The sequence below is a fragment of the Xenopus laevis genome, chromosome 4S (assembly GCF_017654675.1).
Source record: "Xenopus laevis strain J_2021 chromosome 4S, Xenopus_laevis_v10.1, whole genome shotgun sequence".
Taxonomy (NCBI): Eukaryota; Metazoa; Chordata; class Amphibia; order Anura; family Pipidae; genus Xenopus; species Xenopus laevis.
Window position 1 is genome coordinate 71073206 of NC_054378.1, and position 63193 is coordinate 71136398.

The following is a 63193-nucleotide window of genomic DNA, read 5'->3' on the forward strand; positions in this document are numbered from 1 at the left end:
TCTGATGAAGGGGCACGCCCCCGAAACGTTACATCACTTGACCTAATAAACGTGCAGGGGAGATCCCCGCTACACCAGCTTGTGTTGTTCGGCTACTTTTCTGTTCAGATAAGATTGGGAGAGGTGCCGACCCCTCCAGCCAACACCAGGCATCGACTACCAGGAGAGACTTTGGGGAAACTAGGTAAATTTACTTGATACAGATCCACAAATTGCCACTAAAATAAGAGCTCCTGCTTTTTTAAAACAAGGTTGTTGTGATTAAATCCTGACCTGCTTCTGTGTTATGTTATTTTGTGCCCAAAAACCTCTTCAGCGCTTAGGGATATCAAGAGTGTAAGGGAAAGTCCAATATGTTTTCAGGGTTGCCATCAGAAATCTTGAACAAGAACAAGTGCCCTCACTGGACACTGGTGCATAGTACCAAAGATTGTGGCCACACCCCTTGTGTTCACTACATAAGCTATAAACTAGCAGTTACATTTTCTTAGCACCAAAGCTTAAACTTAATGGATGTGTTTTGTTTACCAAATATAGCTACTATGATACAAAAAGTAGGGTAAACCACTGTATCGGGCTCTGTGCAGGCACATGAAGCTGATTTTGTAGCTAAAAGGCATACTTTCACACTTCAACTCCATAATCCTCTGTGTGTGCCTGCACCCAGGATGATGCAGAAGAGTGCTGATTCAAATGCTGGGTCTCTGATACTTGGCTTACTTTTTTCCACAACCTGAGAATCAGCCCATTGTGACTGTAAACTTAAACACTACCCACCTTTCTGCCCCTGCCAAGCTGGTCTTCATTGTTTTATATGTAAATTTCTATGTGATTTAATACAATTTGCATAAGGTTTAGGTACATTTTGTAAATGATGTCAATTTTAACATAAGTTAAATGTATGTAAGTCACACAATTTGCATAAGATTGTGCTACCCAGCAAGGCCCCTCTATGGTCAAAATTTTAAGAGATATGGGACATCAGACCCACCTGTACCCCCCTAATGGCGTCCCTGTCTGTTTAAGCTGTTCAGCTCTGGTGCTATCATTTAAAATATTTTTTGAGGGGGGGTGGAAAATTGGGTAACAACATTGTCGCTGGTAGTCTGGCACTAAAAATAAGACTCAAGATCATTTGAAAATCATCCCGATACCAGATTGCAACAAGTGCATCAAAACAAAGCAGCACTGGGCGAAAATATAAACACTGTACACATCAGTGACATATGCAGGCATTGTTCATTTGGATTCTAATTTGCATCATTAGTCAGGCAAGGATAAATGCAAATTCAGTTTGGGCTTACTCTGCCTCTCCCCACATATAGGGCTTCTCTGTCTGGCACTCAACACACCTCTCACAAAGATAATTACAAAGCGTTCTTTGCCCAGAAATTTATAGTAAACTAAGGAAGACTGGGATACATTGTTCTCAGAAAATGAGTGCTTCAGTCCTGCAGACAAAACACAGAGGGCAAAGGTTAAGTTTCTCTGCCTGTTACTCCATCAAATAACTCTATTCAGTTCTACTTAAAATAAAGCCATATGTCCTTACATAAAAAAAAAATTGTATCCATCATCTATCTATCTATCTATCTATCTATCTATCTATATGTGTGTGTGCTATACAGGGTATTAATGAAAAGGTATTACAGACCACTAAAAATAGGAATTACGTCATATAAAATAGCATTTCTATAACAGGGTCCATGATAAGGATTCTTAGATCAGCAGGGAGTGTTTCTTTCTATTCTTTCTGGATTTGTGTAACATTATGTAGAGATATGGCAAAGACATTTTTTTCTTTTGTGTACTTTTGTGTATTGGCACCTGTATTGTGATACAGAAAAAGCTTGATCCTTTAATAATAAATACCAAGTTCTTATTTAATTGTAATAAAAAGTCAACACTTAAATTCCAGATATCTAAAAACATGTTTAAAACTTAACCAAAGTGAAAACACTCTAATCAAGATTTTTAACCCAAACCCAACAAAACCTACAAGTGGGTAGCCTTGCACTGCTGGGGTCCTGAGTTTGAGTCTGGCCTGGTCAGGAAATATATTCTTCCTGTGTCTGTAAGAATTTCCTCCCACACTACAAAGACATACAGGCAGGTTAACTGTCCCTACTCTATGTAAATGGTATAGGGACCTTAAATTGTAAGCTCCACTAGGCAGTGGCATAACTATAGTGCACCGGGCCCCCCTGCAAAAAAATCTAGAGGGGCTCAGCGCACTCCGATCCCCATCCTCCCGCCCACTTCCCGCCTCCGCCCACTTCCTGCCTGGATGCCACCCACTCCCTGCCCTGTGCCAATGCCCTCTGCTTCCCTGCGCAGGTAAGATAGTGGCTGGGGAAGGGGGGTGTTATTGTTGGTTATAGAGGAAGCAGACCTCTAAAGTTTCTCTTCCTCTATAGTTACGCCACTGCCTCTAGGGCAGGGACTGATGTGAATGTAGTATAAGCTCTGTAACGTGCTGAATTTCAAGTGCAACTCTTGCATTGCAAGGCTTCTCCCAGCAGGCACTTTTGGTCCTACAACATCTTACTATATTGTATTAGAGTTTGCAAGAACGAAACATACAAAATAATATTATGTATAAACATTATTGATCCATATCATATGACTCAACCATCCAGCATGCATTACACATCTACATTTTTACCAGTCACAGAATTTGAATCAAATGCAAATATGATTAAAATTTCCAGAGAAAGTATTTGCTTAGTATATATGTGAACAGGTCAGTGACACAAAACAGCCTTGATCTCATGAATACACATTTTTACAACAAATAACTGAAATAACAAAATATTAAAGGAAAAATATGTCTATGTACTTCTATATCTATTTTTGAAAGTTTAGAAAGTGTTTTTGCACCTTCTTTATCATAAGCCCAACTGAATGAGCTCATTTTAAAAAGGTGTAATTCCCTTCAAACTTTCAAACTAACTAAGACAACAAATATCCTTTCCCCCCTCTTGATTTACATATTTTCTAAATGAGTTATGACATAAAAATGCTTAAAAATATTCACCACTTTGGCAACACTACATGAGTCACCAAAATGAATGTCTGATATTATAATAATGCTCTCTAATGTAGAGATTGTGTAATGGCCAAATAAAGGAAGGGAATGGGAAGGCAAAAGTTTATATATACAGTATCTTTAACAAATGCATCAGTACCTAGAACACAAACATTTCTCCTCTTATCTATTGGACAGGCATAGCAAAGCTGTTTTGTACTTTATGTCAGTACAACCGTCCAATTTTAGTATGCAGTTTGGGGATTTTTGGTGGGCCCATGCCAAACCACAGCCCTCTAAGAACATTTTTGGAGTGTGGCGTTATACTTATATGGTATTATTTACTTTTACTCCATGGTTTATACATCTTTGTTCAGTCATGTTCCTAGGCTCTGTGGATATGTGCATATCCATTTCTGTGTGTCCTGAAGGCTTAGGAAATCCATTCATCTTCACTTGGAAGGGGGCTCCAGGTAGTGGTGGTGTTCTCTTGGCAGAGTACCCTTCCGTCGCTGGAACAGATGGAACTGGGTCTCACTGACCTTTTTTAAGGCATGGAATTTCCAAGCCTGAGCAATTTGGCTCTCCTGCATAAAGAGAAAATACAGTGAATGGTTTGTATCTGTTCATATTCGTGCATTATGTTATCAGAGATGATAAATGTATCTAACCGGAATGAGCTCATCCTTCATATTTTCTTTTTCAAGAGTAGTCAGATCATCTGGTGACAATAGGAAGAGGCGCAACTCCTTTACTGCATCCAAGGCAACCACTGACACGGGGACCTCAAGGACCACCTGAAACAGAATTCATTTGGCTTTTGCACAAATATCTGTCAACATGAAGCCCAAAACATAGCTTTTAAGAACCTTTGCATAAAAAGAGGGATTTATATAGCAGATTATACCTACAGGGTGATCCAAGTAGATGCCAGCCAAATATTAGCTATTTTAAGCATAGGGCCACGACTGCCAAAAATAACTACCATTTGTCATGGCATATTGGCTGATTGTTTACTTTGGCTCGAGCTGTTAATTGATGTCTGTATTTCTGTGTGGATCCGCTTTCATTTGCTTACAGTCAATTGCCAAAGTTTCACTGGCAAATGTATAAAAAAGTGCTTTATAATTTCTGCTAAAATGCCATTATCCTTAGAAAATGTAACATACTTCATAAATTTTCATTTTCAACAGCAGCTGAGGAAAGGCAAAATAAAGTTGACATTTTCTGTTATTGCACCTTACCGGACGACTGTATATCAAGTATACATGTATAAAGTGCAAAAGTAATATTGGTATCGGTGCACCACTTGGGTGGCCTAGGCACTCACTGAATTGACATGGGCCCATTCCCGCACTGCCTGGATAAGAAGCACCTCATCAATGGACAGCTGGTCACTCTGTAGGATGCTCAGAAGTCCCAGGTCTGAGAGCTCACGGAAACTCTGCGTTTTAATGATTTCCTGTTAGAATGAGGCAGGAGATGCTATTAAAAGTTGAAGCAGGGTTGTCACAGAGATCACAAGAACTTCTGCTCCATACATATTGCATCCTGTTTATGTGATATTCTGAAGGGACCAACAAGGAAGTATTAACCACTATTAACGTGCAACAATGTCCAGGGGTCAAAGAAGTTCCTGTCATTTAAAAGTTTCACAATCAACATGTGTGTAATTATACAAAGTCATTTTAACACTAAATACCACATGTATTCAATTATATACATAGTATACTGAAACTATCATGCCCTGCTAGATAATGTCCCATTTGCAAGTTTATTTTGCTTTCACAAATTAAAGGTTAACATAAATATTCTTAGAATATTTAGAATTGTCTGTTCTCTATGCTTACAAACTGCCCTGTTATTTGTCTGCCACATGGGGTTTGTCTAATAAATTGTGAAGGCCCAACGACCATACATTTAATAGCACACCGTATAGCCACCCATATCTGTCACTCCAACATGAAGCATTGTGAAACTGTATATTCACACTATAGTTCTTTCTTCATCATCTCTTTGGTAAACTGTCTATTAATAGAAGTGACCCATGGCTAAATTGTGGTTGCAACCACAACACTGAGGGCATTTGAATACAAAATGTAGTGTTGGCAAAGCAATAATATACATACACTCAATATTGAAAGTCAGACTTAGCACCAATTTATTCCACCACAGGTATGGGATCGATTACCTGATTTCTTGGGGGTTGGGTATTTGCCTTTTCTGTAATTTGGGGCATTAAAGATACTAAAAGCATTTAAAGAACAGGGAAAGCATAAATTCACCGGAGGATGCCAACATGGCATGCCACCGTACGTGCTTTTCCCAGCTTTCCAAGGCAGCATAGCCCAGCAGTCGAAAATTCTCCAGGGAAATAACGTGCACCTTAATTCATTGGGGGGGTGCCTAACATATTGGTACCTCCCAGTGAATCTGGCACTCCTTGTCCTTGAAATACTAAAAGCAAAATAAAAATGGGTTTGCCAATCATATGGATTTATGTTAGCATAGTTATCATCAAGTACCAAGTACTTTCTAATAATTATAAAGAAAAATGAAAAAAAGAAATCCTTATTTAAAGGGGATGTAAAGGCAAAAAAATAAAATGCCATTTTTACTTTCTTTAATGAAAAATAAATCTATCTCCAATAAACTTTAATTAAAAAATGTGTACCGTTTTTATAAGAAACCCGACTGTATGCAGTGAAATTCCCCCTTCGTTTAGGATAAGAAACTTTAGCCGGTCCCTAGCTGCTCTACAGGGAAACAATAATACTTTTGAACAGCAGGGGGGAAACAGCAGTCGGCAACTGTGTAGAGATTCATACTGGATTTTATTTTTGCCTTTACATCCCCTTTAATGTTTCCAACTCCAGTGGCAGGGACAAAGATCACGGAGCCAGGTTTAAACAGATAAACTAGGATTTTCATTGAAGGATTATTTCGCTGCAGCCACTAGTTCTGCAGAGTTGAAGAAAGTTTGTATTAAAGAATACAAAAACTATAACAATCCACATTAGATTACATGACAACACAGCACCCAGTGCAGTCTGCCTATTCTGATTATCAATCAGTCTTGCTGTATCAGCTTCTATTGCAAATATTATTTGACTTGTGCGGTTTTGATAATTTATGACGACCCCTAAATTTAGCCTTCCAAAAGAAGCTCAGACCACACTGAGCATGTGCATGGTCTTGGCCTTGCAAAGATTGTTTAACAGTTACAAGATGATGATTCTCTGTGTCCAACTTTGAAAGCATAAATCATTTGTTTTATCAGGCTTCTGATTCAGTAAGTTTGTGTTTATCTTTAGTATACAAAATACAGCATTACTAGCATTATTCTGTTTTAGACTTTAGATCCCCTTTAAATAGAGCTCAATAGGAAATGGCAGTGAAGTTATTTAGTTTTCTGGGTAATAGGTTTCTGGAAAAGATCCCATGCATTTTTTGCTGCTAGGCTATGGCACATTAGGCATTTGAATCACTGCAACAAATATTCAGCATCGGACATGGGGCCCCCCCGACACCTGGGCCGTTCAGCGTCACCCCCGCCGCAGATCCCCCTCTGACAGGAAAGAGCCATGACTCTGCCAGCCACGGCGGGTGGGTCTAGCCCAGCAGGGCCCACTGGGGCTGGGGCCAAAATGATGTAGACATGATCTCAGTTATTCTCAGTGACGTTGGTTCTCAGGGACACCAGATGTTAGCATGGCATGGCATGGCGCACGTAGGTCAGACACAAAGAACAATCAAAGTTCGCCTGAACGAACACAAATCAGTAATAAGGAATTATCAACCAGCGAATGAGGATAAAACAGTTAAGAAAAAAACAGGAAACAACTTTAGCCAAGAGAACAAACATAGGATTTCACAGATCCATTGGCAGATCCTGGAAAAAAAGTGAATGAGAAACAGGGAAAAGACTTTAAATAGAAATAATTACAACACAAAAGTTATTGGATATGGACTCTGCAAAAACAGACCCCTAGAGGCTTAAAGGGGTTGTTCACCTTCAAACAACTAGTTGGTTTCAGATAGATCACCAGAAATAACCACTTTTTCCAATGACTTTCTATTTTCTATGTGTGACGGTTTTTCTAATATTGAAGTGTAAATTGTCATTTCTCTCCTTCTGAAGCAGCTCTGGGAGGGGGGGTCGCCGATCCTGTAAACTGTTCTAAATGGATACATTTAATTGATACATTTCTTACCTTTGTCCCTGCTGAGCAGAATCTCTGGGCTTTATTACAGGCAGCTGTTAGAATTGATACAATTGTTGCTAATACTCCAGAGATGCTGCTGAGAAATGGATCAACTCAATGTTACAAAATTGTAACAGTTCTGAGTCTGCACCTGAATTACTGAGCTGCCAGACTCAAACAGCACAGACACAAACATTCAACTTTACGCTTAGATTTTGGAAAAAACATAAAAGATAAATAACTATTTGAATAAGTATTTGAAAAAAGTCTTTATTTCTGGGGAACAATCTAAAAACAACTGAATTGAAAAAAGTGTTTGGAAGGTGAACAACCCCTTTAAATGAAGAATTCAATTTAACATATTTTCTATAGATTTTTTATTACCTTTTTAATTAAACCATTTTCCTTTATTTTGCAGATATTAATTTGAAGAAAAAAAAAAGTCGAATATGCATCCAGGGTGAGGTAAAACATTTTCCCCATTATTAGGGTTAGTTATTTGTTATGTTTGTATAACCTTGTGAATTTGACACATTTGATCGCTTCATTATTGTTCTCATAATATGGATACTTTGTATAATGGGACTTTCACCTGGAGAATCTTGTTTGCAACAATTTTGGAGACTTTGTGGATAAATTGGACATTTTCTCTTTTAATTGGGGTGGGTTTTTTGGCTATATAATGTGTATGCACAAACATTTCTGTATCACCTGACGAAGAGGGAACGCCCCTGAAATGTTGGGACGCAAACAACGCACCAGGAGTATGACCCCGGTTCAACTCGCCTTGTGTGCCAGCTTGTACTATTTTATTACCAGATGTTAGCTCCACACATAAGCAGAACAATTGACTGGCATAGCATGCCTTGGTTCAGGTCAGTTTTCTGCTTCTAGCAATTTGGAGGGGTGCGAATCTACCTGGACTGAGCATCAAGCTACACCAAAGTAGGAGCCAGAGTATGCTCTTTTTAAGGGTATTACAAATTTACCGGCAGCTACATTGCCGGTAAATTTGTAATACCGGCCCCGGCCTTGGCAGGTGTTTTACCGGCTAGGCCGGTAAAATACCGGCCGGGTGGCAACCCTATGCAGAAGGAAGGCATGCTGTTATCATGTGCTGAGCCTGTTGAATGCAGTGTTGGCAATGTCTGTGCTGCATACAAATGCTATGCAAGAATTTGCCCCTGGAAGTCACTCAGAAGTGGCAAGGTACATTGTACTCAAAAGCATGAAACATTACAGCCTCTAGTTATAGCTTAACTTTTATCCTTTTGTTACTGCTAGTGAGGGGGTTTAGCAATGTAACATCCAGTGTGACAGCAGATGGCAGCTGTCGGTGTTTCATCCTATTAGACAATACCATTGTACAACACTGGTTTACAGGGACAAAATGACTGATACAAAGACAGCAGTACATACCCCCACCCCCAACTATTCAGGGCTCTGTTTGGGATACTGACCCCCACACTCCTTTTAACAAGTCGGTCATGCATCTCATTTCTGCAAAGCACCTGCAGTTGATTGGAGGCTTTTATATTACTTTGTGTGGAAAGGGAATCAATTTAACATATTCTGCACAAAGCTAAAACAATATTAGGAGAAGGCAAACCAAACTAAGCATTCTCTTCAACAAGCCTACAATCTTGAGCCACATAGATTCACAGAAAATTATAAACAGGCACTCAATTACAGATGATTCTACTGTACAGTATATATTTATTTTAATTTTACCCTGTTAAGGCAAACCAATACATTTATGTCACTCTTCATACTGAGGTCTACACACCAGGATGGAATGTTGTAAATAAACAAAATATGGGAGCACGGTGCATAGCAATTTGTTAGCAGCTGGTGTGTGTGTATTGTAGAACAAGTCTGAAATGAGGAAATGTAATAAAAGGTGTAACTGTAGCTATAGGTCTAATAACATGGCCACCCATTTTAAAGGGACACTAAACCATGCTGTAAACCCTCCTGCCCACTCTGCAGCCGCATGGTCTGCTTCCTCTTTAGTTACTCCACTTGATGGAAGCATTAAGCACAGTTTCCCAGTCAATAATGAAAAACACTTACCAAAACATGTGACCTACCCCTGTGAATCTTTCAATAAATCCCAAGCACTTCTGTTTCAAGTCAGTCTGTCCATAAGTGACTGCAGCCTATAACACAACACAAACAGTAAGAATGCATGTTGCAGAAGTCATTCTATTATTTGGAAAAATATTACATTAGTGAACACATTATACCTTGATTATTCTCCTTTCTGCAATGTCTGACAAATCTAATCTAATTTGTCACCCTCCACAAAGCATGATAGATGCTGTTTTTCCAGAATTTATGTGTGCATTTGTTTTCTTTGCTACAATAGATCATTATAAGGGTTGCTGCTAGTCAATGTTTCGCACCAGTGAACCATTCAGAGCATCTTTTATGGTCAGGTAAGAAGTATGAGGAAGTTCAGCTGTACATGCCAAGCAAGCCTGAAAATTGCATTCTTCTCATGTTGGACGTCATCTTACTTCCTGTCGTGTTACAGAATACTTTTGCCATAAGTATAAATAAAAGCTTCACCCTATACAGAGCTGTAACAAACTGTGACGTATACAATATGAGTGTGCTAGTCAGAATGACATGTAAGTGGTTACAGTGTATAGCAACCTAAATACACAATTGTTGTTTAAGGTCCTTGCTCCTTTGAATCTGATGGTTAAGCTAATAATAGCCACACTAATTATTTTACTTACATGCAGTAACCAGTGAGACAAATGGGAGGCTACATGTTCTCACCTACAGGTGGAAAGGCCCAATCAGTGCGGCTTATGCACCTGTGCAGTTTCTACATGTAGTTCTATTACATGGAAGTTCATGAATGAGACGCATATAGCTAAAGTAGAGGATATAAATAAACTGCATTCACAACAGAATACCAAAATATTTAAAACTATTTTATGTCTCTTCTCTGCTGGAAAAAGTAAAAATAGAAAACAAATCTACAAATAGAAGTAGAAAGGCATACACATGTGAGTGTATTCATCACATAGCTGCCTCTATGTCACAAGTGACTGGGTAAGTGTGATACATAGGGTGGAGCAAGAAGAACACCATCTGAATTTTTTTACAAGCACAAGTGCAGTGTCCAATGTGCTATTTTGGACACAGGTTGCAATGATTTTTTACACACAATTTAGCATTTCCCCCATAATTGCAAGAGCAAGGAGGAGATGCACCTGATGCAATAGTATCCAATCAAAATGCGTGTATTGCTCTTGTGCTTCCTGTGAATTGAACACAATAGTGCATACCACTGCATAATCTTTTACATCTGAGCATGATGATTCGTTAGGTGAAAATACACTTATCTATTGAGGCAGGCCACTGAGAGAACCTTGGAGCTATAACTATGTTTGTGTTGTTGCTAGATCCTGGGGTTCCCCAAATTCAATAGACACTCTTGCACATAATTCAGAACAGTAGGTGGGATAGGTGCTGTGGTGCTAAGTGCAACTATGGTTTTGAATGCAAGTACTTTTAATGAATGGCGTCTGTTTTACGCCTGACTGCAACTGCAGTCGTAACAAACTTTATGAGAGGCAAGAATACTTCACTGAAACAGTGAGATGAAAAGATTTGGTTCAACTGTGAAAAATAGAACTATTTAGCAGAACTCCAAATAAATGTATTTAATAGAGTATGTAAATTTGCCTGGGTGTGCAACCTCAAAATTGTAAGATAAAGTAATACAACAATTTGTTGATTAAAAGTAAATGATCACTGCCCACTGGTAATCACAGGCATCTATGGTACTGTTACCTACCTGCAATGCTTCACAGGCCAACTCCACTGTAAGCGTCTTGCTGATGAACTCCACGCACAGCTATAACAAAGAAAATAAAATGAATGTGTTAACAGAAAGAAAGGACTTTTTTAGTTTTTGATTGGGGTTTAGCAGATACAGGAACATGTGTATTTAAGAAGAAGCATTCCTTTTTGACGTCATACTGTGGCATTATCCAAGTAGCAAACATGAATAAGTAAATATTATATTTGTTCATTATTATCAAAATCCATCAGTTGTGATAATTCCCAGAAGTTGGGCCACATGCTCATCACTTTTCCATAATTACCATTGGTCAATATTATAAATGAAATTTGTCAAGTTAATATTTCATGATGTAAATGAGATGGTATAATCTACTCATTTTCACACTCCAGGCAGAAGAGGGAAACAAAGGTTTCCTGAAACTTTACCTTTCTGGCCTTGTCCTTGAGCAGTGATCCCCAACCAGTAGCTAGTGAGCAACATGTTGCTCTCCAACCCCTTGGATGTTGCGCTCAGTGGCCTCAAAGCAGGTGCTTGTTTTGGAATTCCAGGCTTGGAGGCAAGTTTTGGTTGCATAAAAACCATGTCTACTACCCAATAGAGCACCTGTAAGATGCCAGTCCAGGGGCTACCAATAGCCAATCACAACCCTTATTTGGCACCACCCAAGTACATTTTTCAAGTGTGTGTTGCTCCCAAACTCTTTGCTCATGGGTGAAAAAGGATGGGGACCCCTGTCCTAGAGCCTGACTTATAGTACTAAGCAATACTCTGCATTCCATTAGCTTTTTAGTAATACCGTTATATACAAGATAGGACATTCGATCATTTTGAAGAAACCCAAATGTCTGGGATCAAATGCCATGGTCTTTGCTCTGCCCTTTAGCATCTCCTCCCACAGACAACAGAGTTGCTGGTACCATTTTCAGTTTTGGTATGGGTGCAGCACATGTTTCTATATTCTAACACACATAACCCCCAAAAATTGAATATAAGGATATTTATTATGGAAAGCAGGTTTCCTTGTTTCCCAATCTGCTTGCATATGTTCCATAGCCAGGGTATCTTTTAATGTAAATAGGGAATATTTAGAGATTTAGGTACATTTTAGTCCTCCATGTGATTTTCTTAGAAGCAGCATGCACTTTCTCCAGATTGTGGCAGTAACTAAAAGTAATGCTATTTATAAGAGATGTGAAAATGAAAATGCAGCCAAACAATATAATTAAACATATTTTAAAGACCCTGAACAGAAGTGCAAAAGTGCACCCCTTTTGTTCTTATTAAATGACCTCTAATTTGTAGTAACTATCATAAAATATAGGGCAGACTTCAAATACAGGTCATACCATGGCCAGGTGCCTCAGGCAACCCAGCCAGCCCCCAAGCTTTGCACTCATCTGCCTACCCCCAGTTCCAACCCTGGTTCATATAAGAGGTATTAATGTATGGTATCTGGGCCATACACTGAATCTGTGGATACTATATGTGGTATGGTCAACTTTGTATTATTGGGTTTATTCAGGCCCAAACGACTGGAATAGCAGGAAATGATGAGGAGCTGTAACTTCTTTTCCCCATGCACTAGTTACCACCTTTTATTGGCAGCTGAAATGTTCAAATCAAATGTCTGAAAGTGTTTGTCATCATTTCCCATAGCAAAACAAAAAAACGCAGCAAGGGTTTTACTGTTAATCATTTAGGTCTGTGGAATAAATACTGAACTTACGAAGCAAACATTAACATTGCCCATGTCTCTATTATTCATACACTAGTAATGTATTCTAGAGACCCACGTAGTGAGCGTTTAGTGAGTAAAATGATAGAAAACACAATGATGATCTGCTGACTGACAATTCTCCCTAACACCATTTACAATTGTCATCTGTGGTTTAAAAATTCAGTAAGATGAGCTAAGAGTGTAACAAAAAGAAAGGAAGTCGTAGCATTCTTTGCTGTGGTTTCCCCATGTGTATAGAATTCACTAGCAGGAGTTCCCCCTGAATATCCCGGTAGAAATTACAGTTTTGCTGCTAAGTAACGCAACGAGGAGAGTGAGTCACAAAGGTGTGGAGTGGAGTGGGCTGCTGAGCATTACACACATTAATAAGAAGATAACCCAGTTGTCACTTAACATTTTAGTTAATACCCAAACCCACAGACACAAGTCAGGCACAATATGACAGTAAGCTGTGGCAGTAGGGTATAATAATCTTTTGGATATTGTATATTTCCTCATTAACTTTAGTTTAATATTCCTTCATCAAAAATATCTTAGTCTTGATAGAAAAAAAGGTATGCTCTTCAGCGTAACAAGCATCTAATATATAAGACGTTAATAAGTACAGGTCTGGGACCTGTTATCCAAAATGCTCAGTACCTGGGGTTTTACGGATAATGGATCTTTCCGTTATTTGGATCTTCATACCTTATGTCTACTAGAAAATCATGTAAACAGCAAAAAACTTAATAGGCTGGTTTTGCTTAATATAAGGATTAATAACATCTTAGTTGGGATCAAGTACACATTACTGTTTTATTATTACAGAGAAAAAGGAAATCATTTTTAAAAATCTGGATTATTTGCATAAAATGGTGTCTATGGGAGACGGCCTTTCCTGTAATTCTGAGCTTTCTGGATAATGGGTTTCCGAATAACAGATCCCAAACCTGTACTATGTTTATATCATAGGACAAAGAGGCTCACTGTGTAATAAGACAGCTGGGAGGAAAGGAAGGAATGATCTCACTGAAGTCAAAATCCTCACAACCCCCTGAAGGAAATATTTCAAAGCCTCCCTGTTTGGAATGTTTTGAAAGACATCCGGTAGTGAGAAAGAATTACAGTGATATCATCAAGCTTTTATAGGGTGGGTTTAACACATCCTATATTCTCAGCTTTTTTCTAAAGCACAGCAGCCTTACACACCTTGGCTAAAGTTAAAGAACTGATAAATTGATCATTTTTACATGTGAAATGTGGGTGACTGGTACAACAGCTAAATATTCTGTGGGCAAATTAAATGGATGTGTAGAAAGTCACTAAGCAGCTTTACTTCCATGAAAATATGCTCCATTTCCTACGCCACATCAATCAGCTGAAGGCTTATACAGTATACAATTTTCTCCTTAGTTGTGTTTACAGATGATAATAATTTGTCTAAGCATTTGCTTAGAAATACATCTGAAATAACTAAGGCAGATAAGTAAGCCAATGAAAGTGTACTTCATTTATTTGTTGTTATTTAATGGTTTGCAATAGCACACAAGCCGAAAAATGGGCATCACCAGGTGGGCCATGAGCACATTGGCACATTGCCATAAACGGAGTTGTACACAATGTTTATATGAAACTGGCCTGGAATTGACCTAGAGTTGTGGTGGATGTGTATCTTTGTATGTATACTGCTTTGTAAATGGCCTGTATAGCAGAATACTAGCCTTCTATACACAAATACAATCACAGAACTCAGAGACAGGATATTGACTTATGATGAAGTGTAATGACTTTCCCATGCTGTATGCAGTGAGACCTCCAAACCATACTTGATGAGGAAATTTCCCAGAAGTTTCAAATATATAAACATTCTCAAAAAGGTTTCTGCACGCATATTACATTTCTGATTCATAGCAATCAAATAAAAAAAAACACACATTTAGGGGGCAGATTTATCAAGGGTCGAATTTCTACGTTATGGGAGTTTTTTGAACTCCCATGACTTCGAAATTCGAATTAAAAAATCAAAATTTATCAAAAAATAAGGTTTTCTTTTGGCCAAATAGATTTTCGATTGAATTTGAAACGTACGAAAAGTAATTCCCCCCAAAAAACTTTGATTTTTCAAAGTCCACCAATTGACTCCAATAGGCTAAAACAGCAATTCAGCAGGTTTTAGATGGCAAATGGCCGAAGCTGAATTTTTAAACAGACAGTACATGATAAATTTTCGATATTCAAATTTTTTCTTCGACCTTTGATAAATCTGCCCTTTAGTATATTGCCAAAACATCTACAAACCAAAAATGCTTTTAGTTACAGACTTCTGAATTCTTAAAGTCTTTCACTTTCTGTGGCTGTGCAGACAATTTTCAAAAACGTCCATTGTAGGGAGAAAAAAAAAATACATTTTGCACATCATTATCTGAAAATGCTACAAAAGCTTATGCAGGATAATTATAGGAGATATTGTCACTCTATAGAAAATATGGGCCAACGAGTGATTTGATAAATTGGTGTTTGGACCGGAAACTATGATTTAGATTTCAATCAATGCGGATCGCTATGATGGTACGGGTATGGGACCTGTTCTCCAGTATGCTCAGGACCTGGGGGGTTTCCAGATAATGGGCCTTTCCGTCATTAGGATCACAATACCCTAAGTCTGATAAAAAACTATTAAAACATTAAATACATCCAATAGGATTGTTTTGCCTCCGTTAAGGATTAATTATATTGTAGTTTGGATCAAGTACAAGGTACGGTTTTATTAGTACAGAGAAAAAGGAAATCATGGATTTCTAAATTGTGTGCCCCTAAGCAGGCAGTCTGTACCCACTGTCCCGCCAACTTCCCCTCAAGTTTGCACAGGATTCTAAGTAGCATTACTTACAAGAAATCTGTAGGGGATCTGGAAAAATAATTTAAGTGGCTCGGTGACAATTTTGCCCCTGAATTCCTGCCACCCTAGGCCTGGGCCTTTGTGGCCATCTCACAAATCTAGCTTTCCATAGTTGGAAGCTTTTTTTCATTCCTCCAATGATAAGAGGACCAGCACACCTATGATCAACAAGGTGAACAAATATAAAAACACTTCCATATGGGTACACATTCAATATTCTTTTTTTACCTGTTTGCATTCACTTTAAGTACAATAAATACATAAATATCGCAGTCATAAGAAAACTATTGTATTGTTGTCAGTTTCATATATTAATTGCTTTGCAATGGCAAACAATATGGGAAGACCCTGCACATATACCACAACATAGGGAGAGTAAAATGTACTCTGTAAGCAAAGACCTAATACATTGCCTTTTTTAATAACTAGTATTCAATATTTGCCAAAGGGTAACAAACCAGTTGATGTGGGGGCAATGTAAGTATAAAATACTAATTCCAATAAAAGCACAAGAGTGTGTTTTTGACATATAAACATTTAATATTTACATTGCTCTGCCCACTAGTACTATATTGAACAATTACTGCAATCAAATCCCTCATATAAGGTGTTAGAATAGTAGAATATTACTCGGTTGGGCAACTTGGTGGCAGGCAATGCAGTGCTAACTAGAATGGTAAAATGGGATTCTAGTTTAAAAAAGCTTATCCACAAAGAATATGCCAACTGCACAGCCATGCCCTGTTATGTCCAAAACATGATCAACACTATCCATTTCCCAACATGCTGCACCCTATATATGTCTGCTAATCTCTGTCACTGCATGGGCCCTTGAAAGGTCACCCACTTATCCCTTCTTCTATTGTACAGCACAGTGGAAAATGTAGAGTAATTATTCATTGTTGGGGTTTTTTTTGCCATTTTTCGAATAACTCTTGTTTTATGTGTATTTTGTATGTTAATCCATTATATTCTCTGCACTAAGGGACACAGGTGTAAATCAAACATTTCTGTTTTATACTTCTGAGATATGCCCCTGTATTATCATTTCCAATTCTGTTGTCCCTGTGCATTCTATATTTAGCTGTGTAGGTGTCATTTGATACACACATTTGCCCAAATGTATCCATCAGCGTAGTTATTAGAGATTACATGGAGCAGTACTGAAGGAATACTCTTGTTTATAGACAAAGATAGAAAGTAAGTAAGATATAGCTTCTACACTTTATAAAATCACACTTTAAGAAACCGAGGCGATTCTCCTTATTATTGACCATAATGAAGGACCAATACTTAAAAATATATCCTTTAGAATAAACAGAGCAATTAAGAAGTTGTTTTTGCAGTCCTACTGTTTTCTTGGAGCAGCCACTATTGGGGAACACACACAGTTCAGCATACAGCACATGTTTCTCTTTAAATATTGCTGCTTCATCAGCAAGAATAATAAGCAGATAAATACATACATTCTTGTAAATACTATATATGAACCATTTCCCACCTACCTCTCCCCCTCATTACAGTTATGTTCAGTATATTTAATTAAACAAGGGGCTGTGTTTTTGGTGATGCAAAATTCAGAGTTATTGAATAACATATCTGTAGATTATTAGTGGCACAGCCAGTCTCTCTCAATGACAACTATTTATAAATTACAATGCCAGTAATTGACTTGTGCGGCAGATAAGACATTGATGTTTTGAGTGGAGTAATGTTCCAACAAAGTATATCCCACAAATGTCAGAACCCTTGCTATTTAACATATTTTTAAATCATAAAATCGATTCATGCCATTTATTTATTCATTAGGGATCCCTAACAAAATGTAGATATAGACAGTGCTGTATTTATTATTGTAAACCCCCTACTCAGCCAGATTTAGTCGCAAGTATCTGAAGGTAGGCTGGGGAGAAATATATTTATGTATATAATATATTTATGTGCTTTCTTTACTTAAGACATTTAAGGTTGCCTTCCTATATCTGCTGCCAGAAGCACTGGCCCTCAGGTGCATAAGACAAATAGGAAAATGACAATAATAAAGAAATGTACAGAAAGAGATTTGAAGGTTACACTGCAGCTTCTAAGAACATTACAATGAAATGAGAATGTCCTGAGAACAGAGTTTTGGCTGCTGCTCCCTATTCAAATGAAGTTATTCTATTTCAGTCTGTTATCAGCATCTGTGCAACTTCTGGCACAATAATCACAACCCTGTCTGCTCTCATTTCCTGCCCATGTAGTATTAATAGTACATGAACTACATGAATCCCAGCAGAAAATACAGGTCACAAAGGAAAGTCACTGTCCACCAAGTACAGATACAGAATGCAGACACCAGCAGACACAATTGCACTCTCTTGCACTAGTAAAGTGGAATTTCCGTTTTAAAAAACGCAAGTTCTGCTCTTAAAGGTACCTATCTGGCAGGCCCGGACTGGCAATCTGTGGGTTCTGGCAAATGCCAGAGGGGCTGCTATAAGGTGCCATAGAAAGTCAGTATTAAGTGGGCTGGTGGGGGCTGGGTGGGCCTCTGTGTGTGCTGATTGGGCCTCTGTGTACCTGAAATGCCAGGGCCTATTTTAATTCTCAGTCCGGACCTGCTATCTGGTGTACTTAAAGGAAACCTATCTGTCGCTGCCGCCTAAGCCGAGTTTTTCAAATCGCCTGATTGGCAGAGCACCACTGCTAACAAGAGTAACAATACTATTCACTGGGGTAGTCTAACATTTTAGCAGCCATCAGCAAGTAGGGCTTTCCTTCTCCTTATTGATTGAATATGGGTGATGATAGAGAGGGCAAACATATAGAGAACATAATATCAAAGTAACTAGTTTGGAATAAGTATGTGATGGTGTATCTTTTAAAAGAAAGAGTTTTCTAATATATATATACATAGTTTGATGATCTGAAACTTAAAATATCTATGAGCATGGCTGGAAGTTCTGTAAGGCAATGGCACATGTATAGATTAGTCACTCAGAAACCAAAGCAATGCATATGTTTTCTCACTCGAATTTACATTATTGCTGGTGGAAAAGCATTTGAAGAAAATTAGTCGCCCACTGTAGAGAAGATTTGTTGCAGGTGACTAATCTCCACATGTGCCATTTCTCTAAGTAAGTTTATACAATCTTAACAGCAAAATATAAATATAGAAAGCAAATTTTAATGACAATAATGTATGAAACCTGTCAAGAAAAAGTGTATATTAACACTTTTAAGCTTTGTTTTAAAAAGGTATGTAACAAAACTTTGAAGATAATTTCTGGAGTTTATACTGAATTAGGTGCTGTATGACAATACCCAGACACTAGCAGTTAATTGCACTTACAATACAATAAATAAATATACCCTATCTGGGGCCAACCGGGTTGCCACCTGGGGGGGTCCACCAGGGGTGTTTCTGCCATGAGGAAAAGTGAGTATCTTGCCTCAGATGGCAGTTCTTCACAAGATACCAAAGGCAGAAAAAAACAGACCTGGGTCTGTGGGGGAGTTTTCCCGGTGTCCCACTGGCCCAGTCCGACCCTGACCATACAACCCTATAGCTAACTGGATAGTAGTTCATTACCAGGGTACAGGGCACAGAAGAAGCATCTACAATCATATAAAAAAAATTTGCACATACCAAGTCTCAGTATCATTACCTTTCTTAGGTCATTTAGACCATACTCCACAGCTGAGGTCAGTACTTCCAAGGCCTGCAAGGAACAAAAAATAAGAATCAGACAATGCCATTTCTATAGAGACCATTTTATGCAAACAATTTAATCTTTTTATGCAAACAATTCAAACTTTAACTCCCCATTGAAGCTTGCACAAGCCCTACCAGATGCTCACTTAATAACTCCTCCATCCACCCACCGTGTATTTTATTATTCCAACAACCTTCAATGCATGCTCCCCACTGCCACTCACAAAAGTCCCATGGATGCTCATTCACAATCTCTCTTTTGTGCTTCTCATTGTATGCCATAAACCTCACAGCACCCATGCATAAGTAGTGTCATCTCACCTATGTAAAGTGGGACAGTTATTGAATAAGACATGCTGCAAGTTAAATGCATGGATCAAGGATTTGTGCGCAGTCATGCATCCAACTTGTAGCATGTGTATTCATTAAATTCAATAAATGCCTGACGATACACCAATAATCCAAATTAATACCAGATACCATCCCTGAAACAGCACATTTTTCAGACGTGAAAATAAAGGGCTGGCCACTCTTGGGAGATGCTTTATAAGAAGCTGATCTCCACTGGATTGCAGTGGCGGTCAAAACACACATCATGTGCAATATCCTTTAATGTTAACATAAGAGCTATACAACATACCTGGAGGGACAGTTATTTTCACTTTAAAGAAGATTTAATCAAATATGTGATGTATACTGGGGTGAGGTAAGAGTAACAAGAATTAACAAAATCACAAATCAATGTGGTATTCTTTGGAACAGGGTGCAAAGAATTTGGTTACATAAAAACATTGAATTCTTGCATTTATGTGAATCCAAATACGTACACATACTGTATAGGTTGCATAAATATTTCATCTGTAACTTAGAATCAGAAAGCCGATTAAAACAAACGTCACTGGCATCTTTCATTATTACTGTTAACTTGCAGAAACATCGAGCACAAACAGAAACCATTGCACAAGGAAAATGAAGTGGGTTTCACTGTATTGCACGAGGGAATCAGAAGGATCTGCTGGGTATAGTTCACTCGGTCAGTCATTATTGAATTAGAGAAGGTACAGAGAAGGGCAACTAAGCTGGTAAAAGGTATGGAAAATCTTAGCTATGAGGAAAGACTGGCCAAGTTAGGGAAGTTCAAACTGGCAAAAAGGCGATTAAGGGGTGATATGATTACTAGGTATAAATATATAAGGGGATCATATAATAATCTCTCCAATCTATTTACCAGAAGGTCTTTCCAGCCGACACAAGGTCACCCATTCCGATTAGAGGAAAGAAGGTTCTGCCTAAATATTTGGAAGGGTTTTTTTTACAGTGAGAGCTGTGAAGATGTGGAATACTCTCCCTGAATCAGTCATACTGGCCGATACATTAGATAGCTTTAAGAAGGGGTTGGATGTCTTTTTAGCAAGTGAGGGAATACAGGGTTATGGAAGATAGCTCACAGTACAAGTTGATCCAGGCACTAGTCTGATTGCCATCTTGGAGTCAGAAAGGAATTTTCCCCCCTCTGGAATTGGAGAGGCTTCAAAAGAGTTTTTTTTTTGCCTTGCTCTGGATCAACTACTGTAGCAGATAGGCAGGTTAAAATAGAGTTAAATGGTTGAACTTGATGTACGTGTGTCTTTTTTCAACCTTACTCACTATGTTACTATGTAAGGTGACATCAGCCGTTTAACCGCTTCCTGGACAGAAGATCACACAGGAAAAGAAAGAGCATGTCTAGAACAAAACACCATAGAATTCTGTTGCGTAAATAAGTGGGAGTAAACACCAGGCAAATTTAGTGAGAAGTTTTCGTTCTCTGCTCATAAATTATCCTGTGACAGGGATTTTTTTTTAAAAAAAACTTCACCATTGAAAGTTATTTGTGCCAGATACATAATATTTTAACTGAGTTTAACATGAAAAGTCAAATGACCACATAAAATAACAGCAGGAAACAGACTTACAGAAAACAAAGTTAATGAAGTGGTGCTTAACTTACTTGTTAAAACCAAAGCAGTTGTTTATTAGACACAATGAATGATGGGACTCTTTATACTCACAATGATGTTGTTCAGTGTAGCATGGTTGGTATACAGGTATTCCATAACTGCCAGAAAGACATCAGGGTGTATATCAGCCAAAACAAATGGGACTTGATTTTCAGGAGATGTCTTAGCTGCCTGGAGCTGGTGGCTAAACATACCATTGAACACTTTGCATCGACATGCCAGGATACAGCGGTGGGCATGAACCACCTGGCGCTCCTTTCCCACAATAAACTTCACGTCACTGCAGAGGGAATTGTCAACTTAAACGGAGTATTGAACATAATCATAACCTTCAGTATGTCATCAAAACAACACAGATACCATAGCACACAAGGCACCTTGATCTTTTGCCCAGCAGAACTGGGAAGGGGAGCAGCTTGGATTGTTTCCCAACATTTGCACCCATTTATTTATTTATTGAAAGTGCCAAACTAAGAAGGCTGCAATTATTTAAATGGAGGCCCATGCGACCTATTGTTCTTGGGGATAGGGGTTGCTGACTGTAAGTGGGAAGTGGTCTCTCTAATTGGTTGTTTTTAACCCCCTCCCTTTGGCTCAAGGCAGGTATGAGAGGAGAGGAAATTAAATCTTAAAAGATGAGGTGTGGAGGGATTGGGCTTGATAACCGTTTTGTGTCAAACTATTGACAATTATTCTTCCAATATCAAATATCCACAATTCTCTGTCTTTGCATCCTGTGTGGTGGCCGTGTTTAAAAGACTAATTGGGTGGTGACCCAGGTGATTTGCAGTAGTTCTTTATGGGGTACTGCATTCAATTTGAGTGTTTTGTCTTCAAATAGACAGTATGCACAGTGTGTGAGTGGGTGAAAATGAATTGCTGCACTGTTGCAACATGCAGTAACTTTGATGCAAGTGTCAGAGTGGCAAACACTCCCAGAGGTAGAACACTGTACCAAATTCAAGGCAGGTCTATGGCTAAACTGCAAACACAAATAAAATTTAATTTTGCATGAGGCCTAACAATAACTATTTAGATTTCACTCTATGAGCATATTCTGTTAAAAAGCACTTTGACAGGCATAGGGGACTTATCAGTAAAAGACTATAAAATAGATTATATTCTTCCAAATATTACTCCCGCACTGACAGATCCTCTATTTATTAGCCTGGCAATGTAATGATGACTGCAGATGGAATATAGGAGCTAACAAACAACAGGTTAAGAAGTACCAGAATACATAATTTCTAAAAGAAAATACACACTTTTGATTCATTAATATCCATTCTGTTCCATAATTCTTTGCTCAAGAGTGATTACCTTCCCAAAAGATAGATAATTTCATTGGAAAAGTTCAACTTTTCAAAAGATATATTATATAGTGCAAAGTTTTTCAAAGCCTCTGTGTGTAAAAAAGAAAATTTGCTCAAACTGTATATAAACATACTGGTCACTGTAAATAAACAGCTATATGTTACTCCCCCAGTAAGCATGCTCTGCTTCCAAAAGCCTTAGATCTTCTTAGCATCTAAACTATACAATCAATTCCCTGAGCATTGTATGACTAGTTTTATGCATTTAAGGGAAGAAATATGTAAACCCCACTGTATTTAAAGTTATCATCACACGTTAACTCATCCTTGGTGAGTGCACCAATGTTAAAGTAACCTATTGTAGGTCAGTGAATGGAATGAGGAAGTAATATATATATAATATATAATAATATATAATGTATAAGCAGTGGACTGTACATTTAATCCCCCCCAGCATATACTGTGTAATCATGTCACTTCCCCTCCATCTGATAAGGCATGTTAATTATTCAAATTTCAAAGGGCTTCATATACTTTTAAGTATAATGTACTGTTACCCCATTCTTGTAAAAATTGTACCTTAGCAACTAAACCTTATTTATATAAATAACCAAAGAGAACAATTGGTGTGTTTTGCCTTTGTACAAGCAGTTAAGGAGTAGTCAATGTCCAATAAAATGCCAAATAGTCTTATAGTAATAGATGGACTCATAACAAACCCCAGTCTGTAGGCTATGGGTAGTTACCTAATGAAAACTTGAGTGTGAGGCTCATCAGAAGTGAATGCAGTACATAATCAATTATAAATGTGTTTATTAGGACATTTCATATATATATATATATATGTATATGTATATGTATATATATATATATATATATATATATATATATATATATACAGTATATATATATATATATATATATATATATACAGTATATATATATATAACCTCCTTGGTCACTGTGAACCCAGTCACTTTGCACAGCAGGTAGTATATACATTGTTTGTTGTGTAATGTAATAGGTATGCAAAAATTAACACAAATTTGCTCCCTCATTAACATTGCATTACCACATACTTGTGCCGAGCACTGAAGCGCCGACCCAGTCTGCTATGATGAAAAGTGACATCACTAAGCACCATTTATGAGTATATTTTACAGAATATTCATGATACTACTTTATTATAAATGCATAAAAAGTATTTTAATTTTGTAATTATTTCTAGCCCTTTAAGAAAATGTAGGCTTGAAAACATGGTAATGAAAAAAACAACAACTTATTGTTGGCAATTCGAACTGTCGGTTGTCAGAAAAAAATGGAATCTACCAAAATCAGCAAAATATCTGGAAGACCCAAGGAAATTCTCTTGCAGAATGTCCCAGTCCCAGAACACTTCATACCTGTAAATCAGAGCATTGTGCCCAGGTTCACGAAGGAGAAACCTTCTATCATAGGGTGCTGTTCATAGGGGTAATTTACAAACACACCCGCAAGTGCGGTGCCCCAAAATGGATGCAATAAAAATCACATATTGATGCAATTCAGGCACTTGCATTTCCATATGGTTGTCAATGCATCCATCCTTCTGATGAATGGTACACAACTGCACCTATTGATGCTAGAGAATCCTAGATCTTCTGTTAGCTCCGGGGTTTCCACAGCAGGTTGCATCAAGTGGCACCAGACTTGATTCCTGATTCAAACACCGCTTTTTACGTTTGCTTCAAAGGTGACCTAACTATTTAATGCTAGACACAACTTGCACCCAATTTGCCCAAACACGCAAGCAAAACATTCATCCGTTCGAATGCATCAGGCCTAAATGTAATGGGCATGACTGTAATGGGCACAACTCAGAGCAAAGCAACATTATGCTAGAAGTATGGGAAAAACACTGCATTAATGGAAAAATATATACATAAGGCTGCAGCACATCCTTTTGCAAAGACAAAAATAATTATTGATACCCTCAAAGGCTTATTCTTCAACCTCATTAAATATACTGTTTTTTTTTTGCAAAAAGTGCTGTAGCATCATTTTTATATTGTATTATTATACCTTGGGCAAGAGTACTGCTGTTATTGCACCCATCCACAGAGGTTTTTATGGTGGCTGTTGCATGCCTAAGTTTTGAAAGACTGCATTATACATAGCAATTTGTGTCTGTAGTTGCACTTTGTACACCACACTTGCATTAGTAAATGACCCCTCATGTGCTGGTCCCAAAGTATAGATAGGACTATACCCTATAACAGAAGGTTGCTCAGTAGTCCTAAGATGCTACTGGTGTGTTAATTTATGTTTGTACACAAAAAATAAAAATAAGATTACAAAAATATATGGGTGCCTTCTGTGCATGTTTAAGGGGGATCTAAATCTGCAAAATGAACTGATATTGGTTGTCTGAGCACTTTTGCATATTTTTTTAATTTCTTCTATTAGTGGCTTCTGAGATAGTAGCAATTTTTTAGTCAGTTTTAGATTGCCAGCATGAGACTTTTAGCTTAACAGTACTCTCTGAAGGTCATAGTGTCAGCCACCTAACTTTCTATGCACTTCCTGTATAGTAGGTTAACGGTAATCATAGGGCTGCTGTAAGAGTATACCCCCTCTAAAGCTGGCCATAGACGCAAAGATCCGATCGTACGAATCCCATCTCCCGACCCTCCACTAACCATTCAGATCAAAGTCTTTACCATTCCGATCAAATAAGAACAGATCACCCAATGTTCTGCCCCTGACAGCAATCGTACGATACTTATGTCTGACAACACTAGTGACAGTCTCCCACTGAAAATCGTACGATCGGCAATACACGCAGAGATATTATCGGCAGGCGACAGAAATTTTCTAACCTGTCCGATCTACCAAACGACCGATCTCCGACGGACGAAAAAGTCGGGACTCTCCACACATGGTCCGAAAATCGTACGAATCCACGATTCGTACGATCGTATCTTTGCGTCTATGGCCAGCTTAAGGAAGGATTTGATCCCCTTTAATAGATGAAAGGAAGCTTAGAGTGTACAAATAATAGCTTAATCTTTAGGTAGACATAAATTGGCCAACCCTTACCTGTACCAGACTGCTAAATCTGTCCTAATGATTGGAATAGCAAAAACAAGAGAAGTTGCTGTTCACTTACCCATCTACCCATGCATTATGCCCCTGCTGATGTAGTACACAGAACAATTTGCTGTACTTCCTTAAGGTCTCTTAAAACTGACCTGAACTGGCATATATTCCCTGATGGTTGAGCAGTATCGTCAAAATCTTTCATGCCAAACAAATCTGCCCATGTATGGCCAGCTTTAAACCCTTGACAACAAAATTAAAGGACTGCCAAAAACAGTTCCAAGCTACAACCCTTATTAAAGAATGAATGTAAATTTGTTTATACACACTCACTTATGAGGCATGTTGCTACCAGGAGAAGTGCATAGAAAATCAGTACTTTTTAAAGGAGTAATATTGAGTAAAGCCATCAGCCATCAAAGCCACAAGCCATTACTGGAACTCATCCCTTCACCGAAACTGTTGCCAGTTCCTGGGCCAACACCTTATCTCAACCTTTCTCCAGTTTGATAAGAAGGAAGCTTTTCTTCAGTGGTTAAATTAAAAGGAAATTTTCAAATCAATAAACTAAAGTCTTCAAAGCGGACAAATAAAAAAAAATTATAGTCCTCTGAGGCTGTGTCGTGATGGTTGTTTTGGCTCTGTCTCATTACCATCTGCATAATCACCTGTCTGATTGTAAATACATGGGGTATAGACCCTCTTTGATAAAAAAAAAAAAAAAATCAACGTGCATCAATTCTTTAAAAAAAATATACTAGTTAAAGGGCACCATTACCTTTCTTTTCCATGTCATTACATATAGTGAAGTTGAAACATAAAAACACACATTTAAGGAAAAACGCGCAGTTGATTTTTTATCTGATGATCTTTACACCCACACAATGAGCAGTTCACTGTGTAGCCCTCTCTACCATTTCTTGTGGCCAACTAAAATGTGTGCTTTGCTGCCCACAAACACTAACAGGTTTTCACTTTTTGTGGGTGGAAAAAATCCAAATATCAATACAATAGTTTCAGAAAAGAAGCAAGCAACATCTACCTCATATACTGAAAAGCAGAGCATTTCAGGAGGTCTGGCTGTACATATTAAAGGGATACTGACACTAAAAAAAAATTGAAAATATTAATGTTCATCAAAAGTTAACTATAGCTCATGTTGATCGTTTTTCACTGACAGGGCTGATGTTGTAATTGTTGAAGAGCGGAGGTGTGAGAGCAAAAGTGAAAACAATAGTTAAAAAGTATTTATTAGGACACAAACAGGTTTTGTGCCTAACCCTTAACACTTCAGAGTTTCCCTATTACAGGGGCTTGTGGTTAATAATATGCCAGTCATGATTTCAAATTGCATTATTGTTCAGAGCCTGGTGGACATGGTTTGAAAGCTGCAGAGCTAAAGGTGTATATGTACAACAGAGCTAGTGAGGGGAGAAATGCTGATGCAATATTATTTTCTCAGGCAGTTCAAGGCACAAACATGAAACTGTATGAGACAGACTTTTCCACCTGCGCAGCAAATCATGTTGGTATTTGCAGGTTTCCTTAGATATTTCAGAGAAATAAAGCCACAGTGTTGGTTGTTGTGAAGGCGATTAAAAGGAAAGGAGGAGCGAGAATAGTGACAACTGAAACTTACTTATTAACCCATTGTAAGGATCTGGGCAACCCAGCACCCCAGTGTCTCCAGCAAAGGGGTTCAAAAATGTAATTTGCCATGAAGATTGATAGCCAATTAGCCATACCATATATGGCCACTCAGACGGTATCTGTCTGTTCTGTCAGTGCAACCTTTGCTTCCTAGTCTCTATTGTTTATATCCTTTAACAGCACTGAACTCCAGATACATGCTGAATGTATCATCAACTGAATATATGAACTTCCCTGCATACAATGGAAAATTGTACATTATGATAAAGTAGCCTATGAACAATCAGCTCCATACTGTGCTACAGTATCTATCTAGAGTTTTATACGGAAACCTCCAGCAAGATTCAGCTTAGTGCAATACTAGATCTGAACCTTAATGTGCATAACCAAATCTGAGGAAAACACAAAAAAATTTAATTTTATATAGAGCCTTTAACTAGATAGAAGATACTATGTGGTTGTTGGGTCACTGTCCTTAGCAAACAAGAACAGACTGACTCTGAGGCTTCAGTGTTATTGGTATTCTTATTTTACATTGCTTATCTTTATATTCAGGCTCTGCCCTCAGGGCTGGTCCTATCACATGTGGGGCCCAATTGGGACCATGTTGGCGGGGCCCCTAGACAAAGTGTTGCTGGCTACTGACACACCAAGTATTTAGGAAAATAAGGGCATACAGGCACAAAATAGAAAGGAAAGGGGCAGACAAGGTAACATAATAGGGGCACACAGGGTAAGAGAGAGAGGGAGGAAATAGGAGAGTGGACTGGGCCAATTAGTTTGAAGCTGGGCCGATTCAGCTTGGGAGCAGGCTTGGTTGGATTGGGGGCAGGCAGGGCCTATCAAGGTTGGAGGAAAGCTGGGCCTATGAGAGTTGGGGGCAGGCTAGACCTATGGATTTGGGGATGGGCTGGACTCTCAAAGTTGGGGGCAGGCCAGGCAGCATCATGTGCTGAGGGAAATATTATCTGTGCTGCCCTGTGGTGCGGGGCCCCCCAGAGGTGCGGGGCCCAATTGGGCCCAATTGGTCCAATTGGCCTAAGGCCGGCCCTGACTGCCCTATTCATATTCCATTTCCAGGATTAGGCCTGATTGTGATGGTAGTTAAGACTACTAATTGTCAATCCCGACCACTTCAAAACAAAAGACATTTTGTCTGGAGCTTGCCATAAGCCTTAAAAAGGTGGTCACTTTCAGCTAACTGTTACTTAGGTGTTACTGTTAGTATGTTAGAGTGGCTATTTCTAGAGTGAAATCTAATTTTTTCATCTCCTGATTTTAAGTTTCCCCTCATTTTACACCTGATTTTACAATATTTTTCCTGGCCCCCTATGAAAATGTAAACTGAGGGTTCTACTCTTTTTTTTTTTAATATTTTTTTAATTACTTACATTTTCTTCTGACTCTTTACAACTAACAAATAGGGGACACTGACTGCAACAGCCAAAAAAAATATTGCTCAGTGAGGCAAAAATTTTACTTTTTAAAACATGTTTCTATTCAGGAAGTCTCCTATTCATATACAAGTCTGTCATTCAAACCACTTCCTGGTTGCAAAACAAAAAAAAATGTTAATAGTAAAAATCAGGAACAATTGCAAACACCTCTCTCTACATTATACTAAAAGTTATTTTAAAGGTGAACAACCCATTTTATGTATACCAAAATGACTGAAAAGTGACTGAAGGTATTTTGTAGGAGTTGATATTATGTATAATACAAGTAACTCATCAGAAGTTATAATGAAATCCCTTGTAATAATTGTAAAGGATGTTAGATCACATGGAAGATCACATGATGGACCATGCTCTCTTATTTTATCACTGCTGTGTTCTTCCAAGCTAAACCTGAATGGTCATGTAAATACTGTGGGTAAGAAATCACTGGCACTCGCCCGAAACGTTGCATTTTCTGTTAATAAACGCAATGGATTGTCCCTGCTTGCACCTGCCCTTTGAGTGCCAGTGATTTCTTACCCATTTGCTGTTGGAGGGTGCCGACCCCTTCGTCACCGTGCACCGGGCAATCAACACGAAGGCCAGGGAGTGCGAGAAGAGCTTTTCATGTAAATACTGTGCCGAACAAGTGCCTTTTGGAGTATTGTGAATTTATATAAGGCCCTGCCTCTGTCTTCAGAATGTATGAGGAGGAGGGAGGGACACGTTGGTTACCCATGGCTTAGCACAGGAAAACACACCAACCAGATAGGAAAGTATAAATATTTATCTAAGAGGGGAGGGGAGGAATTCAGTAAAATCTATGTGAAGCATGACCTGATCAAAACATGAAACTTACAAATAAAAATCCAGTTTTCCTGCATCACATTGTAAAGAAACACATTCCATATAACCACACTAACCTGAACAGAGGGTTATTTATCAGTCCCCTCAGAGAAGCAGAGAGGGAGGTTCTGTCTCCTTGCAGTGAGCCTGGCTCCTCATGCTTGGGAAAGTCAGGACATTTAGCCATAGTACAGCAGGCCCAGCTATTCACAACACAGAGAGAAAGAGAGCGCAGCCCTGCGTGTCACAGCAGTCACTTATTCCTACGTGTCCTACACACTCAGTTCCTGCTCCTCCTGATTTTCTTCCATTAGATCTTGTTGCAGCTCCCTCACTCCCTAGTCCCACATTCCACCTTATTCCTAGAACTGCGTGCAAGTTCTGGAAGTGATTTACTTTACATAAATGCTGGCTGCACAGCTGGCCTGGCTTCCCTTCTCTGCTCACGGTTTGTGTTTGAGCAGGAAAAAAAGAAAAACCAGGCATGGATCAAGTTGCCCTCATTTTAGTGTATATTTGTTTGACCAGTGGTAAATAAACTATTAAAAGGTTCAGCTTAATTTTGAGGAAATTAAATATGTATAAAGTTTTAAAATATATTTATGTGATAAGTGTAGTGTATTTTATTTTTAATAAATGAGTTCGTTAATTGCCAGTTATATACTGGCTGTCGCACTGCTTTAAACTTTCATTATTAATATGCCTGATTTTATTTTGTAGACACATACATTAGATGTATTTAATTACTGGTAACTGCAGATGTAAATTTGCATGCCTGTGAAAATAAGGCCTTGCTGTCTGATGTAAACCGTCTTCTCTGTTTATTGTCAGATGGTGCACATGGGGTCTCCTAAACGTAGTAGACAAGGCTGACACACATGTTTTCACATTTGCCTGTTATGCAGGGTATGCTTGGGGATCCAAGTGCATTCAAGTGTACTTTGTGTTTTTAATGAGAGAGGGTACATACTCAGCCAATAAACACTTTGCTGTGGGGTGCTTTCCAGCCATTTGTTTCGCAAAATGAGCAGTTAAACTAACGAAGGTCAACAAGAAAATCCAGTGAGGCAAGTACAGGGTTAGGAACTCACGACAGCTGCTCCAATGTAAAGATTAAATGCAAGCAAAGTGGATAGTGAGTGATAGTATCCCTGCAGGTCTTTAATCTTGTCGCCAATAAACACGAGGCTTAATCTAGGGGTGCACCAAATCCATCATTTTGGGTTTGGCTAAATACTATATTGAATCTGAATTCTAATTTCATACTAAAACCTAAGTAAAAATATAAATATTGCACTAGCTGTGAACAAAAACTGTCTTGTTCAGTTGTCCAGAGCTGTGACTTGGATTTGATTTGTCTGAACAGATATCATTTGGCCAAATCACAAACTAAATCCAGGATTCAATGCTTTACTGTGTAGATCAAAGATAAAACCAGAACCAAGCCTTGTTACCATCCTACCCTTCTTTCCCAGGGATCCTTTTCCTGTAAATTGGACTTGCATATATACAGTATGCACATATATAAGTTCAGAAAACATAAGTCTAACTAATAGCACAAGGAATCCCTGGAAAAGAGGTGTATGAGAGTTATGCAGCACTGCAATGAAAAGAATCAGAAGCAGCATATTTTTCTCTGCATATGATCACCTACCTGGAGAAAAAAGTTGGTGATTAAATACATTAAGGGGTGCCTAACAAATTGGCACCTCTCAATGTATATTAGCTTTTGATTGTCCTAAAAATTAAAAGTATATGCAGAACACATTTTCAGTACACTATAGTACAGCACTATTTATCTGGTTAATCATAGTTATATACTGTATTTCCTCTTTAATTATATAAACTGCCTCTACATTAACAAGCTCATCAGATCATTCTAGGAAACACGACCGGAACATAAGGCACGCCTGTAACAGTAAAGCTGCTGAGTCATGTGAGAAGTAAGGGAGCATCATCCTATCCTTAAACCCTTAGGCTAGGCTTAGTGGGAGTTGACAATGGAATATGAGTTGGTGGGTGATGGGGTATTGGCCACTGACATGGAATGTTTACCAGAGTTAGAACAATTATGGTATCGACATGCTGGAGTTGGGTATCTCTGATGAGGTTTCCAAAGTATAGGAAACAGAATTAAATATTCTGGCTGCCATCTGAATCCATTTGCTCCTGTAGAGTGGAGGTGTCTTTTTCTAGCTATTTTATTGTGTGAATGATCACTTGTTCTATGGCCTGGAATGCACATTTTTGGGTTCATTGTGTTTTATTTTTATTTTATTTTATTATCAGTTGGTTTTGTGGGGGTTTAACTGATTATACTACTCAATGCTGTCCAGTCACATTTCTTGACCTTATGCTTAAATGGTTAATAGCATATACTTTCATTCTCTGTTACTAAGAGAAGGCTGCAACAAATACAGAAACTATTGTAACAAAACAAATAGCAGATATATTACCTCTTTTCAAAGCAACTGCCAGTGATTCAATTCTTTCTTTCTGCCTGACTGCACCCTTCAGACTGCCTGTTTATCCCACATACTGCGCATTCCTCAGTAAGGCCTGTCACATTTTAAGGAAAAGTATATACTCACATCTGTACAGTACTATGTATACTTTCAATGTTACATTACAAGGTGGTATCCAACTAACAGTGAGCCTAACTTATAGTCCTGGTTTTATGTTTGACATGCATACTGTTCTATACTGATTAACTTTCCTGCCCATGTGCATCCAGGAACTTCATCATTCCCACAGTCGATATAAGCTTTTATTGTGGAGATAAAATGATGGATTCAGCGATAATGTATACCATTTTCATTGACTTTTTTGTTATATCTGCAGCAGAAGTTAAAGGTTTGTGGATGCATAAATGGAAACTTCCCAAGTCTTTCTGTAGAGGGAGACAACCACAAACTTCATACTATATATGTACGGTATGTGTTTACATTAGATCCATGAAAAATAGTGATTTACTAATTACTACTTTATCTGGTTACATATGCTAAAACTAAGTGCCATAGTGTCCATGTCTTGTCACAATATATTTTTTGCCTTCTCATCTTGTACAGCTTGCAAATAAGATTAGGGCAGGGAAACTAGAAAAAGCTATTTTTTACTCCAATTGTACTTTTTCTATAAAAGATGCAGTTAAAATACTAATATACTTAATAAGTTCAACAGAAATGCTACTAGCATTACCAGCAACATTAACTGATTTTGTGCACCCAATATCTAACTCCTTAAGAAAGGGTTCAAGGACAAGGAAGTCTCATTTAATTTTAGAACTTCTACAGCTGCTAACCTTATCATGTTATTTGCTTAAGGACATAATGCGTATGTGCAAAGTATAAGCAAACAAAGTCATATAATCAGTTATGGCAAAGTCAAAAACCTTCCGATTCAAAGTCAAAGTAAGTAAAGGTGAGAGAATACAACAGCAACCCACCACATGTAAGTATTAGCATATACCATGACAGATTTGGATACAGACTGAATTATGTAAACCTGCATGTTGCCATTTACCTTAACTCCTTATAAATGCGCACAGAACAGGGACTCTAACATGGCATTTCATCCATCTGGCATATGAGAGTATAAGATATCTGAAAACTGAAAAGCAGTTTTCCATAATTTTTAAGTAAATGATATAATAATGATATTCAGGCCAGATGGTATGTCAAGTAATGTTTGTTTTCTATAAAAGACATCATCATTATTCAATGATAATAAAAGTACAATCAAAAATACAGTATACCTGTACTTACTTTCCAAATGCCTAAATGCCAAACAAAAGTATAGCAACAGGTTGGTAACAGAGAGAATATCCTGATGTTTCGGATCTAAATTCTTTCTCAAGGGCATTTTGACATTAAAACTGGCAATGTTTTGAGCCACGCTTACCAAGGCTTGATAAAGGTCCCAGTGTGGCCCAAAACATTGACTGAATTAATTAACAAAGCACTTTTTGCATCAGTGCGTTTCAGCAATTTTAACTTCTTCTGCAGAAATCATGTCAGTGTTTGAAATTTTGAATACCATGGGAGTTCATTGTACATTTGTCCATGCAGCCATACATGTACCTATGGCAAATGTCAATGTTCACTTGCAGATACATTAAAATAACTGTCAGTGATGCCCAGGTCGGGACTGGAATTCACAATAGGCTCTGGAATTCAAAGTACACAGAGGCCCGAACAGCCCCCCCACCAACCCAATTTATAGTGACTGTCTATGGCAACTTACAGCAGCCCCTCTGGCATTTGCTAGAACTCACAGATTGTCAGCTTTGCGATTAATTTTAGTAGCAAACCAACACTGATGCAGCTGCCATGATAATCTTAATTTACTGTTTTGTCACCATTTGTATCTGGCAGCACCTACTAAAATAATTAATTTTACACATATAGAGATATACAATTTTATATCTAATACATAATATTTACCGATTTCCATTAGATAGTACAAATATACTATATGTATGTCACTTTTCTGAAAACCAGACATTTTGCCCCTATGTTAGCAATTCTTATTCCATATGCAAGTGCCTGGTGGTTCAAACATCAGTACAGTGTATATATTTATTTAAAAATACAAAGAAAATGCACTTAGTAACATGGTGTTTATATTTGTGCAAACAAAATTAATTTGAAAAAGAATCCATATTAATTACCATATTAAAGTGCAGCAGTAGAAAACATTTCAAGAAATAAGAATAAAAATGATAATGAATATACCAAAATCTAAATCTCTTAATTTTACCTCAGACTGAGGTCTTGTATTAACATCAGTGATAAGTATAATATTGATATTGATGGATAATATCCATGTTGTTTTAACATCAATTCCATATTACCACTTTTTCTATGTATTTTAGCTCATTCTACCCATGTCTCAGTTGGCTAGCCTGATACAGTTCAGCAGATAAATGTCTAAAAACAGGGGAACATTACATGACATACCAGGAAGAATTACATTAGGAGGCACACAGGATAAGGTTATTGCTTGAAAAGTGCTTCATAGTCAGTCTATGAGAGCAGGGACATAACTACAGATGAGTTTTTACCCAATCCGCACTAAACTCATGTGCACAATTAATCAGTGTGTTCGAAATGAACTAAGACTCTCCCCAGTGATACTAACAAGTGCAATAGAATATATGCTATATACAAACTTAAACAATACAATGTACCAGGTTAGTGCTCCTTTATTTCAGAACACCACACATTTATAATAAAAATCAGTTCCCAGGTGTATTTGAATATTAGTGTGAACAGTTAACAGTACAGGTATGAGACCTGCCTGGGACCTGGGGCTTTAGGGATAATGGATCTTTCCCTAATTTCGATCTTCATACCTTAAGTCTACTAGAAAATTATGTAAACCCTAAATAAACCCAACAGACTGGTTTTACTTCCAGTAAGGATTAATTATATCTTAATGTGGAACAAGTACACGATACTGTTTTATTATTACAGAGAATTATTTAAAAAAAATTTGATTATTTGGATAAAATGGAATCTATGGCAGCCAGCAGGGCCCAGCACTCTAGGCAACCATGCCAGCCACCTAGCCCCCCTTGCGTGAGCCCGACCAAGTGCGACAGAGAGAGTATAGCAATTTCAGACTCTATTCATTTGAAAACAGTTTCCAAGGCTAATTTCAATAAGTAGTAACCAACCAAAAACAAAAAGCTGCCTTGAACATTTTGATGCCACTAAGTTGTCACTTTCATTCTGCCATTGATTTACTTATCCCTGTGGAATCATTAAGCGAGACAACGTGGTGGAGAATTTAGAGACAAGTCTGAGCACGTTGGTTCACGGGCACTATAATATATTGAGCAAAGAGAAATTCAGATAGTAACAAGTAGAGACATTTGAGCTACGCTGCCAGGTAAGGCAAATCTTTGCATTATTCTTTAACTCTTGTGTACCAGAAGAGATTCGAGTTACTGGTAATGATGCAGAGTTAATTAGGAATACTTAATTAACTAGTTCATCGGGAATACTTCTTGACTTGTTTTTTTTAGTAAGCGCGCAGTCCAGTGCATTGCTAGCTTCAAATGGGATAACAGTCTGTTATAGAACTAAAGCTTTATAAAGAATCAGGGTAGAAATGTTGCACATTATAATTTGAAGTTCTGTACCAGCCCCTCCCCCCCACCTCTGCCACAGTTCCTGTGTACCTATTTTTTGCCGCAACCGGCCAGAGAGGAAGGTTGGGGGAAGGAACAAAGAACTGGGCAGGGAGTTGGTCTGGGCCAGCAGGGCCCACAAGAGCCAGGGCCCACTGGGTTTTGGCTCAGTCCAACCCTGTGTGCTTCTGTGGATCACTACTGTTATAGAGATGCCAAACCATTAGACTGGTGCATTTAGCTAAGTGTAAAAATATGCCACTTGTAGCCATATTTCAATCTGAGTAGAAAAACTTAGATGTTCTACTTGTTATCCTCCACTTGCTGTTAAAGTTCAATTTCTTACGACAGTCCCTACATAAAAGATGAAATTGCTATGTTCATATTGCTGAAGGCATTGACCATCCTGCACTTAAACATATAGTCTGCCTCAACAAATCTGGCCATCTTAACTGGTCACTGCCAAAATGTTGGAGCTTTATCCTTTTATGTTAAAGTTACTGTTCCAAATGGCTGAATGAATACACAAGGCAGCTACTGCCCTGAACCAGGGAGGACATTAATAGTCCCAGACTAAGTTTTACCATACTCATCCTAACTGTGAATGCAGTCCTGTGACCATAGAGGGACTAACAGAGTCATTCATGCTCCACTCCACAATTTGTCTTTCTTTCTTAATTTTTGGCCCTTTGTAAAATTATTTAGTGTGTTCTTTAGTTTATGATTTCTGCAGCTTTCTTGTTGCTAGGGTTGAAATTGTTTTAGCAACCAGGCAGGATTTTTCTTCGATCCCTTACTGCCAGTGCCTGCCATAAAGAGACTGTTTCTTAATGTTTTCTATGTAAATTGGTCAGAAGGACTTAAGGATGTTCAAAACTACACATTTCTTTGAACTTAAAAAACTGGGGGCATTATTCATAAATACAAGTTGCTGGGCTACACTTTTGCAGATTACTTTTAAGGACAGGGAATTTCCTACCACTGATGACTGTAGTATTCAGGCCCGGATTTGTGGAAAGGCCACCAAGACCTGGGCCTAGGGCGGCAGGATTTTAGGGGGTGGCATGCTGCCCAACCACACCCACATTGGTTCAGAAACACTGGAGATGCACAGGAGATACAATAGTTTTTTAAATTTCCCGCATGCAAATCCCCATTGCTCCAATCCCAATGATGAAACTTTGCGCAAATAAATGGGAGGGGACAGGGGCAATGACCGGCAGTGGGCCTAGGGGCGCCCACTATGTAAATCCGGCCCTGGTAGTATTTATGCTGCCTGTGTGTTTCAAACCAGAATATTTCCGTATTAAATATGCTGAGTTAAGTAAAATTCCATCTAATTAATTGTTTTTTTCTTTTACTTCTGTAACCCAGGCAGGCTATTCATCATTCATAGTGTTTTAACCTTTCAAACAAATGGTTGGTATATGGCAGTTTAGCACCGTTTAATATAAATTGACTTGCATTTTCAGTCTCTCTGGGGCTTTCAGTAATTACGAGACATACAGCTTAGAAGTTTAAAATCAAAGTCAATTATGGTTGTAGTATTTAGGTGAGGCTGGAATTACTTTTCAGTCTAGTGTGACTTATTGGAGTTCACAAGCCTAATAATATCTTTTTATGACTAACACTGAAAAGTCTGAAGATACACTACAATAAATTAAGTTTAGTAATAATGATGAACCATTTAACTGCTATTTTGAGTGAGGATTAAAATATATTTCAACAAACAATTTTCATTTATTGATTTGATTCTGTAAGAGAGAAATTCTGGATAATGTTGGTGAATACCATTAACATTGCTAAGGGGCACATTTACTAAGGGTCGAATTTCGAAGTGGTAAAACTTCGAAATTCAACCATGGAATTGTAGAAATTTGATAGTCGAAGTTTTTTTAGAGTCAATTTAGCCGTTTTCGATCAAATTCAAATAGTTAGAATCAAACGATTCGAACGATTTAATCGATCGAACGATTTTTTTTAAAAAAAAACTTCGACTTCTAAAAAGGTAGCCAAATACTAGCTATAGGTTCTAGGAGGTTCCCATAGGCTAACATAGCAATTCGGCAGTTTTAAGGTGGCGAAGTGGAAGTTTTTTAAAGAGACAGTATTTCGAATCGATTTTCTACAATTCGATGGTCGAAGTACCCAAAAATTACTTAGAAATTTGAAGTTTTTGAATTCAAAAATTCACTTCGACCCTTAGTAAATGTGCCCCTAAATGTAATAAACATTTTTCCAAATTAAAAATCTACATTTATTATACAGGTATGGGTTGCGTTATCCGGAAACCCGTTATCCAGAAAGTTTGTCTCCCATAGACTTCATTCTAATCTATAGTCTAACATCCAGTTGCTCCAACTAATTATTTGATTTATTTCTAGAGCAATGATTTTTCACATTCTCCTAAAGTCTATTTGTTGCCTTCACATTGCATAACAAAATGTATACAAAATTCCTGTTCTTATTTACAAGGCCATTACTTCACTGATAACCTAGTAAGTATCAGTTTGTCTGCTTTCATGTATTTTTGCTACAAAAAATTTCCTTAGTTTGACAGCCAATGCAACAGTAGCTCCAGCCCAATCTACTGCTTGGTCCTGAAGTGGCATTAGTTCCTTGTTTCAGCCCTAATGTGGGCCAAACGTTGGATATGCATCGATAATAAACACGTTTGTTCCACTATACATGGAGTGCCGGTCCTTTTGAGTTTCTAACACCCATGTGTAAGGCATTTAGGTGATAGGTATACATTTATGTTCAAGTATAGTAGAATACCTGTAATCTTTTCATTTAATTTTAGAAGTCAAGATAATTAAATGGCAGGTCGTCCATCACCATTGTCAGAAGAGGTTCTGGCACAGTTCAACCAGACCATGGCTGCAGAGGTCACAGCTACCTTACGGAACAGGGCAGCCTCCATCTCTACACGAAGGAGCTCACATTCTGTTGATTTGTCTCCCCGGCCTCTGCTGCGCTTGAGAAGTATAGATCAACGTTTACCTATTCTTTCTCGAAGGAGCTCAGTTGTTAGCAATGCAAATATACAATTTTCCCGCAAGAACTCTCTTTGTGCTCTGGCACCTGGCAAGCAATTGTCTCTTGGACCTTGGACCCATTATGGACGTGTGAGTTTTTCAGGGCTACCCCTATGCCAGCCAATCAAGGAAATTGAGTATGAAAACACCTACAAGACTGGTCCAGATAATGGCTGCAGATTCACCCCACAACGAGTCCAACAGGTTCTGGAGGCTACACTAAGCAGCTATCTGGGTGATACTAAGTACAGCCCACTGACTTGTGGACAACTGTCCCAAAGTCTTGCAGAACTAATACGTAGTAAGGTGAAGGACCTTATTCCTTCTCGCTACAAGGTAGTATGCAATGTCATTTTGGGCCAGATGGGTCAGCAAGGTATAAAGGTAGCAAGCCGTTCTCTGTGGGACCCACAGAATGATAACTTTGCCTCTGCTACGTATGCAAATTCATCTCTGTTTGCCGTTGCTTTAGTACATGGTGTATATTATGAATAAATTCCAATACTGATATATCACCTCGGTAATTACAACATAACAAGAAAAATATTACTATGCAAACCAAAAGTCCACACCAAATTGACTTTCACCACGCCACCTAGATCCTCAGTCTCAACTCCCACCTAGGGTTGGCAGGTAAAAATGCTTGACATCAATGTTAATATGGCAGAAAGGTAAACATTTAAGAAGCCCATTATTATTATTAACAACCCTACTACCACCACATGTGTCCCCACTGGTCCACCACCAGTGCACCTGATCTAACCACTCTCTGCTCCGTGATGTCACTGTCCCCACACTGATGTCACACCTGTTTTCCCTCCAGTAGTGTTGAGTGTTAAAACACAGAGGTGGCAACCATAGCTATATGAGAGGCCCATAGGTCATAGCTTACCTGTGAAATCCTGTCTATTGTCTATCTTGGCTGCCAGTCCAATACTACTTAAAGCACTGTTTCTGAAGATACCCTTCTTTGCAGAGCATTCTCTGTTGAAAAGAGCATAGATGCAGAGTGAGGGTGAACCGCAACATCAGAAATCAAAAGGCAGATCCACAACATATTTAACATGTGTGTATGTAGAAGTAGAAAGATGATGCCCGATCAAGGGACTATATGAAACCTTTTTCAGATTGAGCAAAATCACTTCTCACTTGCCATATTTAGTGCAGGAAACAAAAAGGTATTTCTTAAAACCCTCACCATGAACTGTTGTTGAATAAGGGGGTAAATATGTTTTTAAAGGGGATGTTCACCTTCCAAATACTTTTTTCAGTTTGTTTTCAGATTGCTCACCAAAAATATTTTTTTTATTCTACAATTGTCGTCCATAATATCTTATTTTCCAAAATTGACATTTAAAGTAGAATGTTCTTGTCTCTGGTGTTTCAGTCTGGCAGCTCAAAATACAGGTACAGATTCTGAACTGTTATAATTTTCTACATTAGTTTCTCAGCAGTATCTGTGGGATATTAGCAACTGCTGTATCAATTATAACAGCTGCCTTTAATAAAACTCAGGGATTCTGCTCAGCAGAGCCAAAGATAAGAAATGTATCAATTTAGAACAGTTGGTGATCATCCCCCCAAGAGCTGCTTCAGAAAGAGAAAACTTTACACTGTATTTGAAAAATGGTCATAGATGGACCAGTCATTGGAAAAAGCCCTTATTTCTGAAAACTACTGAACTGAAAAAAGTGATGGAAGGTGAGCAACTCCTTTAAGTGATTAATTTAATGAAATGGTAACAGATGGATTTGGGCAGGACAAATTGACAGACAGGTGAGTTACAGCCTTTACTTTTTATTTATTGTCAGACACCACCCAATGATTTTGATTGAAAAATCTGGATGGGTGCCTAGCAACCATGGTGCCAGTGCCTTGGCCTGGCAGGCCCAGATTTGTGGCAAGGCCCTGACCTAGGGTGAGAATATTTTAGGGGTGGCATGCTGCCCAGCTGCATTCTAAGGGGGACATGCAGCTATTTACCTTGCCTGTACGTGTAATTCCCAGTGCTCCTGCACACGTGTCCATGCACTCCATGGGGGGTCACACTCGCGAGGGATGGCAGGTGCAAGGACTCTGTGTCCTAGGGTGGCAAAATTGGAAATCTGGGCCTGGGTGCTCATAGCAATATACCCTGGACTAGTGCATTTTTTAGCAAAGAGGAGCATCAGCCCACGGTTAGGGGTCATACACACCAGGGGGTGTCTGATAAATCGTGAGAATTAACCATAATCTATGGGTATTATTTCCATACAATTACTTGGTCAAAATTGTGGGGCCTTGGTGCTTAATTAATGTAATAACATGTCATGTATTATCATACATCACATGAAAATGATGTAAATTGTATTAAATTGCCTATAAGTAATGTGATTATTAATTAAAATAAATAATCTTGCTACCCGCCATCCTCTTGCATTATTCAGACTATCTTCGTTTTTTCCTCTGTAATGATTTGTAGTAATAGGTGACAATTACGGTTGTCTTCTTGGGACATAGAACTTCCAAGTACAGGAACCTGATGTTCACTACCTGCTCCCCATAGTGGCCCTGTATTCAGAGCAAGGCATGTGTCTTTGCACTCTGAATAGAAGTGCAAAAAGTTATACCTCCAAATGCAACTCCACGGGGTCTTGTAAAGTGTAAAAAACCAGGGCCCTCTGCTCACAGTTTTGTAAACAAGGCTTTGTGCCTCCAATTTCGATTGCCCCAGCTACATAAGTGAGAGCCTGCATTTTCCAAAATGCAGCATAGAGACCTGTGGCTGCCTTAGAAAAAAATCAATAAAAAAAAACCACTAGGGCTAGAAATGTATTTTATATACTTAACTAAATGTACCATTTGAGGTTCAACAGCCTTACAACAATGATTATCTACGCAGAGCAGAATAAACTGGTTTCTACGCTAATATGCAATATGAATATAAATATCTGATCAACCTTGTATCAAATGTATAAACTGTATATAATAGTGTATACTGCGAGTCACACCCCAAATTCACATAACTGACAACAGGACATAGAATGAAAATGGGAAGCAGGAGCACTGCTGCCATGAGGCGAGTTAAGAAACTTGCCTCAGGCTGAAGTTACCAGGGGCGGCAAAAAAGCTGCGCCTGGTAACTTTAAGAGCTGAAATTTCTCCTCTGCTAGCGTAGAGAGCACAATTGCGATCCCTTCTACACCTGCTCTGGTGCTCAAAATGGTATGCGCTGGGTGCAACGAGGGGGTCGGTCAGAAAGGCCCCCTCATGGCGGGCAGGAGCCCAGAAATGCCCCTTATGGGGAGCTAGAGAAGGCATCTTCAGAGTCACAGCTCTTCACTGCTAGGGGGCTGTAATAAGCAGCAACATTTACAACCTTTGCTTCTGTTCTCTACATCAATGGCTTTGTGAATGCATGGGGCTGAGATAGGGGTAAAGTTTTAGTGGAACTCAAACAATGGACCAAAGATGAACAGAGGAATGAATGAACATCATGGTGGGGGAAGATAGGCAAGAGATCACTAATAGAGGACTGGGCAGAAATTCTCACTGATAGTTTGAGACTGAGTGGAGCGTCTTATGGCCCTAAACAGTGACAGGCAAATGTTGGCCTTGCACCGTAGGCGACCTGGCCTTCTACATCATCCCTTCTTAATCACAAGGATCCAAAATAGAGGAAGGCAGCAAAAAAAAAAAAAAAAAAAAAAAAAAAAAAAAGGTATATGCCTAGTGCCCTTCTACCTTTGCACCCTAGGCACGTGCCTCTTCTGCCTACCCCTAGTTCTGGCCCTGGAAGCAGTTCTTTGTAAAGCCCATGAAAACTGTAGAATGCAGAGATATTACTAGCAGGGCGCAGGAAGAAAACGGCATAGAGGGAAGGTGAAGAGGTGGTTCTAATAGTAATGAACAGCAAACTACCAAGAAGAAATCAGGCACCAAGGTTTAAATCTTCCATCCCCTTAACCAGTTAGTTGTGAGTCTCTGCACTCTGACCTATAAAAATGCTAAATTATGTTTTCAGACACACAGCACATGCACCAAGAAACATGTCAAAAGCCAAAAACATATGCCATGGGCCATAGCAAAGTCCAGCCGCATTGCACCCCAAACTGTAGTTTACAACTGCCATTCAATGTTGGCTCAAAGTGCTGGCACACACTCAAGTACATGCCCACTATCAGACCAATGAAGAGAAAGGAATTGTAGCCAACAAAATTCTAAGTGTAGGTGAACTACAACCTTCTGGGCTATCCTAAGCCCACAGAAGATAGCATATTGACTGACATCCAACAACTAGCTAGGAATGCAATCTTACAGAAAGAACCTATAGATCATAGAATGCACCACAGAACAGGAAATCTGCTTATGTAGGAGCATAATAAAGGAAAGCAATACAATACTGCTTTAGCAGTGGAAACTTCCAGCTAGTTCTGAAAGTTCCTTGAGTAAGTAATAACACAGACTCATAAAAAGGAAAGTTTATATACCACACCACAATACAAAGAGGCCCAGAGGATCAAATGCACCACACCAGATAGTGACTAGTCAGCAGTATGGAAACTCCAGCGCAGACTGTCAGACAGTCGTGTAGGATGAACTCTGCGACACCATCAGATATTTGTATTTCTAACCTTGTTTTCAGTCACCTCAGACTCGACACCTGCGTTTTGTCACAGCGCGTCAGATCAGGCATAAAAGCCAAGAAATCGTCCGTGTAGTTGTACCCTTAAGAAGAGGTAGGACAGTGGTAATGCCCACACCTGCATTATATATTGTGCGTCTTGGGACATCAGGTAAATTCTTCTCCATTACCTGGGTATCATCCCTCTGCTCCCACACAAAAGTAAACCATACATAAAAAGACAAAATAAAAACTTAAATGGTTTTACTTCCATCTAAATTCACCCAAAAGGTGAAGAGGGAGATCCTATTGCCTTTTCTAGCAGGACAAGAAAAAAAAAAAAAAAACAGTGGTGAGGAAGTCAGATGGTCTTATGATAACTACCTATCTGTACGAACATGGTAGGATTGTGCTTTTTCAAAGATTTGAGTAAATCACTGCAGTAAAATAAGTGTATAAAATAAAAGTTTTTCAAAGTCAAATAAGATTTATCAAAAAGGAACAAAAAACGGCAGCTTTTTGCTGGCTTTTCATTAAATTTAGAATTTCCAAAGTCAGTGGGAACTTTTTTTGCAGAAACATTAACTGCTTGAGTTTTTTGTTATTTTTTTTTTATAAAAGGAGACACACAGTATAGGATAAATGGAAAAAAAATTTTGTAGGCAATTATGAGTAATATATGGTGTTTCTTTCACATGGTGCTTAAAATTATTATTTTTAAAAATAGCCCCTTTATTGGAGCTCCCTATAGATGATCACTGGTCCTGGTCAAATGAGGGGCGGGCGTGTCCCAACAGTCCCTGCCAGAAGCACAGTAGGAAGGGGGGGGGGGAGAAGACAGTCAATCACACAAGCAAAGACAGACTTCAGTTCCCGATCAGGTCGTGCTGCTGCTGATTGGTTCCTATACTACAGAGCTGAGAGCGGCAGACTCCTCTGCACAGCCTGGGAATTCAGGGAACAGGAAGTGGAAGAGAAGGGAGGGATTATTGGGTTTTTGCAGAAATATTCAATAAATCGGCCTAAATCTTCCCTTAAATTGGGTTCTTTCACAGATTGCTTTTAAATACAAAATCAATTCATGTAACACAAGAAGATTGTGATAGCCTCAACAAACTATAGTGAAACTCAAAATATAGCAAGCAAGTCCACGTTGCCCAAGTATCTTAACATGTTAAAATATTTAATTTGATAATCTGGCAAGCCTATATCCATAAAATAAAGTGAAATCAGCAGCTTTATTGAAACATTACAAGTAAAGCAATGGGTTAATATAACTGTTCCAAAACCTAAAGCATTGGCACATACCTTAATGTATTTTTCTCAAAGTGATTCAATCAAGCACAATTATTTGCACATGGACAGTTACTAAATATGGAGTGCTCTCATGCCTAAATTCAGTTGCCTTAAACAATATGGAACTGTGGCAGTTTATCAGAACCTTATTTTTGAGGTTACTGGAGCTTTAAATGAAAATTTAGTATGATGTAATCTAACATTGACAGTTTTTGTTTTAATCAGCAGATCTATAAGTTTGCACCCTAGCATCCAGATAACGGAAACTCCTGTTTACCGTAGCAACAGGCAGTGGTTTAAATGAGAGACTGGAATATGAAAGGGCATAAATATACAAGATAACACTGCTAAAGACTGTGGCCCCCTTCACCTGCCATCTGAGAACTGGAGAATAGCCAGCTAATAATTCAAAGACTACGGTATTTAAAAAAGAAACTAGAGGATTACACAATGATCAACTGAAACGTTGCTAAAAATAAGCCACTTTATAACTAAAAGGCAATGATCTAATCCTTAAAGTAGTGCCAATAAGGGGGACAAAATATTTACTTTTAAATACTAGTTTTAGTGCTGTCTGGAAAGCATTTCCTAGCATACATGCAACCATCTCTACTTGGTCTCAAACCAAATGATCAAATCAGGGTTATAGATATACCATCAGAGTATCAAAGGACCAACTAGTTTATTAGCAAGGTTATGTGAAGTCTGACATTCAGCTATGGCAAGGAAGAGATGGAAGCTTAGCTGCAGCAGTACACGTGAAATCTGAAAAAATAAAAATGTAGTGTTCATATCCTTAACAAATACTTCAATAATTACTTGGACTCGACCACATTTTTTGTTAGATTATTTGGAACTGAAAATAAAATCAGCAATGTTGTGCTGTTTTAAGGTTTATTTCCAATACTTTATAAAAAAAAAAAAAACAAAGCCAAAAACATTTCGTTCACTTCCAGGTTGACATACATGACAAGAAAAAATAAATAACTTCATAAATAAAAAACAGAATATATAAATAAATCATAATAAAGAACAAACAAGCTTGACACCCTGAATATTATACAGGGACTTGTACCATTAACAAAGCACAGAACTCCAAGACAGGAATTTTCAAGTAAAAGCCTTACTTAGCAGGCTTTCGAAGGGGTGCCTGGGAAGACTTCAGCTTTCCATGACTTTAATGTGACTCTTCTTAGAAACCTGCAAATCTGGAAACAGACCCAGTTATGCAGCATTTACAATGAATAAAATGGGAACTTTAAAGTGCTTAAAAAGGAACTCCACACCATAAAAAAAAAAAAGTGTCAGTTAGAGATCAACCCATATGCATTACAGGGTCTTTGGTAGAAAAGGGAAAAAAATAAAAAAAAGTCACCCATCAAGACAACCTACTTTCCTTCAGTTACATTTTAGTGAGGACCCATTTTAAAAATAAAATGCTGCTTAATAGGTAATGTGAAAATAAATAAAAACTCCCTTTGGTATTTAGTGTAATGTGCAACAGCGGCAATGTGCATTTAACGCTTGCTTCCTCTGAGCTGCAACATTCTAGGTCTGGTATATCTTGCAGGATAAAATGCTCAGAACCAGGGACAAATGCAAGCAAGTTGTTGCATATTCAAAAACATACCCTTACTGTACATGCAATATTAAAAAGGTGTTGTTTCTCTGCAATACAGGAAAGGGAACATGCCAGTTGTCACTGACTGACGATTAGGATAAAGATGCGCCAGCCTTCACACGGACAAAGTAATCACCTTTCAAAGTATCTGGACAAAGCCAGACAGACTTATTCTAAGGGCTGAAACACACAGTGCACCTTCTTCAGATCCGATTTGAGGAGAGAAAGCAGATGCGATGAAACGGATTTGCTGAATATAATGCAAATAATAGGAATGTCAGACCTACAAGCTGCCTACATCTGACACAACTGTCAGATAAGGATGCAACGTGTGGCATTCGCATCAGTCGTGCAGAATGCAGGCAGCTTGTAGGTCAGACATTCCTATTACTTACATTATATTCAGCGCATCCATCTTGTCGCATCAGTTTCCGCTCATCGCGTCTGATCTGAAGAATGCGCACTGTGTATTTCAGCCCTAAAATGACCAAATATTACATTTAGAAGTGGGTAGGTATATTGATTGAAATGATACACAACTGTAGTGTTTTGCTTTTCACTCGTATGCAAGGTGTTACATAGGGTTACATAGTGCTGGTCTGCTTTATGTTCCGTCAGACAGTCAAATTTAACCAATACATTGCAAATATGAATATTGTGCGCAAAGTAGGCATTATGGTCAATAAGAACACATAGTCTGAAAAGGGTTTTCGAAGCAGCTGGTGGCCAAAGAAACAGGTTTCTCCTCTAAATGTTGGAATTCAAGTCAGACTTGGCAGCAGCTGGTTTCTTTGTATGAAGTAGGCACGTGTGGGGGAGGGTCACAAAGTCACCAGAGTTAAAAAAAATATGGTTTGAGACACCAGAAGCTAGATATCGTATGTACCCTGTTCTTAAGATCCACACTTCAAATATATATATATATATATATATATGACCATTCAAATATATATTTAGCTGCCTTTCCCCACCCATGCCTTTTTAAACTTGAGAATCCTTGAAGCATGTTCATCAAAAAAAAGGTGTTAACCACTGGAAGCTGCCATTCAAAAAAAAATTGACTTCTGTGAATTAAAAATTGGCACTTGTATGGCAGGATATAACCAAAGTTCACTATGACAAAGTAAAACCTTTCTCATACGAATTTCACAGGCCGTTATGAGAAGAAATCTGTCATGCTGGATTATAGAGTTTCCGATAGAGCTGAAGAATTGCTTTAGGACCCTCTTCAATTAGAAGATGCTGCGTTAGAAGAAACTGAAGTCCTCACACACTGGGATCCCATTACACAACTGTTGTTTCTTAACAGGATCTGTCAAGAAACTTTGTGATTGACCTTGGCCTGTGAATAAGGTCAAAATACACCCGCAGGAAGTGGTATTTCCGTGGTGAGGCAAGAACAAGAAACAGACAGGCCAAGCACAAAGCCTGTACCCATGTCCATTAGGATAAACTCGTCACATTGCACTTTACAAACAGGTCTAAGTACAAGTGATGCAAAAGTTCTCCAATCTAGGACACGGCCTTTTGCTGGAGCAGTTTCACAGTGTATTTTAAGCGATGGTACATTTCAGACCGACAGCCAGTTTGTGCAAGGGTACTCAGGAGGAATGTCTGAGAATTACGATCTCTGTTGATGTATGTAAGCAGGTAAGCATCCAGAGGCTTGCAGAGGATAATTTTAGTGTGGTCATTGTAAAAATTCACCTACAAGAGAAAGGGGGTTAAAAAAAAAAAAAAATATATATATATATATATATATATATAAATAAATAAGTGGCAATGTAAACACAATGGCCTTTAGTATTATGAACAGACAGGAACTCTAGCAATTACTGATTTAAATTTTACATTTGATCTTTTAAAAGATACATTTTGGTTGTGGCTCTGTCTAAACAATACACAACTGTTAAACTGAACTCACTTTCATATTCTGAGCAAAGTGTTTCTTTAGAGCAACTTTGGGAAGAAAAAAAAAATGATTAAAATTGCCCTTCCTAGAAATGTCCCTTGTATAAGGACATGTCAAAAAGGGGCAAACGTTGGGAGGGGCTTATTTCTACAGAGCCCTGACACCTTGCCCTCCTGTTCTCACGTTAGAGTTGGAAAATAACATTGTAGATGTAACCTTACCTGTAGTGTACCATTGCTAAAAAGCATCAACAGTGCATGTTCGGTTTTCACCCATTGCAGTAGTAGTAATGGGGTCTGGCTTCCTTCTTCATGGCATGGAAGGTCGCCTCCCTGAAAATAGTTATTTCTGTTTACCAATAGTGGATATCAGTAGCACCAAAACATAGGACAACTTGGCCCAAACAAGCAAGATGGCACCATTTAAACAAAATCTTTATATAGTTTGCATTCACAAATGTTTAGTTGTATTAGGAATAGCATCTCTTGCTAGTGCATGCTCACCTTCATTAGATTTTTTTCCATGTATGTGGCAAAGTACTGTAAAATGCTCATCTGTCCCTGCAACTGCTCCGGAACAGTAGATGTTGGGAATACAAAATGGCGGCTATTTGTGAGGTTGTAGTGCACATGTCTATGGTAGGAGATGAAAGAAAAAATAAATGACAGAAGTTGAAGAAACCCCATTAAACGACATTTTTGTACCTATAGTCTATGTACTCAATCTATTATACATTGAGCAACAAAAGGCAACGCCTTTCTCATGCTATATAAACCAAGCATATTCTATAGACTATATAGGGCACATGTCACCACTGAAAAAAAAAAACAAAAAAAAAACCAAGATTTTTAAATATTCTGAAATGCATTTTTGTGCATTTACAATCAGGTTTGTGCTGCAGACCTTATAAATGCAAGCTCCAAGTACAAAGCACCAAAATGGATGCACAATTGACATCCTTACAAAAGTATTTGTTCCTAACAACTTGTAGTTATCAATGGATCTCTTTACCCTGCTCTGATGAACGGTGCACAAGTACAAGAGAGCCCTGAAACTAATTGCCAGTATGGACCTGGCTGCCTTGTGCACCAGTCATGCAGAAAGCGGATAGCAGTTCCAGATACATTACTTCATGCATGCCCAAATTACTACTAAATATAATGTTAGTTCACAGAAATCACCATACATCCAGTCTTAAAAGGTTATTGCATTCTGATCAAACTCGCCATGGCTTTAATTTCAGATAAATGGGGGGCATTTTATAAACGGCAGCTCAAGGACTGTTAAGATGGCAACTAGAAAATTGCTTTCTGGCTGAATGAAAAAAAAAAACCTAATCACTGATTGGTTGCCATGGGTTAATGCTTGGGTGCAAATTTGCCCAGTATTTATAGAGGAGCACCACTTTTCAGGATCTTCTTAAGACACTACAAAATAGCAGGCCTCAGTTTTAAATCAATGCTACTCAATCATAATCCAAATGCTACAGCCTTAAAAACAGTGCATGATATGTATGGATCCATCATAAATTGTTTAAAAGACATGTAAATTAGCATATTTCCGTGAAAAAAAACCAAAAAAAAAAAAAACCCCAAGAACCCCCCCAAACAACAAGTTTTAACTAAGGATACTGGCATAACCTCTACTCATGTCACTTTCTATTTCCCTTAAGTACAGAAAATTTGATCTAATGTAAGATGTAATGTAGCATTCAAGAATTGCAATCAATACAGTTCTAGCTTAAAGGGATACCGTCATGTGAAAAAAAATTTTTTTCCAAAATGAACCAGTTAATAGTGCTACTCCAGCAGAATTCTGCACTGAAATCCATTTTTCAAATGAGCACCGAAACCGATTTTTTTATATTTAATTTTGAAATCTGACATGGGGCTAGATATTTTGTCAATTTCCCAGCTGCCCCTGGTCATGTGACTTGTGCCTGCACTTCAGGAGAGAAATGCTTTCTGGCAGGCTGCTGTTTTCCCATCTCAATGTAACTGAATGTGTCTCAGTGAGACATGGGTTTTTACTATTGAGTGTTGTTCTTAGATCTACCAGGAAGCTGTTATCTTGTGTTAGGGAGCCGTTATCTGGTTACCTTCCCATTGTTCTTTTGTTTGGCTGCTGGGGGGGGAAAAGGGAGGGGGTGATATCACTCCCAACTTGCAGTACAGCAGTAAAGAGTGATTGAAGTTTATCAGAGCACAAGTCACATGACTTGGGGCAGCTGGGAAATTGGCAATATGTCTAGCCCCATGTCAGATTTCAAAATTGAATATAAAAAAATCTGTTTGCTCTTTTGAGAAATGGATTTCAGTGCAGAATTCTGCTGGAGCAGCACTATTAACTGGTTCATTTGGAAAAAAAATTTTTTTCCCATGACAGTATCCCTTTAAGATATTAACTACATAGACTAAAATCAATGCAATGTTCTTTGTTAAAGGATTTAAATCAAAACAGATTTTCTATGCTACAGGGCTCCTATATGTCTTTATAGCACCAGATGCACCTAGACCCAGAAACAAGATTCCAAGGAAACTTGGCTGAACATGCTCAATAAAATTAACACAATTACCATATAATTAATGTATTGAAGTAATCTGAAAAATCATTCAACTGTAGCTAACTAGGAATGTCTTTGCTGCAACCTCCAGTAAAATAAACAGAAGCATCTTACCTGCGATGAGCAGGAAACACCATGTGGGTTCCACTGTTAAAGAGAACTCCTATACTGCGGTTGGACAGCTGATAGCCAAAGCCATATTTGTTAGAGTAATCAACCCATTTGCTAACCCAGACAAAATGCTCAGGTTTTGCCAGGCTGGAAGGATTCCCCTCAACTGGAAGAAATGACAGATTAAGAGATTAGAATTGCACATGTAAAGTAACAAACATCAGTTTGTATTGTGATTTATGACTGAACAGTTTACCTGCTGGCATAGAGGACAAACAATCCTTTAAAATTGCAAGGGCAGTCTCCATCACCCCAGCAGCTGTGATGCAGTCTTCAAATGCTGTAAAGAGCGAAAAATGTTTGTATATTTTATCCATATACAGACAATTGATGTTGTGAGCAAGATAGACCCTTATTGCATATATCAATGACAAAGGCATTGCTCAGTATAAAAACTGGGGAAATAGGCTGAAGTGATTGGATGTCAAACATAATAGCCAGAACACCACTTCCAGGTTTACAGCCCTCTTGGTTTCCATGGATTGGCTACTGTCAATCCATGACTGGGGGGGGGGGGGAGGCCCATTGGTCATAATTGATTTTGAGTCTGACCTGCATGCTAAGGATTTATTGCAAACCCACAGAACAGTTATGTCCCTTGTGCCCCCCCCCCCCTTAGTGTTGCTGACTAAGCAGAGTTAAGAGAGCTGAAAACCAGGAAGTAGTGTTTAGCCTATAATGTTTGACATCCATTCACTCCAGCCTTTATAGATTACATATTTGGCTAACTAAATTAGATTAGAAACATTTTGCACAGCCCATTTACCCAGTTTTTATACTGAACTGTTCCTTAAGAGCCTGTTGTGAGTCAAATGTTGTAAGTCAAATGTGTTGGCTCACAAACCCTCCCCTACATGTAGTTACATTTGCTTACCATCACTACTGCTGACCAAACTGCCACGAATAGAACGAGACACAGATTTCCCAGAAGCTTCTTCAGTCAAAGTGTCCACAGGGCTGGAGTAGCCAGTTACAGCAGGACTAGTTACTGGGGCAACCTAAGTACAAATGCATGTAAATGTGGGGGCTTTCCAAACTACTAAAGGACAAGCTGTATTTTTGATCACTTCAGTAGAGTTCTTAAACATTTGTCAATCAGGAGGGATAACCAACAGATAAATCACAACAGTATAGTTACCAAGGGCAACAAATGTTTAACCATCCACAACAATTTCAAACATATAAAGCAAAATTCTCATATGTTGCTATAGGTAATTATACTGGTGCACCAAGTTTAGCAAATTAAGTACCAACTAATTACACATAATTTGCATTAGCTCAGTAGACAACAGCACAAGGCCACAGCCAGCTCCCAGATTTAGGATTAGAGTGGATATACAACAGTTATGAAATTCTGTGAATTTTAAAAATTTCCCCCCAACTTGGCACCGATGGACTCCTACATACATAGTATTTTACCTCATTTCCATCCACAGTCTTGTAACTCAGCTGTCTGCAGATGGATGTTTTTACCAGTCCTGTGACTAACTTAGAGATATCATCTTTCTCATCAGTGGGACTTTTCTTTGCTGCAAAAAATAAATAAACGTAAAGTCTACAAGCGGACACAAAATAAACAAATGAAAGAAATTAGGTTTTGTCTGAACAGGCAAACATGTTATGTTTTCTAGATTCTGGCAAAAGAACATACTCAAGAGTAATCTTGCCTTTCATCTCAATGTTATAAGTGAAAACATGTCCTAGTTTACCTAAAACAATTATACATACCATAAAAGGGCATAGTAAGTGCAGACTGCTGCACATTAATCTCTATCTAGAGTGATATGTAGCAGTCTACATGGGGAGAGGAAAAAAAAAAAAGCTGGGGGAGGGGGGAATACATACTTTTTGATTTGTTTTTGCCAAACAAGCTTTTGGCAACTTTAGTGAAGAGGCTCTTTGCAGGATTGGGTGGATGAAGGTCAGGAACCATTACACAGCTGCTTGGGGGAAGCTTATCTGGAGTGTAACCCTAAAATAAATCCATCAAAATTAGACCTTGTCAATTAGGGATATTTGTTTTCTTACTGCAAGAATTTAACCATGCTACTGCTCTATGGGACAATACCTTTGTAAAGAATTCATGCTCTAGAATCTGGTCAAGTGTAAGTCGCTCCCCAGGGGTGCGTTTTAGGATTCCCATGAGAAGGTTCTTTGCAGCAGAGGACAAACAGGCTGGTAAGGTATATTTCACCTGTTTTATACAGCGGTAGGTCTCCTTTAGATCAGATGTCTCAAACGGTGGGGTTCCACAGAGCAATGTATACCTGCAAACAGCAAGAGTATTGTACTAAAATTCTGCACATGGTGAATCAAAAGCTTTGGTCAAAAAGAAAGTTGGCAATTCACAACAAGAACAGAGCTGCAGTTATAATATTTATTCCTTGACCAAAAAAGTTTGCAACACCACTGTACATATCAGGTTGGCTTCTTTTGGTAGTGAAAAAAGCATAATACATGCCACTAAATATGTTAACAGTTATGCAAGAATCCACCTACACATTTAAAGCAAGAGCCTAAAAAACAAAAGGCATGCAAAGGAAAATAACGTATACTGCTACTGGTTCCCGTGTGACAGTCCATAACTTACTTGTCAATTAAATCACTGTCAAAAGTTAAAAATTTAGCTTTAGAGTTGTTTACAGAACAAGCAACCACAAAACACTGAAAAAAAAGCTCTGCTTAGCCCCTAAGGCTAGGTACTATCTGTAAGTGGATACAAAAGGTGGGAACAAGATGTTCAAACTGAATAACTAACCTGCACTGAAAGCAGCCAATGCAGTTTCAGGAATAAGATTGTTTTATTATGTTATAATCCCCGAGATACATCTCTATGTAGGAGATATCACAACAGGGGAATACAGGATGAAATGCCTGTGTACAGAAGCCTTGGGTGCTGCTTTTTTTGAGAATTCAAGCTAGTGGAAGTTTGGTAAATTTCCTCTCCTTCCCCCATATGCCATTACCATTAATTCTTAGTCTGATGAGGTATAGGTAATTTGGCTCAAGGTAGATTTGGGGGGGGGGGGGGGGGGGGTTGCCGTTTCAGTTATTTAGCAGCTCTCCAGTCCAAACTACCCTAGCAACCATGCAGTGATTTGAATAAGAGACTTGAATATTCGTAGGGGGCCAAGGACTAATAAACATAGCAACAATACATTTGTAGCCTTACAGAACAATTGTTTTTAACTGGGGTCAGTAACTATCATTTGAATGCAAAGAATAAAGAAAAATAAATAATGAAGACTAATTTAAGAGTTGCTTGGAATTTATAACATCCTAAACGTTATCACAAAGGTGAGCCCTGCCTTTAACTGTTTGCACATACACTTGGGAGATTTTTACCTAGGAAGCATAGATTGTAGCACTTTACATTTATGATAAAGGGGATTGTGAGCATTTAGGTACAGTTTTTTTTTGGATCTACCACAAAACAGCAGACAAAGCATCTAACACCTCCCATGCGCTATTCTAAGGTCACGGTTATCGAAATTACCACGTTATATGAAGCCAAACTTACAGATGAAAATCCATAACAATAAAACCCAATATGAAGCATGCAAAGCTGGAAGTTTTGGATGAATAATTACTTGGTGTTCAGGATGGTCCCAGAAGCACCTTAAACTTAATAATTACATAATGCTGCAAAATGTCAATAGTAAACTTGTGTTGTAAAAAAGGTTTTTTTAAATAACTTACATGACACATCCTAGAGACCATATGTCAGATTCTGGTCCATGCCCCTGCCTGTAGAGAACTTCAGGTGCCAAGTAGTTTGGTGTTCCACATATAGTTCTAAATAAAGATGAATTAAAAAAACAGGGGTTCGATAAGAACTCTTGGGTACCTAGAAAGTTTGGTTACCACTAGACTGTGTTCCCAAACTTACACTATCAAATTTTGAATTTGTGAATAGGATGCATTCTTCATTCAAGAAATTTGGCAAGATTGTGGCAAAGTTCACAATACTCACTTCTTTCTCTGCTCAGGGGGCTCCAAACGGGCAGCTAATCCAAAGTCTCCAACTTTTAGTTCCATGCTTTCATTGATGAAGAAATTACCTGGATCAAAACAGCACGAAGTTCAGCATTCCAAATACCACAGGAAAACATGCATATCATATCTATATCTCTTGGCATGCATGGTATTTAAGAGGTTTGCATACCTAGTTTCAAGTCTCTGTGCAGGATGCCTTTAAGGTGCAAATGCTTCAATCCAGAAATGATCTGTTTCAAAAAATACCGCACTTCTGGTTCTAGTAGTGTGTGCCGAGCTTTCCAGATGTGGGCGAGAGACTAAACAGAAGCAAGTGATTTTGGAAAGAGAAAAAAATAAATTTTAATAGTGAATAATGATAAAAAGGGGAGGGGGCGAGGAGAAGAGAACAAACTGAGAAGAAGTCAAATGGGATTAGCATGTTACCACACAGGTATTAACTCCTAATAACGCCTTAAATAATTACCCATATTAATTTATAACATTTATTCAAGTCATTACATAAGATATCAAATCTTAGGACATCTTCAGAAGACAGACATTTTTTATTATATAGTGATCAGCTATACTACACTTTTGGCAAGGCTCCATCTGCAGACATTCAGAGACATGGGCATTCTCCAACTTGAAATTTAAAAAAAAAAAAAAGGCTTTTTAAAAACAGCTGCCCTCCATACAGGGGCAGAACAGCTGGTTGTTATTTTAACTGAAAGACAGATTATATTATATATTCTGTGCATGGAGGTCACGCAGGATACTTTAGCAAGTTCTGCCCCACTGTGAAACCATATGATCCAAACCATATACAAAGATCATAATGATGCATCAAACAATGCATTAGAGCAGTGGTCCCCAACCAGTAGCTCATGAGCAACATGTTGCTCTCAAACCCCTTGGATGTTGCTCCCTGTGGCCTCATAGAAGGTGCTTATTTTTGGATTTTGGGCTTGGGGCAAGTTTTGGTTGTATAAAAACCAGGTGCACTGCCAAACAGAGCCTCAATGTAGGCTGACAATCCACATAGGGGCTACTAAATGGCCAATCACAGCACTTATTTGGCACCCCAAGAACATTTTTCATGCTTGTGTTGCTCCCCAACTCCTTTTACTTCTGAATGTTGCTCACGGGTTCAAAAGGTTGGGGATCCCTGCATTAGAGGAACCTGGTCTATTTTGCACAGGAATTCTACATTTTCAAAAACGTTGTAGGCAGTATTACTTTTTTTGTATCAACACTATTAGTATACACTTCAGCTCAGGAATGTTTAAGAGCACAAAGAATCCGGACCATCACAGAATTTGTACAAGAGTCTCAAGACACCTCAAAGTCTTATCAGCTGCCATTAGATTGCTGAAATATTCCCAGAGACCTCACTAATATACAAGGTGATAACAGGAGCATTTTTGAAGTTCACATACCACTATAACTTTGATGATGGGGGGGTCAAACTTCCTCCCTACCACTACTAAAACAGGAGTCATAATGGAAGTCAGCAGGAAGTGACAGATGCTAAAGAATATTTGACTAAAGCAAATTTAGCAACCTCAAGCAGAAGCAGTGTGCAATTACTGGAAGACAGCAGACTTTCTCCATTCACCAGAGGAAAGGGAAATAAACTTAATCATTCAATCACAGAATGAATTGCACCTCTGTCAGTAAATTGCTGCTTAACCCTACCAGTACTGCTAATTACAGTGAGCAAGAAAGACTGTTGGAAAAAAATCCTTGCAATTTTGCAAGTAACGCATGACAACTCTGTAGAATTCAGAACACACCGAAACCACAGCATATACTCACTTTTCGGCTGCAAAGTTCAAGGAAAATGTATATGTTCTCAGAGTCTTCAAAGTGATGTGAGAATTTGACCACATGTTTGTGATGAAGCTCTCTGTGAAGGTCTATTTCATTTACAATCTGAAAAAAAATAAAAAAAATAAATAATATAAAGGATATTCTGAGCATGCCTTATGTATACACCTAAGTGTTAATTATCACGAAAGAAAACTCTTCTTCGAAGCATTAGCACTTTTGTTAAATCTGACGTTTTGCAAGATATTTCATATTGCAATTGAATTAATGAGCATATTGCCCCCTAGATACAGTACCAACATGTCATCTGACCCTTTAACCAAAGTATTACACTTAAACTCCATTCCTACTCACCTTCTCTCTCTGATGAGGTTTTGCAACACGGCTGTGTGGAATAACTTTGACTGCATATGTTTTGTTAGTAGAGACCTCTGTCATTTCATAACAGCGTGCAAACCCACCCTGGGATAAATAAATAAATGAATGAAGTTTAGAAAAGAAACCAACAGAGGCTGCCTACTGAAGCAAACATCCTCTCCACACACAGTGCTAGTGTAACAATTTGCCTCTTTTGGTTTGAGAGCAGATGGCAGTCCCTGCAACTCCCCCTTAACATCAGAATGTTAAATTGCCACATTCCAACTAGACCAATGGAATATCATTAGTTTGACTAACTTCCAATTGTTGCCCTTTTCAGTTGGTTAGACGGAAAGATCAATAGTTAATCTACAACACTGCTTTTATGTTTATGAAAATTTGCCACATTATCAATAGTGTGTCCTTTTCTACCTACTAGCAAAAACAGGGGCAGCACACACTCACTAGGGGTAGGCAGGGTTTTTTTTTCCCTTTTTCTTTTGGAGTGGCCTGCTATGCTGGCCAAAGAGTGATAAGAGACATAAGCCGACTAGATTCTGTCAAGACAGACTTTACTGGATAAGTATTGAACACATAATAAAATGAGCTTATTTATAGAAATGAGTTAGGGTTAGTCCACACGAGCAGATTCGGGGAGTATTATGTGTAAGCATAACACTGAATCCCTGTGCTATACTGTACTACTGTAATATTGCTCCATTACATATTAAGGCTTACATTCCGTAGTGTGCTATGCACAAGCTCTCTGGGCTTGTCATGGGAAAACACATTTTTTCCCAAAATGCATCAGTTAATAGCGATTGTCCAGCAGAATTCTGCACTAAAACTAGTTTTTCCAAAAGAGCAAGCTTTTTTTATATTTATTTAATTTTGAAATCTGATTTCGTGTACAGATCCAACTTTAGATAACCTTGAAAACGAGTTCATTGCTACTGCATGTCACAAGAACTGGTTAGTCCTCTAAACCTGCAATATGGGCACAACTGTATCATGAATTATGGACTAGCCTAGAATTCTTGTTCCGTAACACACCTCTACACATCGGAATTCAACTTTCACCTAAAGATCAGGGTGAGCCTAGCTCAAGAGAAGAAACATGACTCAGGAGTCTCTATGGGCACTTGTACAAATGAATTGATGACATGGCCAGGGCTGAGCTTGTAGCTTAGATGCTACATACTGCAAGCAAATACTGCATCAACACTAACTCACAAATCTGAGCACACAATTCCACTGATGCAACGACACCGCAGAAGCTGCCCCCTTCTAAACAAACAGACTTGTTCAGTTGACAGAGTTAAGCCATACAAACAACTTTGTCATTCATTGCACGCAAGACATGGCCCTGTTGGCAGTTGTAAATCCTCAACCGATCATGTATACTTTATAAGGAACAGGCCACACAATCTATATTCTACTTGGCATTTGGCTGGGCACATGTGCAAATTAAACTAAAGCTGGCCATAGATGCAAAGATCCGATTGTTCGAATCCTCAAACCATCGGACTTCCCTATCTCCCGACCTGCCACTAACCATTCCGAAAATCGTACGATTGACAATACATGCAGAGATATTATCAGCAGCCAACAGAAATCTTTGAACCTGTCCAATCGACCGATTGCCGTCGGACAAAAATGTTGGAACTCAAACACACGCGATCTGAAAAACGCGATCTGAAAATCGTGCGAATCCTCGATTCGTACGATCGGATCTTTGTGTCTATGGCCAGCTTTAGTCTCTTGCAAATACAACAGAACCTGAGTTTTCTGCTACTTTTCTTCCTGGGAACAAAAACAGAGGGCAATTGTGGATACTTTGGGTAGGGGGGTAAAGAAGAAATGGTGTAACTTTCAGGATAGAGAGATAGATATATGTGTGTTAATTTTCACTGAATCCTGCAGGCTGTTCACAAATTTACTCTATTGTGTACATTAACAAAAAACAATTACAAGGCTAAATAGAAAGATACACCCAGAGGGCTTTGCAAAGAGAAATATGGTGTAGCTTGTTTAAGAGCCAATTTGCTACGTGTAACCATAATAGTAGAAATGGATGTTAAAATGAACCTGTGGGACAGAACATCAGGGAAGTAGAGTTGATTGTCAGGCACATAAACCCTATTACAATGTCAACCCTCACCAAATAGAATCTTGCACCAAAGGGATTAAATGTGCAACTGGTGTGCGATGAGGCGGGGAAAATAATTGCAGCCTGTGAGTATTCCTATCACGTCTCCTCCAGAGACACACACAGACAGACAGACACACGCGCGAGTCCTTCTAGTAAAAACCCCACGCCCCAGGCTTTCCAGACACGGGCGCCCATTAGAAAGAAGAGCTGAATGGCGTTACCTTGCCCATGAGCCTGCCCTTAGTGTACGCCTTGCCGCTCAGTGGGTCTGTGATGAGCTTACAGGGCTGTTGCTGCGGAGAGCGCCGAGGATCAGGCTTGGGTGAGCGAGGAACAGCGGGTCCGGTCTGGTGAGTAGTCCGATATAAATCCGCGCCCAGCGCGTTGCATTGGTAAGGGTGGGACTGAATATAACAAGCGGATTCCATGGCTGGTAAACAGGGCTACCGTACAGAAAATAAAGCTAACGTTGAGTTCAACCATTCAGTGCGTCAGGGTGCTTGCCTGAGTCACTGCCGATATCCTGCAACCCACATCCAGCTCTAGAAGAAATGTCCGTGCCTGCACAGCAGCCCGGAGTTTTTATGAATGGGGGATGCGTGACGTCACGCGCATGCGCTCTAACGCAGTATCTGCCAGAATGGATCAATGCACCGTGGAGCAGTAAAGGAAGGATGGCAAGAGCCACGTGTGTATTCACAGAGCAGGGGGTTGCGATTTATTCGGCGTTTCCCACATGTTCCTTTCAAGCGCAATCTGAGTTGTCAAAGTGCCAACTGTCTCTGCAGGGGAGGAATGTAATAATGATCCGAGACTTCGGCTGACCAAAGTCCCCTGTGTTGTAGTCGGACAATGGCTGTTTGAGGACCCCATAAGCAGCCTCTCAACTGTGCCGTTTTTCGCGTTTTTCTCTTTGATCTCCTGCACTGAAAAGCCAGAAAAAGATACAAGGTTTCTAACTGAACCACAGAAATGTGAATAGAAGTGGTCAGAATTTTTTTTTTCTGAGTCAAATCTTTTTATCCTTGGTACCTCCCAACATTTTGGAAATAAAAAGAGGGACAAAACAATTGGCACACATAGCGTGTCAATTTTTTTTGACCACGCCCATTTTTGTGACCGAACCCCCTAATGTTCCATGTTCATTTTACAAAATTTCGCAGGTTATAAAAGTTTTCAACATATGTCTGTGTTTTTTTCAGTTATTACAGTTTTGCTAATGAAGGTAAATTGTCCTTTAAGCTGTGAGTCTAACATTTCCCAAGGGACCTGTAATCTTATATTGTTACAATTACTTATTTGCTTATCTAGATTGCTTAGCTAGATACATTTGAATTGTTACAAATGTATCTGATCTTCTGATGGCTGTTCTGGGCTCCCTGCCTAAAGCCAATTAAGTTAGAAACTATGTTTCTTTTTCTGGCTGTTCAGCACAGAGAAAAACAGTTCTTTCCAGTACAAATGAGGGACTGCATGTTGAGCTGTCAAAAGAGGGACTGTCCCTCTAAAAATGGGACGGTTGGGAGGTATGTATGCATAAGTAACAGGCCTGTTTTACCCATTTATAAGGCATGATGTGTAACACTTGTATTTAAAGGAACAGTAACATCAAAAAATAAAAGTGTTTTAAAGGAGTAGTCAACCTGTACGGGGAAAAAACCCTCCCCTGTGTAGGCCGGGGGGGGGGGGGAGGAGGGGTATGGGGGGAAAGTCCGTGCATATTTGGTTGGAGTCTTTTTCATAAAATATTTAGAAAATTTCGAATTTTGATAAACCCCCCCCAAGTGTCGTAATATATAGCATATATAATAATAATAATATATTCTTGTATGTAACTGATTTACTTCAGGGTATTAACAAACTGTGTAGCAGGTGAGTTTGTTTGATCAATAGTTTACATTTTAGTTTTTATTTTAAGAAATATATCTTAGAATAAGGAACTATTATGCAATATGAGTTTTTTGCCTATTATGTCATTTGTTGCTTATGTGGCACTGTAAACATTTATGGCAACTTCTTTTTCTGAGCACAAAAAACCCTTATATTGTGGTATATTAAACTACTAAAATATATATGCAATATATATCTTAATAATTTTAATGACTTTCCAGGGCAAGTTGTCCACAAAATGGAATAAATATTAAAACACTATTCCCTTAAGATATAATGGTTTTCACCAGCACCAGCCATGCAGGGTGGAAAGATTTATATGCAAAAAAATCACAATTGGTGTTATAAAAGGGAAAACATGCCACAAAAGCAAAGACGTACAAAGAATGTGAATTGATTTGGTTTTAAATAGCTGAAACAAGCAAAAACACAACAAAAAGTGTATTAATAAAATTTGCATCAAGGATCTTTTTTTCGGCTCATGCCAGGTGGCAACCCTATTCAAAACTAGTTGGCAATAATATATCATAATGGTGAATATTGGCACAATTTCCTGTGATAATCACAGATGCAGGACAATTAGATATACATCCTGTGATATTAGTACAAAATGACTGGTAGCAAGTCAGAGCCTATTTTCATCTCAAAACCCCTGATATGTCCTAGTCCTAACACTTCTATTTTATGAATAAAAAAAAACTGTTTCTGATGTTAAGTTAATTGTAAGTACGAGAAATTATGGATTCATACCACATAAGGTAAAAAACTGCAAGAACAGGAGATCTTAGTTGGATTATAAATTTAGTTTGTGAACCTGTTATGCTTGGCTGAGATTACTGTTACCATTGCAGCCAGTTAGACATATTTGGATGATACGTAGTTCAGGGAAAAACATTCCCATAACATCATTTTAAAACATTCATTCACACCCCAGCACAAAATGAGTCAGCTTTGTGGAACTGCCGTTTATACTTGATATGGTATTTGACCTTCACTGCAACATCACTTTATAGGCAGGTATACATGCAATCTTCCCAGCACAGCCACAAAAACTGGTTCTTTTTTTAGTATGGAGCGTCATGTGCTTTTGAAAGTAAGACCATAAACTTAGGTCCCTTGACTACTTTCATATATTCAGCGTAATAAAAGAAAAACTGGCACTCAGAGCTCAATGCATGTGGGCAAAGCCCTGCGTGTTTATTAGTAATAAACACGCAGGGCTTTGCCCGCATGCATTGAGCTCTGAGTGCCAGTTTTTCTTTTATTACGCTGACTACAATTGGGGTTGCCGATCCCTTCTGACTGTGCACCGGGCCAACTTATGCTGGAGAGGCCAGGGTGTGCTGGTGGGTTCTGGAATTTGTACTTTCATATTTTGACATATATGAATATTTCTCAAGCATACTTTAGGGTAGTGATCCTCAACCAGTGGCTTGCAGGCGGTTTGCTCACCAACCTATTGGTTGTTACTCCAAGTGGCCCTTAACGCAAGTACTTATTTTTTATTCCTGCCTTAAAGGAGAATTCAACCCCCTTGGCGCAAAAATCCCTCCCCCTCCCCTGCGTAGGCCCCCCTCCCCCCCGCCTACCTCCCCCCGGGCAAATGTCCCTAACTTGTTACTTACCCCTCCTTCTAGGTCCTCTCCAGCGGAGTTTACGGCAGCCATCTTCTCCCGAGCGCTTTTCTTCCTGTAGTCATAGGCATTTGGTGGCACATGCGCAGTAGGAGGCATTTGCTGGTTCGGATCTACTGCACATGCGCCGAAAGTCACTAAGTTTCTGAAAAAGAAATCGGAAACTTTTTGACTTTCGGGTGCATCCGAAATCTGCTATCTGCCATGTAACCTGAGCCCTTTCTCCTTTTAATGGCTGTCCCCATTGCTACATAGCAGCTTATTAATATAAACAGTAGAAGTGTTGTTGATTCAAATACAGCAGTTTTACCAGTGCATGACAACAC

The 63193-nt window shown here is 38.7% G+C and overlaps 3 protein-coding genes across 3 annotated transcripts; 1 reads left to right on the plus strand and 2 right to left on the minus strand.

Annotated features, from left to right (window-relative positions):
- Window positions 1-2592: 2592 nt before the first annotated feature.
- Window positions 2593-30776, minus strand: btbd19.S (BTB domain containing 19 S homeolog). The gene is made up of 8 exons (XM_018260840.2): window positions 29770-30776; window positions 21421-21649; window positions 19323-19376; window positions 11048-11107; window positions 9324-9392; window positions 4359-4490; window positions 3700-3825; window positions 2593-3615 (listed from the first exon to the last, which is right to left on the minus strand). Exons 1-8 carry the CDS (start codon window positions 29877-29879, stop codon window positions 3481-3483), a joined length of 915 nt encoding a protein of 304 aa, XP_018116329.1. The 5' UTR covers window positions 29880-30776; the 3' UTR covers window positions 2593-3480.
- Window positions 30777-35512: 4736 nt separating this feature from the next.
- On the plus strand, window positions 35513-40299 carry dynlt4.S (dynein light chain Tctex-type 4 S homeolog). The gene is made up of 2 exons (XM_018260841.2): window positions 35513-35584; window positions 38629-40299. The coding sequence occupies exon 2, from the start codon at window positions 38645-38647 to the stop codon at window positions 39356-39358; it is 714 nt and encodes a 237-aa protein (XP_018116330.1). The 5' UTR covers window positions 35513-35584; window positions 38629-38644; the 3' UTR covers window positions 39359-40299.
- Window positions 40300-45427: 5128 nt separating this feature from the next.
- On the minus strand, window positions 45428-59921 carry plk3.S (polo-like kinase 3 S homeolog). Its single transcript, XM_018260842.2, has 15 exons — window positions 59565-59921; window positions 57189-57296; window positions 56823-56939; window positions 55195-55324; window positions 55003-55090; window positions 54729-54824; window positions 53098-53296; window positions 52875-53001; window positions 52449-52558; window positions 51904-52027; window positions 51226-51309; window positions 50973-51135; window positions 48799-48928; window positions 48517-48627; window positions 45428-48090 (listed from the first exon to the last, which is right to left on the minus strand). The coding sequence occupies exons 1-15, from the start codon at window positions 59769-59771 to the stop codon at window positions 47896-47898; spliced, it is 1989 nt and encodes a 662-aa protein (XP_018116331.1). The 5' UTR covers window positions 59772-59921; the 3' UTR covers window positions 45428-47895.
- Between the last annotated feature and the right edge of the window lie 3272 nt (window positions 59922-63193).

Excerpts from the sequence above, each read along its gene's own strand:
- btbd19.S (XM_018260840.2), bottom strand. The coding sequence starts at position 29,879 with ATGGCTAAATGTCCTGACTTTCCCAAGCATGAGGAGCCAGGCTCACTG. Across the intron at positions 21,650-29,769 it reads ATAAATAACCCTCTGTTCAG|TGACGTGAAGTTTATTGTGG; the intron begins GTTAGTGTGGTT and ends TTCCCTCTGCAG. Across the intron at positions 19,377-21,420 it reads CTACACTGAACAACATCATT|GCCTTGGAAGTACTGACCTC; the intron begins GTGAGTATAAAG and ends TGTTCCTTGCAG.
- dynlt4.S (XM_018260841.2), top strand. The coding sequence starts at position 38,645 with ATGGCAGGTCGTCCATCACCATTGTCAGAAGAGGTTCTGGCACAGTTC.
- plk3.S (XM_018260842.2), bottom strand. The coding sequence starts at position 59,771 with ATGGAATCCGCTTGTTATATTCAGTCCCACCCTTACCAATGCAACGCG. Across the intron at positions 57,297-59,564 it reads AGGGCAGGCTCATGGGCAAG|GGTGGGTTTGCACGCTGTTA; the intron begins GTAACGCCATTC and ends TATTTATCCCAG. Across the intron at positions 48,628-48,798 it reads TGGAAAAAAATCTAATGAAG|GGAGGCGACCTTCCATGCCA; the intron begins GTGAGCATGCAC and ends AACTATTTTCAG.